Consider the following 71823-nt stretch of genomic DNA (forward strand, 5'->3'; position numbering starts at 1 on the left):
ATCAAGAGTAGAAGCATGAAATTGTAAAGAAAACAAGATGAGAACATGAACTTGAAACTAGACGTAAGATGAAATTAACCCTAATAACCCTAATTCTAGAGAGAAGAGGGAGCTTCTCTCTCTAGAAACTAACCTACATGGTGCCAAAACTACAAACAATTGCTCCGCCTTTGCTTGGACTTCAATTCTGCATGAAATACACTCAGAAACAAGTTAGATTTGGGCCTGAGCAGCTCAGAAATTGCCCCCAGCATTTTGCCTTTAAGTGGGCCATATGTTGGTATTGGCGCATACGTGCCATGTGCGCGTGCGCGTCGATTGGCTATTTCTTCACCCGCGCGTATGCGGCATGTACGCGTGCGCGTCCTTATGTGAAATCACTTCTGTGCGTGCATGCCTTGTACGCGAGCGCATCTCTATGCAAAACCACTTTTGCGAGTGTGTGCCTTGTACGCGTGCGCGCCCATTGATGCATTCACAATCTTTGTTTCTTCATGCATTCTCCACTTTGTATGCTTTTCTCCTCATTCCTTCCATCCAATACTTGCCTTATGAACCTGAAATCACTCAACAAACACATCAAGGCATCGAATGGAATTAAAGTGAATTAAAATCACCAATTTAAGGGCCTAAAAAGCATGTTTTTACACTTAAGCACAATTCAAGGGAGAATTACAAAACCATGCTATTTCATTGAATAAATGTGGGAAAAGGTGATAAAATCCCCCAAATTAAGCACAAGATAAACCACAAAATTGGGGTTTATCAAATCTTCCCACACTTAAAATAAGCCTGTCCTCATGCTAAAATCAAGAAATAAGCAAAGTGGTATCAACATTTATTCAATGCAAACTAACTAAATACAATCTATCTACATGAATGCATCTACTTGGTCAAAACAATCAATTCCTAAGAATACATATACAAGTACAAGGGCTAAAGCAATAGCAATCAAATCAACCCACAATTGAATTGAATCATTGAAAGATCTTACAAACTTGCAAGAAAAGATGATCATGTGTGGAGACATGTAATTGAGCGATCGAACCCTCACCGGATGTGTATCTGCTCTAGGCACTCAAGTGTATGAGGTTGATTCACTCAATTCTCCCATAATCATGCTTTCCAAGATTTGTTTTTCATCTAACAATCAACAATTACTTTATGCATGCATACAAATATCATGAGGGCTTTCCCATAGATTGTAATGGGGCTATGGTCAAGGTAGGAAGCATATGGTCGAGTGAGCTTGAAATTTGAATCTTTGATTAATTTAAACTTCCCACCTAACCTATGACAACCTATACAATTCTAAACAAACCTAGCAATCCATTCCTCACTTTTTCACACACTCATGCATTCCCTTTTGATCACCACACATATGCATTGATTATTATTGAACTTCACTTTGGGGTACTTTGTCCGCTTTTTATTGCTTTTCTTTTTCTTTCTTTTCTATATTTTTTTTTCTTTTTGTTTTTCTCATTTTTTTTCAAACTAAAATGTATACAAGAACATCAATGCATATGGTTTACACATGATTAATACATGAGTATGTTCCCAATTCCCAAGATTCTCAACACAAATACAAAAATACACTTTTATCTCTACCCAATGTTCCCAACTTTCCCAAAATCAAATGATGAACACTCTCACTAGCCTAAGCTAATCAAAGATTCAAATTAAGGACATTTATTATTTGTTACTTAGGCTTGTAATGTGCTACAATTAAGAACAAATGGGTTAAACATAGGCTCAAAATTGGCTAACAATGGAAGATAAAAGGTAGGCTATTTGGGTAAGTGAGCTATTTGAACAATAGCCTCAATCATATAAATGCATGTATACACAAAGTAATGGACATAAAGAATCAAACAAATCAAAGATTACAATCATAGGAAGAGAATAATGCACACAAGAATTAAAGTAAGTGGTTATGTATGATGTAACCACACAATTAGGCTCAAATCTCACATGCTTGTGTTCTTAGCTCAAAAATCATGTTCTACAAAGTATATAATTCAAGCAAGTTCTAAAAGAATTTTTTTTTCAATTGGGGTGCCTATAGATAAAATCCTTGAAAAATATCATGATTTTGACTAAGCTTAATATATACATATGCAATGCAACCAAAAATCCTAAAAGACCAAAAAATGAAATGCAAAAGTGTTGGGATTAAAAAATTGTCACCCAAAAATGCTGAGCGGTCGGACGACCTCCCCACACTTAAAAGTTTGCACCGTCCTCGGTGCATCCAAAGATGAGCAAAGGGGGTACGACGGCTTTCCTAGTTGCTACCTTTAGCTGGTAGGTCAACCGGTGCTGCGTGTTCTTCTCCCGCTTTTGTTTTTTTGCTTATGATGATTCATGCTGAACATAGAAAACAGGAGATAATAAGACAAGTAAATGTACAAGCAAGGAAGCATGGATTGTTGGAATGAAGTAAATCACCAGAATTGAGTGAGTGAATTAGTGTGACATTAATGAAAAATAAATGTGTGGGTCCTAACTTGCATGCGGTTTAGAACTCACACTCTAGTATTTAGAAACCATGTCACAATTATACAAAAGAAGACACACATTTCACTCATTCTAGTGTGCTTGAAATACTTCAAAAGACTTGTAGGTTAAAACAACCCAACAAGTAGTGAAGAGGCATAAAAGCATTCAAGCAAAAATCAAGTAATTGTGAAATTGGATAATGCATGGACATTGATTGATGTGCAAGTAAATTTGATGAACAAAATGGTATAGAGAGCTCAGACATCAAACAATGACACATATTGAAGTTGTTGCAACACCTAAGTGACATAAAGGTGGAACACATGGATGCTATAGAACTTAGAGAAAAGAATATAGAAGTCAAAAATCATTTCACATAGCAAGCATGGTCCACAAAACTTGAAAAGCTCAAAAATACGTCACTAGGTAAGCTTTCGATCCAATTTCACAATTCCACAATCTCAATGCATGAAATAAGTGATGATCAATTAGAACAAGCATCCTAAAAAAATGCATTGATAATGTACAATTGCCTAACAATGGATGATGAATGCATGGAGGCCAAAACATGCAATTCAAAGAGTTAGGATGCATGAAGGCAACGTAACATGTACTTGGTGTTCAAAGACATTAAGCATGAAAAGTTCCAAACCAAGTAACCAAATACAACCTCATCACAGAAATCCAACAATGACAATTAAAACAATGATGTTAACTAACATCCCATTAGTAATAAGCAGTAGTAAATGGTAAACAAGATTAGTAATCCAACACTTATAATGGAAAACAAAAATTAAACTAACTAACTAACAAAAAGAAATGGTGTTACATGATGCTTGGTAGTGTCGGATGATGATTGAAGGGTGGAAAGAGAAGAGAAGAATGAAAGAAATGGAAAGAGGAGAAGAAAAGAAGGTGGGTGAAACAGGGCAATCCACGCGTGCGCGTCATGTGCGCGTAAGCGTGGATTGATGAAATGGAAGTGACGCGTACACGCGGCTGACGCGTACGCGTGCATGGCAAAGCAGAGAGTCGACGCGGACGCGCAAGGTACGCGTGCGCGTGCCTTGGGGCACAAAGTTGGCGCACTTCAGGCACAACTCTTGGGTGAATGTATGGGAAGTGGGAAAATTCAATCCATGCGTACGCGTGCATGACGCGTGCGCGTGGATGGCTTAAAATACTTGGGCACGCGTACGCATGGAGTGCGCGTGCGCATGGATGGTGCTCTATTTTTCAAAAATTTTCTATGTTTTTGCACCAAACCAAGCATTCCAAACCTCCAAACAGCTACCAAAACATCATAAAATCTTATTTAACCTACTAGACTCCCAGATACACTCAACTAGACAATCAAAACATGAAATTAAACCTAAATTACCAATATTTACACAGAGAAAAATGAAAGGATATTACCATGGTGGGGTGTCTCCCACCTAGCACTTTTGTTTATTGTCCTTAAGTTGGACTTATGGGGAGCTCCTCATCAAGGTGGCTTGTGCTTGAATCCCTCCTTGAACATCCACCAATGCTTGGACTTCCATTGTGCTTCATCATTCAAGGTTAGTAACTCCAAGCTTTGATAGAGTTCTTCACGAACCATAGGCTCCCAAAGTTGATCTTTCTTGTGCAATCCGGAATCCTACACTTTGTTTTCACACCTGTCCTTGAGTTGATCATGGTGATTTCCTCTGGGTGGCAAGAGAGGTGAATTCTCATGGAAGCACCAAACTATTCTCCTAGACCCATCCAATTGAGCACTAGTCCAACCCTTGCTTCTTGAAGCTTCAACTATAATGAGCCTAGACTTACAACGCCAACCACTAAACATCCTCCTCTTTCGCTTAATTCCACAAAGCGCTCTAAGTTGGCTATCCGTTTCAAGCAAACCAAATTCAAGTGGGATAATAAAGCTAAGAGTTAGAAGTTTTACCCACTCAAATGAAGGATTAGATGACCACCTAGGTGGAGGAGTTCCCAACGGTCTTGATAAAGCACGCTCTACTCCCGTCCATCCTTTTTGGAAGGCTTCCACCACTTGGCAAGATACCTCATGCTCTACCTCTTGCCAAGCTTCCTCAAGTTCACATTCTTTTTCACCAATGTCCTCTAGCTTTTTTCCATCACTCAAATCATACATAGGAGGTTGAGTGAAATCTACCTCATCATTAATTCTGAGCATAGTGGGGAAGGATTCTTCAAGCTCAAAAGGATCATATGTTGGTATGGAATCATCATAAATAGGAGGGCCTATTGATTGGAATACTTCTTCCAATTCTTCAATCACATTGTGTCTTGGAGGTTGTGCACTCTCTTCCTCAACATCAACTTCAAACTCCATGGAAGAGGGCTCTTCAATTTGTGCTTCCTCTATGTACTCAACATATCCTAAGGCTCCAACCACTACTTCCTTTTGTTCAATAATCTCTACCTCCTCCTCTTGTTGCATTTCTTCCTTTATCTCCTCTTCTTCACCTTGGAGCTTCAAGTTCACTCCCTCATTAAGCTCCTTGGTTACTTCTCCACATTCAACAATGGGAGTGCCTTGATTGCATAGGCTTAGGCGGGATGAGACTATGTTGCCAATGGCTTCTACCATGATAGCCATTTTCGCTCTTAACTCCTCAAACTTCTTTTCATCCTCCTCGTGTCACCTTAAAATATGAGATTCAAGATCTCTCAATTCTAGCATGGGGCTTCATCGGGAGGTGATAGTGGAAGAGAGGGTTCATTGTTTGAGGGAAGGTTGTTGTAATTGGAAGGTGGTCCATATTGGTAAAATTCTTGAGGTGGTGTGTGTGGACTTTGTGGTTCTTGGGAGTATTGGTGTTGAAATGGTGGTGGCTCTAGATATGGCTCATATGGTGGTTGATATGGTGTGTATGGGTTAAGATCATGTGGAGGTGAATGGTGGTATGAGGCTTGTGAGTATGGTGGAGGGCTATATTGAGGAGGGGGTTCATATGTATGTGATGGTTGTGGTTGACAATCACAATAAGGGTCATCACACACATTAGATTGATATGCATAAGGATTAGGATTATACCCATAAGAATCCTAAGAGTAGTCACGTTGGGGTGGCGCTTGGACGGCTCGGGTGGCAATAAATGCCCTTTGGTTGTCGCGCATTTCTGTGAGGATAGTAGTCATGTCCCCAATCACTCTTGCCAAACTTTGATCTCTAATTCCTTGATGCATGTTATCATTGTAAATTCCATTTCCTACAACATAGTTTAAACCAAACTCATAGCCAAAGTGATGACAATTCATGGTGATAAGAGAAAATAAAAACAAAAGCTAACAAGAAACAAGAAAACTAAATCCTAAAACTAGCAAAAACTAACAAACAAACCCAAAAATCAAGCTATTCACAATATATACAATAGCCAATAACATAGCACCATTGCAACTCCCCGGCAACGACGCCATTTTGATAATGAGATTTGCTCGATGGTCTAGAATTTCTCTTATAGAAAGAATTTCTTCGTCGTAAGCATAGCTTCCAAACCAACAAACAATTCTCATATAAAAAATTTGGTTTTGTCACAAGTACAAACCCCAATGAAAATTAACCGAAGTATTTAAACCTCAAGTCGTCTCACAAGGAATTGCAATGAAGTTATCAATTATTGGCTTTGAAGGGGTAAAAAGGGGGTTTGGTTGATAAAAGGGGCAATAAAATAAATGGCAAGAAGAGTAAATCAAACAAGCAATTAAAATAAGCAAGGTAAAGGACTCTTGTCTAAGACTTAGGTATGAGATCACTATCCTTGCCAACAATTCAAACATTGATAATTATGCGGAACCGAGCTCATTAGGTCTACTCACTGAAGTCTTAAGTACGTAATATCTACTCCTAGGCTTGGAGTACGTCAAATGGCTTAATCAACATCAATCCATAAGTCCCAACCTAGCTACTAATTGACTTAGTAGTAGGCTAGAGTTAATGGTTATCAAATTGATCTCCAAGGGTTCTAAAATTACCAATTCAACAAAGCCCAAGGACTCAAGATCACTCAATCCCCTTAGCCTAGGCCAAGGGTCAAGAGAACTACTCAAAAACTAAAGAAAATATTTCATCAAATATCTAGAGTGCAATAAAAGTAAACATCATAATTTGCAAGAATAATAAAGTCTACCAACTACCAATTGCAAGGAAAGTAAGATCACAACTCAAATCAACAATAGAAGAACATCAAACATTAAATTGCATTAAAGAAAAGATCCAAATCCAACAAGAGTTCAGTATCACAAAAGAGACATAAAAGTAGAATTAACACTACAAACTAAGAGAATCAAGAGTAGAAGCATGAAATTGTAAAGAAAACAAGATGAGAACATGAACTTGAAACTAGACCTAAGATGAAATTAACCCTAAGAACCCTAATTCTAGAGAGAAGAGGGAGCTGCTCTCTCTAGAAACTAACCTACATAGTGCCAAAACTACAAACAATTGCTCTCCCTTTGCTTGGACTTCAATTCTGCATGAAATACACTCAGAAACAAGTTGGATTTGGGTCTGAGCAGCTCAGAAATCACCCCCAGCGCCTTTAAATGGGTCATATGTTGGTATCAGCGTGTACGTGCCATGTGCGTGTGCGCGTCGATTGGCTATTTCTTCACCCGCGCGTATGCGGCATGTACGCGTGCGTCTCCTTATGTGAAATCACTTCTATGCGTGCGCGCCTTGTACACGTGCGCATCTCTATGCAAAACCACTTTTGCGCGCGCGCGCCTTGTACGTGTGTGCGCCCATTGATACATTTCCAATATTTGTTTCTTCATGCATTCTCCACTTTGTATGCTTTTCTCCTCATTTCTTTCATCCAATACTTGCCTTATGAACCTGAAATCACCCAACAAACACATCAAGGCATCGAATGGAATTAAAGTGAATTAAAATCACCAATTTAAGGGGCTAAAAAGCATGTTTTTACACTTAAGCACAATTCAAGGAAGAATTACAAAACCATGCTATTTCATTGAATAAATATGGAAAAAGGTGATAAAATTCCCCAAATTAAGCACAAGATAAACCACAAAATTGGGGTTTATCAGTGTGTAGGACCTCACTGTGCAGACTGATCATACTTGACACTTCTTAATTTCAACAAAGCTACCTTTGGTTATAAATGAGTCATGAGTACTTTCTTTCTGCTGCTTCTTCATTTCAACAAAGCTACCTTTCTATAACTCTTAGGTTCGACTTTTATTATTATTAGCCCCCTTTTTGTTAATTTTAATTCTAATTTTCCTTTTTTTTAATATAGTAATCAATAAATAATTATCCTAATCCATATAAGTGCTGTGGAAAACGAGGAAGCCACTGAAGTGAGTACTTTATATGTAAGCCTTAACATCATTTTTGGTTTATTTTGGAAAAGAAAAGATAGAAGTACTATGGATTCTTTTGCATAGGGTTGTGTTGTTTTTGTGGCTAGGATGAAGGAAGGAAAAAACTAAAAGCTTGGATTAATATAATTGGTTAAATAGAATTATCAATTATGCAGTGTTTGTGTTTGTGTTATTGTCTGGTTTTTCTATTTTTCTTGAAATTGGATTGACAATTAAGTCATTTAAAGGGTTCCTATTAATCTTCTGCTACCCTTTTCTATGTTGGTTTTGGTCCCTTCACTCTCCTACTACTACGATATTGGAAGAGGCATGTGCATGTATGAATCCCAGTTCTATTTTTATTTTTTAATTTAATTTCTTCTTAATCATAAATATCTTTCTTCTTCATCATGGTCAATAGTGTAACTCCCATGATGTTTTAATTTTGTTTCTTGAAAATAAATGAAGGATCTAAACGTCATTTTGGATACCAAAAAATAAATAAAAAGGCCTGGTTCGGGAATCCAACAGTCTCCCTTATTCTCCCACAGTCGCTGCTGTTCTTCCCTTTCTCCTGCCGGCTGTCGTGTGTTTTTCGTCTCTATGCCGTCCCTTCACTGGTTTGTATTCTTGCCTTTTTTGTTCATGTCTTTATTTTTTTATACTTTTCATTGTTCGCCATCCCCATTTGTCTGATTTTAGTTGCTTTTGTTCCGTTCCTTCTGTATTTTTTTCTTGGATTGCATATGTTAATTCTGGGTTAATTTTGTTGGTTGTTGATGCTGCTATGTTATGGCTTATGAGATAAGAACTTCTTGATATGGTTTATTAATTGTCGTTGAATTTATGTTATCAGCTAATTAATTTGGTATGGTTGCTGCTGATACTGTGAGGAAGATGTTATTACTATGAGTTTGACCTTGGTTGATGGATTTGGATTATTTGTGCATTCTTGATTTAAATTCTACTCCCTTTTTTTATCGCCAAATATAAGTAAGGTAAGTAGGGAGCAGGGAAGAGTTTCAGTGCAAGATTCATTAGGGAACCCACCTCTACATAACAACTCACCTTTCTATTTATTGTAATATTATACCATACCACTATTATTTGTTTATATATTCGAATATTGAATATCCAATTTAGTATAACCGTTGCAGTTTGTCAAGCTTGATTACTGGCTTTTGATAATAAATAATTTTACACTTATACAAGTTGTTTTACTTACCAGGTCAAGAATTAAATTGATATACACATTTTTAATTATGACACATTCAAATTTATTGAAAAACCAGTTATTAATCCTATTAAATAGTAAGACTTCAACTAACATTAAAACTAATTAATATTTTTTATTTTAAACTAATTTAATTAGACTTAGTTGATTATGTTGTTAATTTATTTAAAAAAATAAATTCTAATATTCTATCAGTCTATGATGTATCATGTAATGTGCCTTATAGTGTTCCATATAGATTTCATAATTTTTTATTCTCTATTTTTGGGGTATAATTTGTATTCTCTATTTGCTTTAAGCGTGCTTGTCATTTGTCTACTAATATTGTTTTCTATACAAGTTTGTAAGGATGCCTAGGAAACCAAGGTACAACATTATACGGGAACCCCGAACGATGTCGGAACTAATGCCGGTACTGAAGAGACAATGGTTAGTGTTTGTGGTTAACATTTCTTGATGTAACCTTTTGTGAAAATTATATGTCCTTCAATTGTATCATCGAACCGCATTAATTTTTCTCCCAGCAAAATTATTAGTTTATAAAATAAAACAATTCTCAATATTAATTCGTTCTCTAAGATATAATTCTAAATGGTTTCACATTACTTTAAGGTTGGGTCCACGACTAGAGGAGCTCAGACATCACGGGAGAAACCACGTGATAGGGCTCCTCTGATTTCATCCTCAGCTAATAGAGCTCCGGCAACCCGTATGAATGAACCATTTCGTGCACCGTGCATCGATCATAGGAATGCACAGTCGAGTACTGCTGATGACCCTCAAACTCTAATAGAAAACATAGAGACTCAGCATCACGCGGAAGTGGCTGATCATGAATTAGGGGATGAGGATTACGACCCAGAGACAGATGAAGTTCCGTCGTTTGATGACCACATCGACAACTTGTTTGCTGCCCAAGAAGTCGAAGGTCAGCATAACAACAAGAAAGCCAAAGATACAGATTTCTGGGAAGTTACTATTATCGGTAAACATTTTTTTCCTCCCATTTTCGTAAACATTTATCTTCATAGTCCTTTACTTCTATTTTTCTTTTGTGCAATGATTATATAGTAATTTTGTTTTGCATACACTTCTTAGAGGATGGCGTGAGAAAACTTTCTAAGGTGAGCGTGAAGGAGGCTATAGTCCTCCCTTCCAATACAAAGATAGTACTCCCATTTAACAGTGAGCTACAACCGATTGGTCAGGCGGCAGGATTATTGAGTGGTTTCATAGGGAGTTTGGGTGCGGATTATTCCCAGTTCCCCATACACTTACACAGTTGGAAGCTGGTGAGCAAAGCAAAGAGGGAACATGTGTATGACATACTTAAGGTACAGCTTTAAGCTTCTACAATTTAAGCAATTTTAGTATTTGGTATTTTTTTAAGGTCTTTTGCATGGGTAAATTATATGGGTAGTAAAATTTTCATATTGTGTTTTTCGAATCATCATTTAAGCACTTCTCATTTATACGTAATTGCGACTGCTTGTACTGGATTTGCAAGTCATACTTTAACAATTTAAATTAGCCTGTAATGCTTGTAGCATTTCTTCAAAGTCTTATACTTGTTCATTGGTCTTCGTTAATGACAATGTATACTAATTGCAGCGGGTCTTTTACTATGAGGATGATGCCGGAGGAAAAATAAAGTGCGATATTTTGAAGAGAATATGAAAGAACTAGAAGGATACAAGGCACCACTTGTTTCATAGGTGTTACAAACAAATAAGGACTTATGAGGAAAATCTTCAGCATCACCCGAAAAGAATAGAAAAAAATGATTGGAAAAAGTTCGTTGACTATCGCCTGAATGAAGAAACACAGGTAAGCCTTGGTATATTTTATTATTTCCACAAAAAAAAACATGTGTATACATATTAATTCCCTTACATTTTATATTCAACTTTTTCTTTCTCATTTACATTTGTTTTGTTATTTGTTCATAGAAAAAGTGTAAACAGAATACTTTAAATCGGAGCAAGCAACTTTACACACATATTGGGGCTGCAAAATATTGGCAAGAAAAAAAGACGAAGTGGTAATAAGTCATTATTTGCATTAGATTTTGATTAAGCTTCCTGAAAAATGTTGTTGTTTACTAAATTGTGTCAATATCAACAATATAGGAGAGAGAGTAAGGAAGGCCCATTGGTAGAGGAGAGTTATTTATCATGACTCATAAAAAAAAAGATGGCTCGTATATCCATCCCGATGCACGTGTTGTTAGTGTAAGTCATGTTTGAAAATTTGAAGCAATATATAGCTTACTGTATATATCGTGCTACTGTTAACTTCTTCCTATCCAATGTTGTATATTTGTAGGAAGCAATTGCGAATGTTGAGAGGCAGGATGGATCCTCTAAGCACCTTTCACAAAATGACTCGCTAGCACAAGTTCTCGGAAAGGAGCACCCAGGACGAGTTCGTGCCCTAGGTGCTGGACCATGTCCCACCCAAGTCTTTGGTAACACTGCTGGACAACCGTCGGGTTTTGCAGAGTCCAATACAGAGGATAAGATGATGATTGCAGAATTGACGGCTAAGTTAGAAGAAGAGCGGGCGAAGAGACAGTCAATACATAAGGTCTTGGGATATGTAGTCCAATAGTTAGGAGGCAATTTTCCAGTTGAGATTGCTGAAGAGCTGGCTTTTGTGGGCGGTACACCGGACTCGTCATGCACAGGGCCATCTTCATCTGGCAATCACGACCCGCAACAAAAATTTTGAATTTTAATGGTCTTGGATACTTTTACATTTAAGTAGGTTTAGTACGTTATGCTTATTTTATTCGACTTGAGCATTCTTAGTTTATTTTGGATGATGTTATGACAATTTCGTTATATATGTTATGTTTGCATTCGCTTAATTTGGTTTGTTATGTTAATTGACATGTTTTACTTGGTTGCAATTTGTTTTAATTAGTTAAAACGTAAAAAAATTAAAGTTTAATAAACATTCTTTGTCAAAATAGGCAAAATAATAGAAAATCTAAAATTTTAATGGGAAATTTGAATTTGGCGGCGGTTTTGAAACCACCGCAAAACTATAATATGTTTTCTTTCTGTCCGACATTTAGCGGCGGTTTGTAACCGCCGCAAATTGGGTAATAGCAATTTTCCTTCACATACAATGGCAGTTAATAACCGCCTACAAACCCAAATTGCATTTTGCGGCAGTTATTCCAGCGGTTGACTAAAACCACCGCTATCCGTTTTGCCGCGCCCTATCTTCTGGCGTTTCATGAAACCGTCGCGAAATGTTTTGCGGCAGTTCAAAATCGCCGCTAAACGGCTCCAAGAACCGCCGCTAAATGGTGTTTTTGTTGTAGTGAATGCTTGTCCTTATAAATTTTTTTATGGTAAGTTATCCCACTTTTTAGATTTAAGGGGGTATTTGATTCTCTTGCATATGCTTCTATATTAACAAACTCAAGAATAAACTTGGATCTAAAAGCCAGGAAGACAACCTTTTTAGGTTTTAAAATTGGAACAAAATGTTTTTGACTTATTAACTTAAAATCCAAAATTTTTTTTTATCTAAAAATATAACTTTCTATGAGTATCAGTTTTCATTTTTATATTCCACAAGTATTGATATCATTGCGATACCCACTCTCACTCCATACTAGATTGACCTCTTTCAGTATGATACATCATCCACTCATTATTTGCAATCACTTGCATACACCAAACTCACATATTCAAATGAATATTTTCTCAAGTTTAATGCATTCACTACTTTTCTTACACACCATTGCACCTATTAGTACACCATACATTAACACTATACCTGCATTACAAAACAACCGTATCATACATGATTACAGTACCAAAATTTGAAAAATTTAAAAGGTTGCCTGTCTATTTAAAGGACTACCATTATATGATAACCCACAAAGCGCACTTTAGCAATTCTGTCAACTCTAGTACATTATATCCTATCTCACAGCACTTCTCATATCATAAATTAATCCTAGAATAGAAGTTTCTTTCTCTAGCCATCACTTCAAATCCAGAACCTATAACCTATGAGGAAGCGATTGTGCATGAATGTTGGAGAAAATTAATACAAGCTAAATTAGCATGTCTAGATTAGAACAAAATTTGGTATCTCACTGAACTCCCAAAAGACAAGAAGGCTATGGGTTACAAGTGAATTTCTCAGGTAAAATTCAATTCGAATGGTACCGTAGAGATGCACAAATCTAGGCCAGTTGCAAAAGGATTTACTCAAGTACTGAAAGTGAATTATGGTGATACTTTTAGTCCGATTGTCAAAATGACTACTTTATGAGTAATGTTGGCCTTAGTAGCGGAAAAAAAATGGAATTTGAAATAGTTGAACGTCAGTATTGCCTTCTTTCATGGTGATTTGGATAAGAAAATTTATTTGAAGATACCACCTAATTTGGATGTGCCACAACTAGGTTTGGTATGCAAATTGTAAAAGTCTCTCTATAGACTTAAGCAAATTAGCAGGTGATAGAACATTAAACTCACTTAGACTTTTGTTGATGCTGATTATGAGTAGTTTTTTATGATCATCGTCTCTTCATCAAGAGAAAATCCAAGGATTTCACTCACATTCTAGTATATGTGGATGATTTGGTTTTAACCAGAAATGACATTGGCAAAATTGATTCAATCAAGCAAATATTGGATGACAAATTTAAAATAAAAAATCTTAATGATCTCAAGTACTTCTTGAAAATGGAAGTAACGCGTTCCAACTTCAGAATTCATATTTATCAGAGGAAGTATGACATGGACCTTCTCAAAGATTTTGGGTTATCTAGATTGCAAGTCTATCTCCACTCATTTGATTATAGTCAGAAACTCTCGAAGGAATTAGAAACCATTTTACCAAACAACAGCACTTACAGGCAACTCATCGGACAACGCTTCTACTTCGCAAACACAAGACCTAATATCTCTTATGTTGTGGGATGTTAAAGCCAGTTTTTGGACTATGCATCCACCTCTCACCTACAGGAAGCTTTTTGTGTGCTTTGATATTTGAAAGGTAGACCTGTAATTGGTCTATTATTCTCATCTACTTCTAATTTGTATTCATTGGCTTTGCCGATGCTGATTGGGTTACCTGCACTGATACTCGCCGATAGGGGTGTACATGGGCCGGGCCATATCGGGTTTGGCTTAACCCAGACCCGGCCCGAAATATAGATCGGGTCTAATTTTTAGACCCTAACCCGATCCTAGACCCGATGAAACCTATGCACCTTTGGGCCGGGTGAAAATCGGGTCTTTAGCATGTAAAAATCACCTAATCTCCAACCATTATTTCACAATTCACATAGTAAAATTCACTTAAAAAAATATAACAAGAACCAACCCTTCTCTAAAATTAAAGCATAACCATAATCAATACTAATATTGTCTAATAACACCAAATATTTAAATCAATACAAATAACATAATATTATGCATTAGTCTAAAGTCTTATGCATTTTAAACATAAAACATTAACTTATAATCTTATAATGACTAATAACACAAAATATTAAAGTTTATAATATTTAAATTCCACATAAGAATAGCCATCATCCATCACTAATAACACAAAATATTAATTGTGTATGATGACCGGGCCACCGGGCCGAGTTCGGGTAACCCGAGCTATGGCTCGGACCCGACCCGAAATAATGACCGGGTCTATTTTTGAGACCCTTACCTGGCCCTAAACCCGATGAAATCACACTAAATTAGCCCCTAAAGTGTTCGGGGTCGGGTCGGGTCTTCGAGCCGAGTCGGGCCATGTACACCCCTACTCGCCGATTTGTTCTAGGTTATTGCTTCATACTTGAGAACTCTCTAGTGAGCTAATATAGCAAGAAGTAAACCACTATTGCCAAGTCTTTTACAGAAGTCGAATATATATAGGTCTCTTGCTGTTGCTACCTGTGAAACAAGATGGTTGTCTTACTTAATGGGTTTCATTGGCATGCCGCTTCATATTATACTTCACTCTATTCTATTCTGTGACAAGCAATTAGTCATTCACATTACCAATAATCCCATCTTCCATGAAAGAATCAAATACATTAAAGTGGATTATTACATTGAATTGGACTGCCATATTATTCATGAAAAACACTTGTATGGTCTCATTCATTTTATGGTGATTTGTTCCAAAGACTAACCAATTAATTTTCTTATTAAAGTTCTGCCACTGAATTTATTTTCTGTTAATATTTTTAAATTATGATTGTTAAATTTATACAATTTTAACTTGTAAAAGGATATCACCTAGATTATTTTCATTAGCAGTATAGCTAGGCTTAATTGCAATTAGTTAATCATTTCAGCATATAACAATTAGAATAGAAATTAGTTTGTTAGTTATTTAATATATGGATATAATTAATTATAAAAAAAAATATAAAGTGTAACAACCTCACTAGAAAGTTCAGTATTTCACTACTCGATAATTTTTCAAAAATGAAAAGAACTCAGTTTCTCTCTCAACCTTACTCTTCATCTTTCTCCTTTTTCAGTTTATCAAAATTCTCAACATCTTAGCTCAGATCAGTTTTTCTTCGATTATAACCAATAAATTATTTAATTGTATTTACAACTTCAAATTCTTTTGTTAATTTATAAAGGTCTAGGGTTCAATTTGTTTCCTTATAGAAATGCAATTGCGATAAAAATAAAATTGGGCGCGCGATAAAAGTTATTTTGCCACCCAAGTAGCCTTATCCAACATTACAACTCATGAACTCAAACAACAGAAAAATATATATGATTTCATGGAAATGTTTTGTAATGTATTACATAGAGTTTATAATAGAATAATGTGTGTGTGGAGACGGATTTACATTCAAAGGTGGGAGGGTATTTTACATTGAAAGGGGCAGGCAAGTGCACCCATTGAATTTTCTTACACTTTTATGTAGTGTATAGAAAAAAAAAATGTTTACCCCCACTCAAATAATAAATTTAACTCCACTTAAGTTTTTTCTCTTGATCTACACTCTTAAGCCATATAAGTAATGAAAGAAGACCTCACCAAGTACCATATTACAAAAATATTATATTAATTATTTAATAAAAATAATTAAACATATAATAATAATAAAAGCAAATAAAAAATAAATGAGTAATCTAAATTTAAATTTTTAAAATATTATTTTTTTTCTTTGCTCTCTAATATTAATTATTTATTTATATTTTGTTTTGGAAGTTAGATTTATTTTTATTCGTAACAATTATATTAATTGATAAAATTTTTTTGTTATGAACATTATAAAGAGCCATCTTTTTTAATCGTATAGAAAAAATAATTTTTTAAATAATTATTTAGTATCATATATAAAAAAGAGATATTTGATTATTTTAACAATGAGAAATTATTTAATCCTTAGAAAATATAAAATTCAGACGAATGAAATTTTAAATTATTATTTTATTATTTTATTTTGTTTGTTAGATAATTCAAAGACTAATTATATTTTATAAAAATAAACGTGTTATGTATATTTATCTCACTGTTAAATTTTTTTAGATTTGTGACTCTGTGAGTCTTTTTTCAAACTATTTCAATAACTTACAATGATTAAACAAAAGGAGAAAGGAAGTTGAATTTTTTTTTTTATTAAACCACCAAAAGTAATCATGAAAGATTGATTTGCTGACAAAAGTAACCATAGAAGATGATAACTTCTCATATGCCCACAATTGATTAGCTCTGATTGACAAAAATAACCACGGATACAAGCCATACTCTCCTAGCTTTGATTTCACCTTTAATCTTCTTCTCAACCTTCATGGCCATGTTAACATTCCTCTCTCTATGGTCTATTGGAGTAATAGTCACATCTTGATTGGCAACACTACATTCATGCTCATTGAGTATTCTATACCAAGTACCAACACAGCAACCAACAACAAATAACGTAATCCTAAAAAACTAAATACAACAGCAGCAACTACCAAATTCAAGAACAATTCTAACTAAAATTCACCCAGATTCAAGTCATTCAACAATTACTCTAGAAAATCAAATGCAACAGTAATATCCAGTATCCACCACATTCCATAACAGTACCAAATTACCATCTAAAATATGCTCAGGTTCAACAACTCTAAAAATTAAATACAACAGCAACTGACCTGAGGGAGCAGAGGCACTGAAGCAGAGATGCTTCTTGATGAACGCTTTCTGAGCTTTCTGACGACCACCACTACCACCCAGCTGACCCGAGGGAGCAGAGACAGAGATACTTCTTGATGAATGCGAGCTGCCGCTGACGAGGTGAGGTCAAGACTGAGAGTGACGACGAGGTGAGGCCGAGACTGAGAGTGACGACAAGGTGAAGTCGAGACTGAGTGACAACGTGAGGGGAGAGATGGCGGAGTGACGAGGTGAGGCCGTGAAGGTGAGGGTGAGGCCGTGAGGGACTGCCGATTGTTAGCTCGAAACGACAAGGAGCCGACGGAGAGACGAGGTTGGCTGGGGGATTTCGGCGGTCACATTCGAAGTCTGGAACTCAGACTCTTATCTCAGATGCCATTAGCCATTAAGGGCAATGGGGGAAGGGGGGATTAGTCATTAGGCTGATTAGGGCTTCACTTCAACGAAAAAAGGGGGGATACGACGCCATTTTAGCACCTTTAAACTTGGAACGATGGATGATTGTACTCGACTATGATTTCACCCTGCAAAAATTAGGTTCCAACTAAGAAGAACGAAGAAAATAGTCCACGTATGCCACTTTGTTAAGGCTACATCAGACTTGGCTATTTTTGACAAACGGAACTAATCAATTATGGGCATCTGAAGAGTTATGATCTTCCATGGTTACTTTTGTTAGCGAATCAATCTTTCATGGTTACTTATAATTTTATAAGTAAGCACTTATACTATGTTTGGTTGGAGAGAAAATGAGTGAAAAAAATTGGATGAAAAATGATATTTTTCTTTGTTTGGTTATAAAAAAAATAGGAAGAAAAAAAATTGTTATGTATGTCCTACTATTTTTTTTTTCATCACAAGTAAAAAACATAAAAAATGCTATATTTTTTGTATTTTTAATACTACCCTTAGTTATATTATTATTAATAATTATTAATATAAATTTATTTTTAATATATTATTATAATAAAATTCAGATTTAAATATATTATATGTATTAGATAAATAATTTAAATCAAATATATAAAATTATAATATTTTATAATATTTATAAAATATAATAAAATATGAATAAATAAAAATATTTATATTTTATTTTATGATAAGAATATTAATATAATTTTATACTATTATAATTTTCTTTCTTCTCATTTTTCTTTCCATTAAACAAAAGAAAATTTTTTCTATATTTTCTTTTCATCTATTTTTTATTTATCCAAACAACACACAAATAACTTTATTTTGTCTTTCATTTTCTTTCATCTTATTTTCTTTCCTCTTCTTTTCTTTTCTTTTATTTTCTTTCCTACATCTAAATAAAGTGTTAATAAATTGTTTTCAACAGATTATAAATTAAATATTTAACTTTTAATCAATTTTTATTACTGTAAAATTTTTGAAAATTATTTTTCTATCATTTTTAATGAACTTTTAAATATAAGTCTTTAAACAAATTAAATTTTATTATAAAACGCTTAGATGCTAAAAAAGTATCATGAATTCATGATAGGAGTAAAATCTAGGGTTGCACTAAAATAATGTAGGGAGGGTTATCCATACGCGCAAGAACCAAGCAATGGTGTTGACTACTCTTAAGATAATTAAGTGGTTTTCCTCATCTTATGGCTCTGGGAAACATTATCCCATGCTTAAGGCCAAAGAGTTAGAGCCTCGGGCAGACCGGCCACCATTAAATTTTAGTGTTGACTATGGTTAATATCCCATCTCTTTTCTTTTGCCTTGATTTCAGCACTATGCTATGCATCACCATAAACCTTCATTATTTCTAGGATTTGTTAAGATTTAAGATTACAATAAAAATGTTTTATATAAAAGATATTTTTCTAAACAACATGACCAAATATTATTATTTTAGGTCAATATTTAATTAATAATAATTTGTATATATATTTATAAAAATTTATACACATTAATACATAATTTATACTAATATTTATTAATATATATATATATATAAATAAGTCAATACAATTTATATTTATATACATAAATTAATAAAATTTATTTATTAAAAATAATTTAATAATTATATTAATTAATTATTGATTAAAATTACTAAAATCTACTTACTTCCAAAACTTTTCGTTTTTTTAGTTTTAATGATATAAAATACAAATAATTCACTTTTTTTTATAAAAAAAAAATTATTTTATATTCCGAGGGTACTGCAAAATTAAAACTTATTTTTTAATATCTTTAGATATATTAATTAATTAATGTGCAGTTAGTAATAATTAATAATATTAGCTGTAATCACTAGCTTCTAGCTACTAATTGCTGGTATCTAACCTTTAGTGGTATATTAAAGGTTTATAAATTATAATACAATGCACCCAAAAAAGAAAGTTTAGTACACAAATTCTTCGACGCTTCTGTTCTCCGAAAATAATCTTAATTTAGTTCATGTACTATTTACTCCCTAGTTGTGTCCCGGGCGGAGGAGCTGTTTCTCTTTTGACTCCATAAATATTCATTAATATTATTACACATTGAAATTTCCACTTTTATTTATTTCATTGATCTGAACACACGCACTGAAAGTTTCATTAATTGATTTAATTAGTGTTTGTATTATTAAATGGTAGAGCCAGTATCCATATTTTTAAGTTCCCAATTATAGGTTTTGCATGTGGCATCCTTTCGTGGTAGGACCTTGCTGTGAATCGCAGAATTTAGTTATACTTTAAAAAATGATACGCAAAATGTGACTAACTACCATTACTCATCTATCAAATTATTAATTATGTTTTATGAATTATTGTTTACTTGTTTTCGAAGATGTTTTTATGTGTTAATTAGTTTGTTACTTTGTTAACATTTGTTGGGACGTAATAAGCAAAATATTACATTTCCATAAACAAGTGTAAAATGGAGCCAAAAAATTAAAATGTCCTCGCAAAAATATGAGAAAAACAATGTGTACATATAATTCTTTACATTTCTCCAACCACCCCATTTAGTTATATGTGTCTATACTCTATACTATATATATAATCTATATCTCTCTGCTTGCTTTCCCCCCCCCCCCCCCCCCTCAAAGTTGTGAAATGGGTGAGTTTGAAAATCACAAAAAAAAAAAAAAGTGTGTACATCTAAAGTTATAATTGATTATTATTAAGTTTAATTACTCTACTGATTCCTATAGTTTCGCAAAATTTTCAATTAGGTTCCTATATTTTTTTTTCTTTTAATTGAGTCTTTGCACCAAATTTTTTTTTAATTGGGTCCCTATACTTTTTTTTCCTTTTATTTAAGTCCCTGTACCAATTCTTTTTTTTTTAGTTAGGTCCCTATAAAATTAAGTCAATTACTACTAAGAGAGACTTAATTGAAAAAAAAGATTTGGTGCAGGGACTCAATTAAAAAGAAAAAAAATATAAGGACCTAATTGAAAATTTCACAAAATTATAGAAACAACAGAGTAATTAAACCTTATTATTATAGAGATAATAATAGAAATAGAAATTTGTTTGATTTTAAAAACATACATAAAACAGTTTAAAGTAGAAAGAAAAAAATTATCTATATTAGTTTCTTTATCTCTTTATCTTTATATTAACTTACTTTTTGTTAGAATTTTTTATGATAAGTTTTTATTAATTATTAATTTTTTTCTTTGAAAAACCATGTTAAATGTCTAAATTTGATATTTTCTTGTAAGTCCATAAAATAATTGGATAATACATTTTGAGTTTTGGATGTCATTATATATTGTTGGGCCTTATGACCTCATGAATAATATAAAGGATAAAATAAGATAACAATGTAGAACTTTTTATGTTCTAAGTATTTAATAATTAAGACCTGATTCATTATATAATATATACATTTTATGAAAGAAGGATTCATATTTTCTTCTAATTTTTTTGATGACTAACAAATTCATCGCATGCTATTTCTGAAAATATTAAACAGGATGTATATTCTCATTTTTCAAGTACCAAATTGACAAGCAATTATCATCCTCCAACACTTAGCCCTTATGATCATGAGTTCTAGAGGTACGTCTTCTTTTGTTGTTCTAAATGGTATTAAATTTGTAATATCTAAGATATGGTATAAGAATGGATTAAATTTTTAAGTTTGATATTTTTATAAGTCCATAAAGTAATTAGATAATACATTTTAAATTTTAGATGTCACCGTGTATTATTGAATCCTTAAACTTTAAAATTAGTGTAAGATTTTACGTCTTTAATAGTTAAGATCTGTCACTATATCTATAATATTAAAAGAAAAATGTATATACTTTTGATGCTAACATCCCATTATGAGGATCATGTTAAGTAATTTTAATTTGTGAGATTATCTCAATTTTTATTTCTTTTTGTTAGAATTATTAGCTCTTAAATTTTTTATGGTAAAACAATATTGTTAATTTAAAAGAATTTTATATATATATTATAAATTTTTGTGTATACCTTTATTAGACAATTTTTATTTTAGATATTAAAAATAATTGATAAAAAATAAAAATTCATCTTTCATACTATAAAAATAATTATTTTCTTACTTTTTAAATGATATAATTCTTGAATATATTTAATGTATACTCTAAAATTTATTTTTATTCAAATTTTAACTATAAATAAAATTAATTAAAGATATGATGATTTTGTATATTAGAAATATGCATACTAAATTTAGGAAAAGTATAGCTACGTAGACAATGAAAATACTAAACAATGTGAACAATAGATATATCGGATGTTCAATTCACTAGGTGTGCAGATGGTTATCTTAGTATTAAGATTTAGGTGGATAATTTGGAAAGGATTCCGCTAGGGAGATAATGGTGTACTAGGGATAATAAACATCTTCCCAAAGCTTAAACTGATTTTGGGGTTCACCAAAGATCAAATTCTTGACCTTTCAGATTTAGAGCTCTAATACCATGTCATGATACCACTCATCCCAAAAACTTCAGCTGATGAGAAAAGGTAATACTAATGGTTATATCTCTAATACTCCATAAACCTTTATTGTACACATTGTACAAATATTTCATTGGTTTCTCATACTTTCCTATTTAAAAATGTAGTGTGTTTTTACTTGGACTAATTTTATAGTCCATTATTTATATTGTTCAAAAAAATCATTGTTTGCTTAACAAATTTCATAAATTTATTATACAATTATATACTGAAATAATATTTTATCCCTAATCTTCCAAAAAAAAAAGCAGATTGAAGCAATTATCTAAAACAAAAAATAAGTAGAAACACCATTTGCTCATTGATGTGAATGAAAGTGTCACACATATTTGGTCTTTGGTCGGCAAGTGAGACACTTTAACGCGTGAGTGAGAGTTTACTCTCTCTCTCTCTCTCTTCCCTTTTTATTTATCTTCCACTTCACATACTCTCTCTCTCTCACACAACAACAACAACAACAATACACTATTCACTCTCTTCTATTCTCTTCTCTCCTCAAATTCTTATTCTTCTTCTTCTTCTTCCATGGACAGAAGCAGAACAAGAACAACAACATCAGCAATACAAACATGCTTAGATTCTCAACTATGGCACGCCTGCGCAGGCCCCATGGTTCAAATGCCACCTCTCAACACCAAAGTCTTGTACTTCCCACAAGGCCACGCTGAACACGAACAAGCTCATGCCCATGGTCGAAAACCCCATTTTGCCCCTACCATCAAAACCCCCATTCCGCCCTTCTTCCCTTGCACACTCACCGCCATCAAATACATGGCAGAACCTGAAACCGACGAGGTCTACGTCAAGATCACCCTCACCCCTCTCCCTCAACAACACCACCTCTCAGACCCAGAAGAACACGATCATCATTGTAGTAGTAATCATAATAGTTTCTTGGACAACAATAATAATGGTGAAAAGCCTGCTTCTTTTGCAAAGACTCTAACACAATCCGATGCCAACAATGGCGGCGGTTTCTCTGTGCCTCGTTACTGCGCCGAAACCATTTTCCCAAGGCTTGATTACTCCGCAGAGCCTCCGGTTCAGACCATAATCGCAAAAGACGTGCATGGGCAGTGTTGGAAGTTCAGACACATTTATAGAGGCACGCCAAGGAGGCACCTTTTGACTACTGGTTGGAGCAATTTCGTTAACCACAAGAAGCTTGTTGCCGGTGACTCCATTGTTTTCCTCCGAGCCCAAAATGGTGACCTTTGTGTTGGGATTAGGAGGGCCAAGAAGGGTGGTATTGGTGCTGGAACCGCCACAAATACTAATATTAGTACGACTAATAATGTTGGTTATGGTGGTGGTGAATGTAATTGTGTTGGTGAGGCTGTGAATTGTGCTGTGAATGGAAGGGCATTTGAGGTGGTGTATTATCCAAGAGGGAGCTCACCGGAGTTTTGTGTGAAGGCTTCTTCAGTGAGAGCTTCAATGCAGATTCAATGGTGTTCTGGTATGAGATTCAAGATGCCCTTTGAGACTGAGGACTCTTCCAGAATCAGTTGGTTCATGGGGACTATTTCTTCTGTCCAGCTTTCAGATCCTCTTCATTGGCCTCATTCTCCTTGGCGTCTTCTTCAGGTATCTATCTTCAGATCCCATTCACTCTTAGATCTCTACTTTAATTTCCTGTTTTATCAGATTAAGCTCATTTTCATTTTTGTCACATAACTATTTCCCTATTAAATAGTTACTTGTCACTGCATGGTTCTGATATTGAGCTTTGTGTAAAATTTTGTGCAACAACATGTGTTGCTATAAATGGATTTTTTTTATGGTTAGAGTTAACAGTAGTAGTACAGTATCACCAGTTAAATTACTGTGCTGACAATTCTTGATTTTTCTAGCAATTTGAATTATTATTATGATGGGAATTTCAGGTGGTATGGGATGAACCAGATCTACTCCAAAATGTGAAGTGTGTGAATCCTTGGTTAGTTGAACTAGTCTCAAATGTGCCAAACTTTCATCTCTCTCCATTCTCACCACCAAGGAAGAAACAAAGGTTCCTACAAGACCAACCAGATTTTCAACTCATCAACCAATTTCCACCTGCATCATCATTCTCCACCATTCAAGATCATCAAGGCATACAGGGAGCCAGGCATGCCCATCAATTCGGGCTCGCTCCGCAAGATTTCCACATTCTTGATGGATTTCCAAGGCTTGATCATGCAGCACAACACCCTCATAGGCCTAGTTTTGGAATCTACAACAAGAACAACTCCGCCGCCACCAAGAACAATAACAATCTTGAGATATCTTGCTTGTTGAGTGTGGGAAATCCTGGCCAGAGTTTCAATAAGGAGGAGTCTTGTTCCAATGAAACAAAAGCACCACACATTTTGTTGTTTGGGAAGCTCATTCACACTGATCAGCAGAACCATTCATCAAACAGTTCAAATAGTGTTTATGAAGGAACTAATTCATCACTCAAGACATCAATTGAAAACTCTTCTGATGATGGAGGGTCTCCCTGGTTCAAAAATCAGCACAAGAATAATGATCTTGTTGGAACTGAAAACATTAACATATTGTGTATGGCCTTATAACAAAATCAAACTTAGTGAGTGATGACCAGTGATGAGTTCTTGAATATTTTCTTCCCATTTTCGGTTGGCCGACAAGCCTTAGCAGTTTTCATTTGATTTCCTTTCTGTTGTATAGTTTTTGAAATTTTTTTCGTATGATTCTATTAAGGTGCAAGTTAACAAAAATATTATTTATTTAGTTTTAACAAAAAAAAAATTTTGTTTTGTGCTGAAAAAAAAAAGAATTATCATGAGGGATAATATTTTCGTTAACTTGCACCTAACTTGTTTTAATTTTCAGCTAGATTTGTTCAAAGAAATGAGCAAGTTATGGCACAATGTACCTCTTGAATTTCTATGAAAGAATCAAGAATGCTTGTTATCTTAAGATCTTTATTTCTTTGATTCAATGTTCAAGCTTCAATCTCATTATTATTTTTTGGATATTAAGTGATTTATACATACATTTATTTATATGTTATGTTATTAAAAATAATTATTTTTTATATTAACTATATAAATAATTATTTAAAAAAATAAATATACTTAAATAATTATATAAAATATTTTGATAATTATATAAAATATTTTACATTATAAATATAACAAAATTAAACTCTCAATATTAGGAAAAAAAAGCGTGTATTCCTTTAATTTATTTCATGACTGATTTACCATGTTTATTAAAGATGGTATTCTCACTTCTCACACAGTAAATTGAATGTTAAAGGTCCCCCACTCTGACAAGAACATAAATGCCCAATATTATTAACTGAAAGTTGTAGCTAGTAAAAACATGCAACACAACTGCATTCAAATAAATTGAAGACATGTGATTGTGGTTGTTGATAACTTTACAACCACAAAAGATTGCAAGAAATAGCATCATATTATTGAAGGCTATACATTGTTCTTTGGTCTAGCTAGGTAAGGTAATATTGGCAATTACTATGTAAATAACATTTACTTTTACTAGGTACTATTTATGTTACTTTTTAATATTTGGTTATTATTTAACTATGAAGGAACAAGAAAAAGGTCAATTAATCTCATCCTTGTCCTTACTTTGGGAGACAATAAACTAATAAGGTAGTGTTGTCCCAAATCAAACAAAAGTACTTGTTTCTTTTTTCAGTTTCTTCATCTTCTATTTTCACTGTGGGGGGTATGGCCCACAAATTATGGTGATCTCACTGCAAACAAAGTTTTCATGGGACATTGGATCATAAAAGAGTGAAGACAAACACCAATGTATAGATTGGATGAATTATATATACCTAACAATTGAATATAATAATACTGTTACATTAAATTGGAGTTGATGATAATCACTATGCAGGAGGCACCACTAATGAGCCAATTTAGTTCTTAAGTATTAATATATCAAACTATTAGGGTTTGGAGTTTGAAGTGGCTAACAACTAACAACACCTTTAATTTCTTGTTGTAAACTCCGTTGGCCGTTTTTCTCCTTTGCACCACAATTGGACAATAAAACCGTGTGCTTTTAATTTGTTATAACTTACAAGAGTATATATATATATATATACCTTATTAGTAAGAGAATCTAATCTCCATGAAATTTTGGGCAAATTATATTTTTCTTCTCTAAAATTTGGTATAATTGAACTAAATATTTTCTATATTCTTTCAAACAAATGTTGATATTTTCTAAGTAAAGTATGATTAATATTCTTGTATTTTATAAAATATAATAATAAAATGTTTTATAAATACATTATTTTTTTAAAAATATTATGTTCACACAAAAATTTAATTATTAAATTAGTTATTTTATATTTATATATAAATATATATTATTTAATTTATTTTTAATAATTATTATATTTTATATTTTAATATTTATTCTATATGAAAAATATATAGAAAAATTCTAATAATTATGACATACATAAACTAAAAGGGAATCACGTAATTACAAAGAAAGGCATTTGTCTCTTATGATGAAATTAATTGCTCATTGACAACGGGAGGGGGGAAAAAAGAAAAGTGAAGAACATGTTCTACAGTATATTATGTTAATTAATATAGATACTGAAAATAATATTTTGAAATGTAAAAAATTTGTTAGTATATTTTTGTTTGTTTATTAGATTGTTCTGCTGACTAGTTTGTTAGGATTAGTTAATATATAGTTTGTTATTCTTTTTTTTTTCTTTTCACACTTTTTGTCCAGCTATATAAATTATATAGTATAGTGTGAAGTTTTTATGATGTATTATTCAATTGTAATAAAAAAATTTATCATCACAACACTTCTCTGTCTCGATTTCGTCTCAATCATTCTTTTTTTCCTTTTCTTTCTCATTCTGCTATAGCCATTTCACTGGTTGACAGCAACTCTTTCTCCATTTATTGTTAATTTGCTGCTCAAGATTGATACTATTTTACATGGTATCAGAGTTAGGTTACATCAATGGCGACAAACGAAGAAAACAGCTCAAATGCCAACACTTAAGTAGATTTCATTGCAGATTTCAACTGATTCACAGCGTTTATATGTCAGTTCTCGCAATTTCAAGCTCAGCTCAACAGATCGAACTCTTCTTCTCCAATCTCTAACCCCGTCAGCCCGTAGTACCTGCATCTGAGTGAAAGCCCAGGTACGGCTTTGATTCCGCTTCAGCTTGCTTCTCAAAATTACTACCAATGGTCACACGATATGTAGAGAGCACTCAGATTGAAGAACAAGGTGAAGTTCTTGGATGGTTCGATTCCGAAACCAACTGAGAATCAACCTTTGTTTGAAGCTTGGGATCGCTGTAATAACATCTTGCTTTCATGGCTCAACCTCTTGCTCTTCCCAAAAATTGCTAAGAGTGTGATGTGGAATAGCAATGTTTCAGATTTGTGGAAGGACTTGAAGAATCGTTACTCACATGAAAATGTCTTCAGAGTTGGAGAATTGAAAGAGGAATTCTACACTATCAGGCAAGGTGATTTAACTGTTACTTTCTACTTTACCAAATTGAAGTCTGTTTGGAAAAAAATTAAAGAACCTGCGTACAATCCCTAGCTGTATAGCTTGTGTTAATGGCTGCAACTGTGCATTAAAAATTATTAGGAATTATGCTTCTGAGGAATACGTTGTGAAATTTCTTAGAGGTCTGAATGAGCAATACTCTACTGTAAAATCTCAGATTATGTTACTAAAACCTTTGTCTGATATCAACGCTGTTTTGGCAATGCTAACTCAACAAGAGAGGAAATTAAGTTCAAATTTCTTGGATACAAGGATAATCACAAATTTTATGGAAGTACAACATCACAAAGAGGTAGTTATTCCTCAAGAGATAGAGGAAGAAGTCGAAGTGGTGGCAAGAAAAACACTGTTCAGAAGACTTTTGGTAAAAAATACACTTTCAAATTATGCACTTACTGCAACAGAATTGGACATTTGGTTAAGAATTGCTACAAGAAAAATGATTTTCCTACACACTGAAAGCAGAAAAGTGCAAATCACATCAGTACTGAAGGTGAAATTAAAAATTCAGGTGTTGGTGGTGACATTACTGATTCTGGTCAAGAAGAAGGTGGTAATGAAACTGCTTTTTTCTTGACTCTAGACCAGAAGCAAATTTTAATTGCAGTTCTCCAGCAACCACTCATGATAGCTCCAAGTAGTGTGAATCATATCACTTTCTCAGCCACCTTAACTCAACCAAAATGTAGACATATTTTGAATGCATATTTTACTAAAATTTCTTGGATACTAGACAGTGGTGCTACTGATCATGCCTGTTATCTTCAAAATTTTTTTAAAACTTTTTATCATATAAAGCCTGTTTTGGTTAATCTACATCTACCTTATGAATCTAAGACTTCTACAAATATTTGTGAAACTGTGCAATTGTCAATCTCTTTGATCCTTACCAATGTTTTATTCATACCTCACTCTAAATATAATTTAATTTCTGTTTCCAAATTTACTAAATCATTACATTGTGAATTTAGATTCACTAATTCTTACTGAGAGATACAAGCACTTTCTTCATTGAAGATGATTGGACAAGTTGAGATACAAGGAGACTTATATGTGATGAATGCTGAACCTATGAAACTGCCTTCATTAGATTTTAGGATACAATATGTAGCTCTTAGTGTACAGCAAGACCTAGGAGCTCTTTGGCATGCTAGACTAGATCATTTACCTTACAGCAGAATGATTACCATGAAAAATATTTTTTTTTATTGCATTACTTCTTCACATGTTTGTGATTCTTGTTAATATGCTAGACAGAGAAAATTACCTTTCACAACAAGCAATATAAATTCTGAAAATGCTTTTGATTTATTGCATATTGATATTTGGGGACCTCTTTTTATTCAATCAACTTCAGGTCATAATTATTTTCTAAATATAGTTGAGGACAAAACTCGGTTCACATGGATTTATTGCATGAAATTGAAATCTAAAACTGAAAATTGGTTCAAGACTTTGTCCAACTTGTGCAAACACAATTCAGCAAAAGAATTAAGCAAATTCAAACTGATAATGGTATAGAATTCAAAATGGATTCATTTTATAGTTCAAAAGGCATAGAACATCAAACTTCTTGTGTTGAAACTTCACAACAAAATGGTGTTGTGGAGAGAAAGTATCAACACCTACTGACAGTTGCAAGAGCATTATTGTTTCATTTAAATGTTCCCAAATATTTTTGGCATTATGCTGTGCAACATTCAGTTCATTTAATTAATAGGTTACCTAGTACATTTTTAAACAATATAACTCCATATGAGATTTTATTTCATTCAAAACCTGATCTAAATGAGCTTAAAATTTTTTGTTGTCTTGTGTTTGCTTCAACACTTACAGCTAGTAGGACAAAACTAGATCCTAGAGCTCGAAAGTGTATTTTCTTAGGATCCAAGTCAGAAACCAAAGGTTCTATTTTATTTGATTTAAACACAAAAGAAATTTTTATCTCACGAAATATAGAATTTTTTGAACATATTTTTTTCTTTTAGATATGTTCAAACAACAACCAGGACTCATGCAAACTCAAATTCTCACCCACAACACTATTATAATCCAACAAATTTTGATCCTTTTCCTGATTTGTAATTGCCTACTGCATCACATTATGAGGATATTATTCATACATCATCACATCCTAGAATCACTATTGATGTCTCTAATAACAATAGCTCTCTTTCATCTTTGAATAATGACATTAGTAAGAATTCTACATCATCTGCATCATACATTCATGAAAATAGTGATAATGCTGCTGTCCTTATGCCTCATGTTGATCACATTCAACCTGAACCAACTCAACCTGCCTTGAGAAGGTCTCAGAGAGATAGAAAACTATCCTCATACCTTAAAGAAGTTCATTGTTTTAGTATGGCGTCACATGAGAATCCTATCAATATTGTTCGTTCTTCTTCAAATTGTAAATACCCTTTATCACACCATTTATCATATGCATCTTTCTCTCCAAAACACCTAGCCTTCACTTTTGCACTTATAAATAACCCTGACTCGAAGCACTAGTTTGAGGCTGTTATGCATGATTGCTGGAGAAAAGATATTGATGCAAAACTTATTGCTCTTGAGCAAAACAAGACTTGGATCATCACTTCTCTTCTTCCTGGCAAGAATACAGTAGGTTGTAAATGGATTTTTTGCATTAAATTCAACCCAGATGGGACAATTGATAGACATAAGGCTCGGCTAGTTGCTCAGGGGTTCACTCAAATTCCAAGCGTTGTTTATATTGACACCTTCAACCCGGTTGTTAAAATGAGCACAGTGAGAGTTCTCTTAGCAATTGCAGCATCAAAGAATTGATATCTTTATCAACTTAATGTCAATACCGCTTTCTTTCATGGGGATCTCCATGAAGATGTTTATATGAAGTTACCAAAAGGGCTGAAGTGTGATAATCCCAAGTTAGTTTGTAAATTAGAAAGATCTCTTTATAGTTTGAAATAGGCGAACCGTCAATGGAACATGAAACTATCCAATGCTTTAATTGAATTGGAATATATTCAGTCTGAAAATGATCACTCTTTATTCACCAAGTCCACTAATGTTAGTTTCACTGCTATTTTAGTCTATGTCGATGATTTTGTGTTAGTTGGTGATGATCTCTCATAAATTGAAGCTGTCAAACGCTTCTTGGACAGCAAATTCAAGATAAAGGATCTTGGTATTTTAAAATTCTTTATTGGCATGGAAGTAGCAAGAAGCAAAACAGGGATTGTTCCTTATCAAAGAAAATACGCTTTAGATTTGATCAATGATTGTGGCTTACTTGGAGCCAAACCTACCACTACACCTATGGATTATACTACATCTTTGTCAAAAAATTGTGGCTCTCCTCTACCTGATGTTGCTCTTTATAGAAAGCTGGTTGGTCGCCTTCTTTATCTCACCAATACCAGACCCGACTTGAGCTACCCTGTAGGTTGTCTTACTCAATTCATGGATTGTCCCATTGATGTTCATCTCAAGGCAGTTTATAGAGTGATTCGATACTTGAAACAATCACCACCAGCATCAGATCTTTTTTTTGTCTCTAATTCTTTTATTCTCTCTGGATATACTCATTCTGATTGGGGGGCTTGTAAGGATACTAGAAAATCTATTACTGGTTGTTGCTTCTTTCTTGACCAAACTCTTATATCTTGAAAAAGCAAGAGGCAAACAACAGTCTCTAGATCCTCTTCTGAAATTGAATATTGATCTTTAGCAAATGGAACTTGTGAACTTATATGGTTGCTAAAACTTTTAAAAGAATTCAAGATTTCTCCTCCCCTGCTTGTTGATATATTCTGTGACAATAATCTGCTATATATATTGCCTCAAATCCGGTTTTTCATGAATAGACAAAGCATGTTGAAATTGACTGCCATGTAGTTCTTAAAAAATATAAAGAAAGAGTTTCAAATCTTCAACATATTGCCTCTAGTGAGCAGCTGGCTGATCTGTTTACAAAGCCTCTTGCACCGGGATTCTTCTCCTACTTGCTATTCAAGCTGGGATTACTTGATCTACACAAGCCAAGTAATACCAGCTTGTGAGGGGATGCTAGTTAATATAGATACAGGAAATAATAGTTTCAAATGTAAAAGATTTGTTAATATATTTTTGTTTGTTTGTTAGATTGTTCAGCTGACTAGTTTGTTAGGACTAGCTAATATATAATTTGTTATTCCTTTTTTTCTTTTCACACTTTTTTTACAACTATATAAACTATATAGCATAGCGTAAAATTCTTATGATGTATTATTCAATTGCAATTAGAAAATTCATCATCACAATACTCTTCTCTCTCTCTCTTTCAGTTTTTTCTTGATCATTCTTTTCTTCTTTTTCTTCCTCATTCTACTGCAACCATTTCACTAGCTGATAACAACTCTTTTTCCATTTATTGTTAATTTACTGCCCAAAATTGATACCATTTTACATATTATATGAGATTTTCTATACCTCATAATCATGTAACACCATTACTAAAGGAGTTTGAATCTATAATTATCTTATTTAATTTGGTGCCATAAAAGATACTAATTTAACAAATATAATGGAAGAAGTCAACTTTATGGTTGACCTATCTAACGGTAAACTCATAATCTCAAGCAGGGTTAGTTTAATTAAGAATGCTAGGGGTCAACAACTTTTGTATTTTGTAACCATCAATTAGTCATCAATAGTGTTTTTAATGATGTGATATTACATCCAATGGTGGGAGATCACTCACTTTTCTTTTGATGATTAAGTACTGACTACAAAACACAAAAATTACTAGCCCCTAGACTTTCTCTAGTTTAATTAAACATTGATTAATGCTAAAAATATATGCAAATTAAAGTTATCCTACTCACGTATATGTTTATAAAACTAGCTTAAATAACCTCTTATTAATTAATTAAAGATGCACTCATGCATATATATTTTAAAGCTGGCTTAGCTTGACGTGTGCTTTTAGGTGGTATTAGCAACCGTTTGACTTTTTAATTTAACGACCCTGGACTTACAGTTAATGAAAGCTTTAATTCACTTTACGGATTATTAATTAAGGTAACTACTAATTAACATTATCATCTTCTTTCTTTTTAATTTATCTCAACAATGTCGTGAAGATTAATATTCGTAGCTACCAATAACATTGACCAATTAATATTTTCTTTTCTCTTTATTTAAAAGAAAATGTGAATAAAAAAGAAGCATAAAGATGAATAATAATGGCATGCATGCAAGTAAGTGCTACTCATGCGCCTAAGAAATGGCCGAAAGGGAATAGTTCTATGTAATGTAATAATCCACATTCCATTCCCCAAGTATGCCGCAGTTACAGGAAAAAAGAGTAAATGATACCTTGGGATCTCAGTCATATATATAATTAATATTGTTTCTATATATGCTCACATGAGAGTTGAGACCCTTAGATTATGACTTACTCAACCGTGGTTACGTTCTATATTTATATTTATATTTATAAATATAAATAAATGGTATGTATAACGTTGTTATTATAATATATAAGATGTATTTTTAATGAAATAAGGCAAACAAAGATATGCAAAGGTCAAGAAACACAGCTCAATTCAACTACTTCATGCCCCCAACATCGGCACAAGTTGTGTTTTTATGTTGGACAAAGATTATGTGCATACACATAAACATACACTTGTTTATTATAATAATACTACTTGTATGAATTAAGCTACTAGCTAGATAGGCTTAGTGGTTGCATGTGAATGTTTAATGCTGGTTTTATTAATTATTATAAGGGCTGGAATTGGTTGGCTGAACCAGCCATGTCAATTAAATATAATATTTTTGGGATCAAGCACAGATCCCAATTAGGTCTTTTTTGTGTTAAGATAAAGGACATCTTTCACAAGTCAACTGATGAATGATATAACTATCAGGTTTCAGTTTCACACATGGGGATTGTCAAAAATATCAATTCCATATTTAATTAGTATTAACATGGGACATGTTGAAATAATGAACTGCCTCTTCAGTGTTCAAATTGATTGTTGAGTCAAAGTCGGTACCCTCAGAATTAAAGTCAAAGGAACTATTTTTTCTCAGACATGGATGTGATATGGTGAATTTGGTGTAGGTTGTCATTTCAACCAGAATAACTTCAATGCCAGTTTCCAAGTAAGATCAATTTCAACATATTGAATTGAATTATAGTAAATTGGTATCGGGAAAGAGAATACTTTAAAATTATCTTATATTCAATTATATTATTATTATAACTAGCTAATAAAAATTTTGCTAATACTGTTTGATTTGAAGGACGAGAGACTTGTTCTATTAAAATCTCTAGTTCTTCTGTTTTACTTTTTTTTTTTTTAGGATAGACTAATGTGTGATTCTAATTATGTTTATTGGAGTTAGCCATTGGGCCGGGCTAAGCCCAAAAGGGAGAGTGATATCTCTTTTGAGTTTGGTGAAGCATTTTCAAGTCTACTAATGGTAGCGGATTACGGATATGTAGTCCTAGATCATGAACATAGTTAATATAATGGGCCTCCATTATCCATGTATCAGATCCAATTCTCAAAACCCAGAAAGCTCTTTTGTCTCATTTCCGTCACTACAAGAAACTCAAAAATTCATAGTAAAAGAAAAAAAAAAAAAAAAAACCCAAAAATTTCCTATTACCGTGAATCCGTGATCAATTACCCTATTACCCAAAAGTGTTAGTCGATGATATCATGATTAATGATCTGTCAAGGACTTGTTTAAATGATTTTTGAAGGAAATATTTTTTAAGTAATTTTTTTAAAATAATATTTTGAAAAAGTAAATTTAATTTAATGTTTAGATATTTTATATAAAAATAATTTTTTATCTATTAAATATATTTAGATTCGATAATATAAAAATATTTTTTGTTTATTTATTATGTTAAAATATATTTTTTAAATAAAAATATATTTTTTAAAAAAATTTGAACTGTAAATTCTAAAAAAATAATTTTTAATTCTTTTAATATTTTTACTTTTATCATTAAAGAATTGTTAAACATACTAAGAATTTGTTTAAACATAATTAAGTTGTTCATTTTTCTATAGTAATTAGATCCTAGCTCAACCTATTTGATAATTATAAAAAATAAAAAATTAATTAGTAATTATGACCGAGTTAATTATTAGTTATGATAATTATGTCTTCAATTAACAAACAGTAATAATAAAGAGAATGAGATATTATCGGTGATGACAGGTTAAGGACTAAAGTAATAATAGTAAATGGTTGGAAATTGAGATTGAAAATTAAGAGTGGAATAAGTTAGATTAATAAAATAGCTTAAGAATTTAAAACAATTTTTTAAGAGTTTAAATAATTTTATTATATAAATTTTGTTTTTTATAAATATAAAATTATTTTTATTTATTCACTAATAGATTTAACAGCTTGCTAAGGAGTTATAATTCAAATAATATAGCTTTTTCATACTCATCTAAAAAGTTGCAGGTTCGAAACTCCTTATTTTTGATAATATATATATATATATATATATATATATATATTAATAGCTTTATGTAGAAATAGTAGTTTAGAAAGGGTAGTTTACTGAGATAAACTTTAAAGTAGTCATTGAAATTGCACTCGAGCCTTAAAGTAATCCCCGAAGTTAATAATTCCTTAAATTCGTCCCTGAAATTGCACTCCGTAACTCATAGTAGTCCTTGAAAAATTTTCCGTTCGTCGGAATCTTAAAAAGACGTCGTTTTGAGAAGTAAAAAAAAAATTGAAAACGATGTAATTTTGTGTTTATTTAAAAAAAAAAAAAAGAAAAGAAAGTAAAACAAAAACACGCTAAACCCCACGTCACCACCCCTTCCCCGAGCCTTCTCTTTCCCTTTCCCAACCCTTCCCCTTCCCCTTCCCCAATCTGCCCTTTCCCTTCCCCTTCTCTCCCTCACAAGCAAGCTTTCCCCAACCCTCTCTGTCGCCGGCCTCCATTTCGGTGCCGCGCCAATCGTCCCTCCCTAACTGTTTTTCACGTTCCCAATCTGCTTCTTCGCACCACCACGAGATCGAGGTGCTCTCCGACCTCGCCGTCCAGATTTCACACTTTCTCACTATTTTCAAGTGCTCTGTCAACCGCCCCCAACCCTCCGTCGCCGACGTCTGCGCTCTCGAGCCCGCCGCACTCGTCGGCCCTCCCTATTTGTCACCGTTTGCTCTCTGTCTCCCTCTGCATCCTTCTTCTCTGCTCTGCGGCAAAGGTGAGTTTTTTTAAATTTTTTTAGTTATTGAATCATTATTGTTTAATATTTTGGATGATTATTGCTGCTCATGATTGTGTTTTAATGTAGTTGCCATGGTTGATTTTTTGTTATTTTTGATTCTGTAATTGTTGATGTTTTTTTGTGATTGTTGTTTTTGATCGGTTGATTGATGCTGGTTATTTAGGTTAATTGATCCTTTCTAATTGTTGTTGGTTCTTTTTTGTGATTTTTTGTAATTGTTAGTTTTTTCAATTCTGTGATTTTTGTTGGTTTCTGAAGATGTTGTTGTTGTTGCTTGTATGAAATTGAAGAAGAAGAAGAACATCAGTGAAGAAGAGAATTGGTGAAGATAAGGATTAGTTTTTTTAATAAATATAAAACGACGTCGTATTGGGTATTATTTTTTTTAATAAATACAAAACGACGTTGTTTCAGTCCAGCTCAGTTTTTCGTTAGCAAGGATGGACGAAAATTATTTCAAGGACTATTATGAGTCCCGAAGTGCAATTTCAGGGACGAATTTGAGGAATTATTAACTTCGGGGATTACTTTGAGGCTCGAGTGCAACTTCAGGGACTACTTTGAGACTTATCTCTACTTTACTCCAATAAAAAAACCTAGTACCCACAAGAACTGCGTAACACGCACAACTCTCACTCTCAATCTGCCGTTGATGTCTTTGCGTCTCCGTGCGTCGTCCTCTGCCACGTCTCCTTTTTCTTTGCCGCCGAACAGCTGACTGCACTCCTCTTCTTGGTGCTTTCATTGCTGAGACTTTTGCCGGCAGTTTTTGGACCACCGTTCTTGGTTCTATCATGTGTGAACTGGTATATCATCATCTCCCTTTTAATGTTTGTTTTCTTTCTAATCGATTTAGTGAGTATTCTCTGATATTCAATTTGGTCTTGAACTTGGACAAATAGGGCTGGCAATGGGTATCATAGGGTAGGATTTAAACTCTACCTTAACCCTATTCATAGGTTAAAAACTTTTTTTAAATTTTACCCTATCTTATTCGCAGGTTGAGAACTCTTTTTTTTTTTTTTTTTTTTTTTTGTAATAATATGGGGTACTAGCCCAAAAGCAAAAAGACTACACAAAAATAGTATGAGAGATAGAGACTCCCGTTAAAGTCATCAATAAGCAAGCTCTGAAGATCTGAAGGAGGCAAGTCTATAAAACTATAACCTGGTAATGTGGGCACACCGATTTGCCTCCCTATAAACATGTCTAAATATAATCTCCCAAAGTCGCTTCATCCACTCTGCTATCTTTCGGATTATATGGCTGTGGCCGTGGCTATCACTAGGGTTTCTCTTAATGTACATAATTGCATTTAGAGAATCCAACTCTACTATAACCCTTCTCATCCCTAGACTCCATGCTGTCTGTAAATTCTATCCGCACCCTAAAATTCTAAATTCTACTCTATCCGACCCTACCCGCATAAATAATTTTTTTTAAATAAATGTAAAATTCAACCATTCCAAATTTCATACATATTAATAAAATAGAAAATAAAAAACTAAGTTCAAATTAAAATTAAAAATAATAAAATCTTAAAGAAATCCAACATAAAATTACAAATAATATGATCATCAACTAGTTTAGTGATTATTTCAAGTTTTTATAAAAAGAAGATTGTGAGTACAAGACTTACTTTCTTCACTACATGTATAACTTTTACATATATATTATATAATATATTAAGGGTGCATATAGGGTAGGGTAGGATATACCCTAAACCCGTACCCTACCCTAACCGCAGGCAAATTTGCACCCTATCTTACTCTATCCGCAGCGGATAGGGTAGACAACCCTAATCGAACGGGTTGGTTTGGATTGAGTACCCGCGGGTAGGGTATATATTGCCAGCCCTATGAAAGAGTCTTAATCTGGTCTTAAAGTTTTAATTTCTAAACTTTGTGAACATGACTCATGTCCTAAAACGCGAATAGTTGGATGCACTAGGTAAAACCACATTTTGGTCAAAAAACAAAAATGTTTATGAGTTGGAAGTTGCCAGAAAAATTGTTCTAGGACTAATGCCATTCATGTTTATAAAGTTTAGAGACTAAATAGTATGCTTCTAAAAATTGGATCAGACCAGTCGGTCAAACTAATTCAACCGAAAACTGGTAATAAAAATTATTCGGTTCGCTGATAATAAAAATTGTTCTAGGAACCGGCCGGTTCTTGATAAACGGCGCCGTTTTCATTTTTTAGGAAAAAAAAACCCAACGTTCAGCCTCACTCACTCACCCCCCCCCAACCCACCCACACAACACCCCTGTGTTCGTGATCACTATCCCTCTGAACCCTGAAGCAAAGTTCAAAATCACCAAACCTAAACCCTATCCCTGCAACGGTTCTGCCGCCGCCGTCTGTGCTGTCGGCGCCTCCGCGGCTTCCTCCTTCCCGCTGTCCCGAGCCCAGGCCCTGTCTTGTAGCTCGGCGTCCTCCTTCCCCCTGTTCCCGTCCTGCCTGGCTTCTCTGTTCGAGGCTTGGAGCAGCTCGCCGCCGTGTCTCCGGTCGCCGTCGTCTCGCCGGTCGCCGTCCGTGTATCCGTCGAAGGTTAGTGGCACTTCACTTCTTCTAGTTCTAGCCATTCAAATCCATTTTATATATGGGGTCTTTGATTCTAAACATCTGCCATTGGAACACCACATAAAACAAAATCCAAACACCTGATTAAAACAATAAACGATTTAAAAAACTGAAATTTAGAAACTTAGAAAAAAATACTCACAGTTTGCTGCATGAAGTAACCCTTAGTAGCTGGGTCAGGGGTAGCAGTAAGACCAGGGTTGTTAGTTGGTAACTCCTTCGGTTCCAAAGCCATTGAGAACAGACGAAACCCACTGAATTTCTGCAACAAAAGAAAAGGGAAAAATGAGGTTAGCGCTTAGAGCTTAGGGCATTGAAGGATTGGATGAAAAAGATGAAACTTTTGGAACCTTTGGTTTGTGGGTATGTGAGAGTTGGAAAGGGATTGAATTGGGAGAGAGGAAAAATTGGGGTTTGGCGATGAATCGGTACATAAAATTGTACCAAATTTGTCAGTAACAACTCTTTTGGGGAGTTCTACTATTTGAAGTTGAAATTTAAGTTTTTGTGGCAATCCTCTTCTCATGCTGTTAAATTATATAATTACTCATCATATTCCAGTAAGATTTTGTGGCCACTGGATGTACTAAAACATTTACAGTGATACTACTACCATGCCTTCTCTGTTCGACTTCACTAGCTAGTAGCTACCTTTTCATGTTATTATTACTCAACATTTGTAAATAATTGTAATGCAAACAGGGCTTCATTGAACTGTAAATTATATTTAATTGATTGTTTTGGGGGGCTAAAAGGTTAAAGTTCTTACTTATTAGTTGATGTATGTAGTTAGTTATAATAATTTTGACAGCTTTATATTATGTAACTCTGTCAACTAACTTTTGGTTTATGTGAAAACCGGTCTCACGTTTGGTTTTTCATCATTTCTTGGAATATACGTTTAGAATTTTTTGGTTTTACTTGCTTTGAATCTGATGTGGAATTACTGTATTGAGAGGATTAAAGTTTTGTTTTCTAAAACCAACCAAAAAAGTAGTGTTGTTATGGTTTTTCGATCTTAAGGATTTTTATGAAAATATTGTGTTTGACCGTAGTAGGAATAATAATTATTCAAAACCATTCAAAGTTTTGAGTTTGTATTTTGATAAGATCATATAGATTTGGTTGATGGTATTTTATGTAGTGTTTTAAATTTGGAAGATATTTTAAGATTTATATTAGACTATAATTATATTTTAGAATGTTTGTTTATAATTTATTTATTATTTTATTCTAAAATAGTTTTTCCGGTTGAACCACCGGTTGGACCAATGAACCAGTGACTAGAGTGGTTGATGACCGGTCCGGTTCTCAGAACCTTGCTAAATAGAGACTATTGAAATTTCAGAACTAAATTGAAATTTGCATGCAAGCTTAGGTTCCAAATTGAGTTTTAAGTATTATCTCGTATTCTCTCTGCAATGTTTCCTTTTTTCTTTTAATATGCCACAAACTTAGGTTTAGTTTAAAATCAATATGTATAAATAAACATATTAAAAAACAAAGTGGAGATTTAGGTCCATAGATTGTAATGATGTATCTTTTATAAAATTAAACCAATTACACGATGATACATTATAAAGTTTAATTGAAACAAATTTCATATAGAATGTATATGCATTGATTTAATGATACACTAAATTTTCAATGAACTGTTGATTCCTGCTATTGCTAAATGTCTATTGTTCTACTAATTCCATGTTTTTGAATTTTGGCTACTAAATCACATCATTTAGCCTCTTACATTACTGAATAGAACATTTCAGTTGATGTTTCATAATGAGTGTCCTTTTGCATCTTTTGATATATTGAAAAATATATTTATGTTAGTGTAGCCACTTTGCTCACTTAATATGATTTGGATGGATGAAATTGATAATCACGATGTAAGTTAGTAATAATAAGAAACAGTGTTTGTGTTATAATATGTAGTTTGGCTATTCATGGTATATGAGCATTGGTTGTTAGTGCTTGATTCAATGGGGAGCAGAAAAGTGTTTGAAACAAATGGGTGTGTCTATGAAAGCTAGTAAGTGATTGCTGAATAGTGAATAGTGCTTCGCTTTGAGCTTCCAAGAGATGTGAGGGAAAGAGGGAAAAGAGGAGTGAAGTGTGGTGCTTTACTTGCACACACACAACTCACACTACACTGGGAATTGAATTTGGTGTTCAGAAGATGTCATTTGTCAATTTTGTGATCTATATAATTAATTTCCTAAGCTTGAGTTTTCCAGCATGACATTGTTGGGCAAAATTCCTCAGGAGAATACATGGAGTTTGGCGTTAATGTGTTATATATAGTGATTGTACAAGTAGAATTTGTGGGAATGGTTGCTTTATTAACTAAGAATTTAAATATGTTAGCATGACTTGAGAGGACTAAAATAGGAAAATATAAGGTATTGATTCTTTTGCCTATTCAAATATTTTGTACAATGACTTTGATATAATTTTTGTATTAATATTAGTGGATTATGGTTAGCGACTTACTATCTATGGAACAGTGTTGATTTTAACATGTATGGTTTTCTGTCTCTATGCCTATACTTGCTCATTAAGGTTCTTTTAAGAATGTCTATATTGTTGATAATCTTTTGAACATAATTAGTGACATCTTAATGCAGTTAAAGCTAATGTTTACCTAACAAGTATTTGTTTTGCACAGTTCAAGTGGCATCTTCGCAAGAAAGCAGCACGAGTTATCTACTTACAGTTTGCCCTGCAGAAACATGCCCTAATTGAACAACTACATGACAAACAAGAGCAGGTTTGCACTTTCATGCTTACTCCAATATGTTTTAAGTGGGGAAATATGATTTCAATTATTTTCTTTTCCTATCTAATTTTCTAACTTGTAACCTTCTCATGAAGATAAAAGAATGGCTTCACAACTGGGTTGGAGAAGATAGAAAAACGATCCGAAATTAATGATTAACGATCAAACAAAAATTGAATTTAAGATTTCAAATCTTCCGGTAGGGGGTGAAGAAACAAATGCAAAAAAAAAATGATGATGGTGAGCAGTATTCCAAAGAGTGACGATTATGTATTCACGGTAGTATAATAGACTAATTAATTGTTATAATATTGAGATAATTAAATAATTAATTAGTCTAATGTTATTTGGTATTCTATTGCCTCTTTTTGTTCTCTTTGTTTTCAGTTCTCATCTAAATTTCATGAGACCCTGACACAGTGAGAATGCCTGCAATTTGGAGCAGCAGAACAATGGCATTTACACGATCTTCCAAAACATTCTTCTTCTCCTTCAACCTTCTTCAAAGGCGAACCTGTTCTTCCAGCACATCACAACCCCAACCCCAACCCTTCAATGCCGAAACCATCTGCAGAATCCTATCCGCCAATCCAACTTCCACCGTCGACGCCTCCCTCGCCAACATTCCCGTGCAAATGTCGCCAGACCTTGCGGTTGATGTCCTGAAGAAGCTCAGCAATGCCGGTGTACTTGCCCTCTCGTTCTTTCGTTGGGTCGAGAAGCAACAAGGGTTCAAGCACACCACTGAGAGCTTCCACGAGTTGATCGAGTCACTTGGTAAGATCAGACAGTTCAAGATGATTTGGACTTTGCTTGCTGAAATGAACCGCAAAAAATTGCTGACCAGAGAAACATTTTCGCTCGTTTCTCGAAGGTACGCGAGGGCAAGGAAGGTCAAGGAAGCAGTGGAGGCATTCGAGAAGATGGAACAGTATGGGATGAAGCCACAGGTCTCGGATTTTAACCGTTTGATCGATGTTCTATGCAAGTCCAAGAGTGTTGAGAAAGCACACGAGGTGTTTGATAAAATGCGGATGAGAAAAATTGTGCCTGATTTGAAGACATACACTATTTTGTTGGAAGGTTGGGGTACCCAAGGGAACTTGTTGAGGGTGGATGAGATTCGTAGGGAGATGGAGAGTGAAGGTTTTGAGCCTGATGTAGTCACATATGGCATTGTCATGAACGCATATTGCAAGGCAAAGAAGTATGATAGTGCTGTCGGGTTCTACCATGAGATGGTGGAGAAGGGTGTTAGGCCTAGTCCACACATATATTGTACTTTGATTAATGGGTTGGGTTCTGATAAGAGATTACATGAAGCTCTTCAGTTCTTTGAGATGTCCAAGGCCAGTGGTTTCCCCCCGGAGGGGCCGACTTACAACGCTGTTGTCGGGGCTTATTGCTGGTCGACAAAGATGGAGGATGCCTATCGGGTGGTTGGAGAGATGAAGGAATTGGGGATTGGTCCAACTTCGAGAACATATGACATAATACTGCACCACCTGATAAAGGCTCAGAGAAACCAAGAAGCTTATTTGATTTTCCGGCGAATGAGTAGCGAGTTTGGGTGTGAGCCGAGTGTGAGCACATATGAGATCATGGTGAGGATGTTCTGCAATGAAGGGAGATTGGAGATGGCAATGGAAGTTTGGGATCAGATGAAATCCAAGGGAATCCTTCCTGGAATGCATATGTTCTCGAGTTTGATCGGTTCCTTGTGCAATGAAAGCAAGGTAGATGAAGCTTGTAGGTACTTTCAGGAAATGCTGGATATGGGGATTCGCCCTCCTGCACAATTGTTTAGTTCCTTCAAGCAAGCTCTAATTTACGAAGGGATGGAAAATACTGCCATACATTTTGCAGTGAAACTTGATAAACTGAGAAAAACTCCATTAATTGCTTGATGACACAAAAGGCTAATATATTCTAAAGTTTAATATTACATTATTATCTCATTGTATTGCTTGGGTAATGTCTTTAATCATATAGCATATGCTCTAAGTATATTATCCATTCCATGCAAAAGAATAGGTCCATGTTTTATCCTTAGTGCGAGAGCAGCCAATAAGCAACAATTTTGTCTTGTGTTGAAGAAAGGGACTTGCTATTCTCTCTAACTTGATAACTACTAAATATGGAGACAACAATTGCCAGCTTGGATTGGGGGTCGGAGCAATCCTCTCGAGTCCCGAAACACACATGGAAAATAAAGACATAATAGAATAATTATTATTTGTATTTATTAATTCGAAAATATTTGATAATAAAAAAAAGTTAATAGAAAACAACTAAAATTTATTTTACTTAATATCTATTAATTATTATAAATACTAAATAGAATAAGTTTTACTGTGTTTTTTTTTTCTCTAACATTACTTATTAATTAAACGAAGAATATATAACACACATTCCTATCGGGAAAAAACGTAATTTAGACAGAGTTGTGATTCAACCAACCAACTATTTTGAAGGCTTGAAGCTCTTGTCACGTGCGATACACGTGCAAGTGTAGTAGAGAGTTGGTGGAAGGTTACAGAAAAAAAAAAAGGTGAAAAACGAAGCAGCAATACATTCATCGAGCTTCTTTACCAACTAGTTTGTTCTTCTTTCTTCCACTTACCATCTCTCTCTCTCTGTCTCTCTCCCTCTCTCTGTGAAGCAATTCAATCCAGTCTCAACATGGCAGGTCATATTCCTCTCCTTACCCCGTTCCGCTTTCAATCTCTATTCTATTTTCCCTTCCATTTCAATCATTTTTTTCTTTCTCGAACTTTCTTAATGTAATCATGGATTGAAATCATTGAATAACATTATACGTACTCTGATTGTGCGGAAAAACATCCTGTTGAATTTGTGTTCTATCTTTAATATTTTTCTATCTCAGAATGGACTGTTTTCTTCTGCAGTACAACCTTTGAATCACTGCACCTTTTTTCCATTATGTTATGAGGAGAATAATGACTCTAAGAATTGTTAAATAAAGGGATATAAAATGAAATCGAGTTTGATTGAAGAATGGTTGAAATTGATAGTGTTGGATGGTTCGTAACAGGATTCACAGAATTCTCGTCGTCTATAATTTTACGATTATGTAGGAGCAAGAGAGTGATTGAGTACTAACTTGACATGATGATAGTTAGAAAATACTTTTAAAAAAATAAAAGAAATAAAAAACTTGACATTTGATTGGAAATTATTAGATAGGTGAGGGAATGAAAGAGCAAAAGGCATTTTATGAACCTGGAATATATGAAATCTGATAAAGGTGTGTCAATGTGTTTATATGCAGCAACATCAGGGAAGATTGTCCAAAATGTTTTTGTGTCACAGTCACATTGCTACTACCAACAGAATAGGCAGTTCCATTCACAGAGTCAGAGGGCCTATTTTGCCCCTTATATGCGCAACTCGCTTCCCTCACCACCGGGGAAGTTGGCATGGACTTCCAACCCATCCATGCAATTGCGCAATTTGTCAAAACCCAACAATGATTTTATTATCCAGAGAAACATTCACTGCAATGGTCTGTTCTAGACTCTCATTATACAGGTTAATATAACTGGAAAATCATGTAGTTTGAACACATTTAGTAGAATATTGATCTCTTTGTCTCTTCCTTCCTAGGTTTTTTATATGTACAAAATGTACTGATATATCAGCATCTGTATATGAGCATGCATTTCATTTGTATTATTACAGAATTTGTTTTGTATCTTACCTTTAGGATTTTTTTAAAATGAAAAAAGTTAATTTTCTGATGGATGTTTGTTCCTTCCATTTGGAACATGGTTACAGCTTCTGCATCTGCTATTGCTGTTCCGTATCTGGACAAGACTGATTTTCTAAGGCTTCAAAATGGCAGGTCAGGACCACTGCCCTGTGATCTGTTTAAATGTGTCATGAATAATTCATTGATCATTCAATCTTCTTAATTTCACTTTAACTGCAACTGCATAGTAGAGTACTAGAGTATTTCTTGGGCAGCTTCCAGCTGTAGAAGCCCAATTTTTTCTTCCTCTTTGTTTAGATGACCAACATTTCTTAGATCTTACATCCTGTTGTTGTTGTGGTTTTTACATATAAATAACAATAATTTAAACAGTGACATACGTGGTGTGGCTGTTGATGGTGTTGAGGGAGAGCCAATTAGCCTCACTGAACCGGTTGCTGAAGCAATTGCCGCTGGTTTTGCAGCATGGTTATTTGAGAGAAAGAAAGCAGCTGCTTCTCAGAATTTGAGAGTTTCTATTGGCCATGATTCCCGAATATCAGCCAAATTACTACAGGTTAGACTTTAGATTTTTGTTTCCTTATATCATTTGGTGGAAATATTTGTTTAATACATCTAATATAGAAGGTTTTGTTGTTTATGTTAAAAAAATTTTATGACTTAGAAACTACATATAATTTAACATAAGTCTACTGTCTCAAATTAGGTTGGAACGAACAATATAACCTTGAAAATCTATTGCTTTATATTGTTCTTGACTTCTTGTCAATGTTTTGAGTAGGAATATATTCTACACTTCATTTCTTTTTATTTCCTTTGGAAATTCTCCATAATACAGAAACTTAATATTTGAGTTTGCTTTTGGATTGTGATTTGAAGTCATGAATAACTTGAAATGTATAATTATGAAAGGGGTCTTTCTTTACAGGCTTCCTATTGTTAGAGCATGCATGTATCTAAATAACTAATACTTGGCTAGAACTGACTATTTACTTATAAACTTGCTAAATTTCAGAATGCAATTTCTCGTGGTCTTGCTGGTGCTGGCCTAGAAGTTGTCCAATATGGGTGGGTGATATTTTTATTTTTTGCATTACTTTTTATCCCTTATGTTCTTGATTTGATAATGAGGACAGGTGAAATCATGTTTAAACCCTAATGATAGTAAGCATCTGGACAAAGAGATCTCTTGTTAAATTGACCCTAACTATGTCTTATCAGTGTTTAATAACCTTCAGATGAAACCAACCTGAGTTCCTGAGCCACAACCCCATAATCAAATGTCTAGTGTTTTTTTTACACCATAAAATTATTGATAATATTGACGTTTAGTAGTCTCTTGAACCTATCATGGATAGCTATCTGCAAATGAGTGAGTGTGTGTGTGTGTGTGTTTGTTTTTTCTCCTTATTTGTTCATTGGGTCAGACATGATACTAATTGGTTGTCTTTCTTTTGTTTGCCTAATTTAGTAGTTTTCACCATGGATAAGACCATTCTAATGGCCTAGTCAGTTAATACCATTGTTTGCTCATTTTCAGATTAGCATCAACACCAGCCATGTTCAATAGCACACTCACAAAGGATGAAGCATTCTTGTGTCCTGTTGATGGATCCATTATGATAACAGGTACATGATGAGGTTGTAGCTGAATGTCACTATTCTAACTGTAAGACATCATAGTTGTTTGAAAGCTTTAGATTTTGTTTGTAACATGCTCTTCAATGCAAAAGCCCTTTTGAGTTATCTGTAGAGATTGGTATTGCACATGCTTCTTCTTGTGAAACTATAATGAATCTTGGAGAATGTTGAAAGGAGGGTTCAAACAAAATCACTTAGCCATGAAACCTGATATACTATGTCAAGGAACTACTATTTATGCCTTAACCTTTAGCTGTTAGACTGAGTGGTTTTCCTTACTAGCTTGTTATTGTATTGTTGGTCATGAATTGTTTTTACTATTTCCTGTTTGTTAATAATTAACATCCATGGGTTTTGACAGACACTTTTATGTTAGTTTAGTTTGGTTTTGGTAATTGAAAAATAATTTCTCATGGATAAAATGAAATTTTGAATATTTAACTCACCAATTGTTTATGAAACATCTCTATATGTGAACAGCGAGTCATCTGCCCTTCAACCGGAATGGATTCAAATTTTTCACAAATGCTGGTGGACTTGGAAAGACTGATATCAAAGACGTATTAGAGCGAGCTGCTGATATATACAATCAATTTACAGCTGAAAATTTAGCAAATTCTGAGAGAAAGGCTTCATCATCTATTAAGCAAGTTGATTACATGAATGTATATACATCTGACCTAGTAAAGGCAGTTCGCAAAGCAGCTGGAAGCATAGGTATGGCTTGATATTGGTATGATAATAAATAGTTGTTTGGTAAATGAAGTGGATAATAATGGAGTTCTAATTGGGAGACATTATGTGTTATTATTTTTATTGTAGCATTTACAGTTTTTCCTCTGTCGTTTTTTTGAATGTTCTGATCCTATTTTCTAATCTTTTATATTGCATTGTCTACTGACAGAGAAGCCGTTGGATGGTTTCCATATAGTTGTTGATGCAGGCAATGGAGCAGGAGGTTTCTTTGTTGTAAGTAGCCTTTGTAATCTTTAGTTTTAATTGTTTTTCTAAAATAACCTTTTTGTAAAACCTTTTATCCAAAAAAAAAAAATTGTTTGTAAAATGATTTTTTTCTTGAAAAATCCATCAAAAGGGCTGAGCTTAGCAGAGCAACAAATGTATGATTTATAAGCCCTCAATAGGCCTAATGCTGAAGTGCAACGTGCATTTGACTCTTTCTCCAAACTTAATATTTGATGTTTCGTTTTGATAATTAATCAGAAAAAGGTTCTGGAACCACTCGGAGCAGTAACTAATGGTAGTCAATTTTTGGAGCCTGATGGTAATTATCTCCCCCCCCCCCCCCCCTTCTTTTTCCTTTTCTCTTTTTCTCTCTCTCTCTCTCTCTCTCTCTCTCTCTCTCTCTCTCTCTCTCTCTCTCTCTAAAGGAATGATTTCAGCTAGCTTTACTTCTTGGACTTTATTAATAATCGTTCCTGTATACAGGCTTATTTCCAAATCATATCCCCAATCCAGAGGACAAAACAGCTATGAGAGCTATAACCAAGGCAGTCCTTCAAAGCAAAGCTGATCTTGGAATTATCTTTGATACTGATGTGGACAGGTAAGGATCTTATTCCTAATTGGTCTTGCCACATGCATACTGTTTTAAATTTGTTAAAGATCTATCACCTTCACTAGATCTGCTGCTGTGGATTTTCAAGGCCGTGAATTCAATCGGAATCGTTTAATTGCCTTAATGGCAGCAATTGTTCTTGAGGAAGTAAGGCTCTTAATTTTTGCTTTATCTGGCCTTTGCTTTATAATCCTTATTCACTGAATAGTTAATATTATTAATTATTTCGTTATATCATCTTTTTTTTCTAGCATCCGGGTACAACTATTGTCACGGACAGTGTCACTTCTGATGGCCTTACCACATTTATTGAGAATAAACTTGGTATAACAGAATCTAAGCTGACATGATCTAATAGTCTCCCTCTCCCACCTCACTTTAAGGGTTTATTATAACCTTATTCATTTCAATAATTCAATTTGAATTGTGAATTTCTTGTATTCAGAAATGGTTAATAACTTACTAATGCTATTTTGTATCAGGCGGGAAACACCATCGGTTCAAAAGAGGCTACAAAAATGTGATTGATGAAGCTATTCGTTTGGTATGATGAATGCTTTGCCTGTTATTCAATAAATAAATTATACAAATCATTGTAGTTAGTCAAGGAAAGGCCCTTCATCTGAGTGCTTGACTGTAACCATTATCAAATAGCTTCTTTGTTATTTTATTTCAAACAATATAAGCTATTTGACTTATGGAAGCAATCTGGTTGCCAGAACTCTGTTGGTGAGGAGTCACATCTGGCGATTGAAACTAGTGGACATGGAGCTCTCAAGGAGAACCATTGGCTTGATGATGGTGCATACCTAATGGTATGTTTTAAATTTTTAATTGTATTGGCCAGACAACTCATTGCCAAATTAATCATCTCTTATTAGTTATTACTCCATTCATATGAATACTTTCTTCCTCCCTCCCCCCCTCCTCCTCTCTCTCTCTCTCTCTCTCTCTCTCTCATTTTATTTTTGGTGCCTTTTTGCAAAACTGAACATGGAATGTAGTTTACTTGGTTAAAGAGACTATGGTATTATGTAAAGAACTGCTCAACCAGTCAACCTAAAAGCGTAAGTTAAGTTCGTGTCAAGATTAGTTTCAAGTTCTGTATGTAATCATGTCCAGGTCAAGATCTTAAACAAACTTGCCTCAGTGAGGGCCTCAGGAATGGGTGGTGGAAGCAAGGTTTTGACTGACTTAATAGAAGGACTCCACGAACCGGCTTCTTCAATGGAACTGAGATTAAAGATAAACCAAGACCACCCAGATCTTAAAGGAGGGTAAGTCTGTGTGCGTAGAGATTCTCTGTTTGAAACCACATTCTTCCTCCACTAGAAAAAATGTGTTATGAATTCACTGACATCCAAGAGCTTTTAGATCCTTCCGGGAATATGGGGAAACTGTGCTGAAGCAGTTGGAGAAATCAATTGGCTCTGATCCAAACCTACGAAAGGCTCCTGTAAATTATGAAGGGGTATGTCTGTCCCTTCTTAATGCTAGATTTTTAATGTTTAATTAGCATTTGCGAAAAGTTATTATCCAAGAAGTTATAAAGGCTATATTTTTGGGCATTCAAACCATACAAAACCAGTATTCGAATTTTTCTGCAATAATTTGTAGAATGTAGCTTGTCTGATCTAATTTTCAATCAGGTTCGAGTTTCTGGCTATGGTGGGTGGTTTCTTCTTAGACTTTCACTCCACGATCCTGTACTTCCTCTTAACATTGAGGTAAAACGTTCTCACGGCTTATGCTTGAGCTTTTATATGCAATATTAATATGCTGCAAGTCTGCAACTAATTCAAAAATGAATTGTAGGCACCAAGTAAGGGTGATGCTGTGAAGCTTGCACTTGCTGTGCTAGCGGCTGTGAAGGACTTTGCAGGTTTAGACATATCGGCTTTGGACAAATTTTTGAGAGAATCAAGTTAAATGCTTCATAGTAGAATTGAGTTTTGTGCTGGAAAAGCGTTTGCTTTCTATTTCTTATCAACTGCAAATGTGAGTGTGAATGAACATATCAGAGATGCTCAGTTGTATGGGTGTGAAGGGTACGTTCAGTGTCCCAGGATTAGAAATATACGACATATCTGTGATAAAATTTGCAGTGAGAAGTACTATTTTGAGAGCAGCATCCTAAATTCCTATTTTTGTTGTACTTTGCATGTACTAATATTAGTTCTGAATCCATCTCCAGGTTATTATTTTTCTATGTTTACAATGAAAGAAAAATATAGACATAAGAAAAATACAGTTTGAAGGAAAAGAATTAGAAGAAAAAAGCAGAGTCCCACTGCTCTGGAAGTTCAATACAAAAGCAGCTGATTTGAATGTTCATTACTTAATTTGTTTCCTTAATTAGCAAAACATTCTTTATTAAGATTTTCAATGTGCAAATTTCTATTGGATGTTGGATTCAGTTAAACGTTTGTTTCAAAAGGGAAATTTAGAATGGCTGGACAATTCTGTAATAGCTATAAATTTACTTGACACTGAAGCAAACTAAAAAATGCTCCAAAGTGATTTTGATTTATCTTTGGTTTGCTTATATACACACTCCAATTACAAGCCATCCACATCTAGCACCTTTCCTCCTCCATTAAATATATCACACATAGATATTTCTTCCTCTTATGTATCTAATTAGATACAGAAGCAGGTGAATTTTTGAGAAGCTTCATCATGAAGTTGAACTGAATATCAGGTGATGTCTTTGGCTGAGGCCAGGTTGCTCCTTCTGGAACCTTAATGCATTTGAAACCTTGGCCTTGATATAACTTAGTGGCCACCGGATTTTTCAAATCACAGTGCAATGCAATTGCGCGGCAACCCCAACTTCTGGCCTGTGATTCTGCCTTTGCTACCAATAGTTTAGCTATTCCTTTTCGCCTAAACTTTTCCCTCACTGCCACATTTGATATGTATGCAATTCCAGTCCTACAAGAAAGGGTTCACCATTAAAATGAAATGTAAACCATGTATAAAGATTAAAAGTTAGCTATTTTCAAGGGTTGGAGGGTTTAAAAGATTTCATGTATTAAAAAAAAAAGAGATTCCAGGTGAATAAAAGTCTTAAAGACTATTTTTGGCGTTTTTTTAAGGGAAATTATACTTTTCATAGTGATCAGTCTGAAGAGATCTAACCTTCAGTTTCAAACAAGCAAAAGTTTACAATATATTAAAAGAATTTAGTTTTGATGCACCGTAAGTGTAAAACAGTTTTTTCATATACATCTAATTACGTAACGACACATTAGTAAAAATAACTATCTTTTACATTGACAGCGTGAATGGTCACCCAAAAGATCAAATATGATTGGTCGACTGTATAAAACGCTTTTAAACTATCAATATGTCAAAATTAAACTCATAATACAATTGGAAGGTAACTTGTATGATATGTAGTACAGGGATATAATACAGTTAATTTTTTTAGCATTAGATTTTGGTCTGTAGGTTTTAACATAAAATAACTTTCTATAAAATAAAATTTCTGTTAGGTGCAACAACCAATATGTGCATACATTTTTAAACAAGTTTTCCTTTTTATGAAGAATATAGACAAAGCTACCAAAGTAAAAAAAAAATAATAAATACAAAAACCAGAACAATGACAGAAAAGAAAAGAACACATAATCTAGAAAGCCAAATTCTTAAGGAAGAAACCAAAGGCAAAAGTTGACAAGAACATAGGCCAGATTTAACTAAAAAATCTTAAAGACACGCAAATCCTCACTAATCCAAATTCCAAAAAAAAAAAAAAAAAGCAAGCTTTAACTTACCTTCTCTGTCTCAATGGTCCCTTTCTAGGTAGAAAGTCTGCAACAGTATCTACGGTCAATATACCAGCCACATAACCTTTATTGAGGCTGAATTTGCCATCAAATCCACCAATCTTGAAATCATCACTTCCAAACAAGAAAGTTTGATCGAGTGAGCTGCCGATAACAGCAACCAAACAGGTCCTTTTGCAGCCACTCGGTATGGAGACTCCGGCTAACATAGCAACCAATCTGTCCATCCTCAGAACGAAATCCAATGGGAAAGAATATTCAGGGAAGAAGGAGCTGCAGTGAGTTTCTGCGACTTCCCAACAGTCCTCTAACCTCGCCTCGCGGACTATGATTTCGGGAGACACAGTTGAGAACAAGTCAACCACTTGACTTGCCCTGCATAATCCTACATTCAAACATTAAAGCCTTTATACCACTTAAGAGAAGCTCTCTTTGAATAGGACAACATTCATATTCATTGTAATGAGTTATTATTCGAAACAAAAGAAGGGTAATATTGCTTTACCCCACATATTCATAATTCACTCACTGACTTCCATGAATAAATCAAAAGAGGCCGAGAAACCAGTGTGCTTCTGTACCAGATCAAATCAAAACCTAAAGTATGAAACTGGAAAATTGTTGGATAATCTAGTATACTATGCTACATTGCTAAATGTAGCTTACTAAGGTAGCATTTCACGAAGTTTTAAATTTTATGAACTAAATTATGTGCTACTGTTTGCTAAATACCATTCTCGCAAACTCAAATTTGGTTCTTTAAAAGATTCATTTGCACAATCATGCTTTCCCATCAACAATCTAGTTAAATTCTGCCCCAATCAAATCATCTTTCCCTCATTTGCCCAATTTTGCTGCTATGCTAGTGTTCCTAATAAGCCAAGTTGACCAACCCCATCAGTTTCCAAAAATTGAATGAATTCCAAATAGCCACCCCATTAATTGACCCTCTTCATCTTGTACACAGCTAAAAATGGTTGCTTTAATCACCCCATCAACTTAATTTCTGAAAAAGAAAATAACTTCAACATAAAAAGAAGAAGAACTCAAAGAACATGCATGACCCAGCAATCACTGTAACCAAGTCTTGAAGAAATTAAGCCACAAAGAAAGGGAAGGTACCTGATTGGGAGAGAGAAAGAAGTGAGAATTGATGAGGTGAAGATGAAGAAGAAGACCAAGATGGGATAGTGGTTGGTCTCTTGAGATTAAGATTGAAAGGTGAGATTTTTGAGGTGTTTAGTGTAGTAGGAGTTGGAGAGAGTGAGGTTCCAAGAGGAAGAAGAATAGACCGCATTTCGTGGAAGGGTGTTCTTGTATTGGTCTCAGAAGAATCCTAAGATTCTGTTTCTGGTTACTGTAAGGAGAGTGATGAGAAGTAATGAACAAGAACAGCATCAAAAAAAAAAAAAAAAAAAAAAAAAAAAAAAATCATAACTACTAAGCTGCCAAATTGGACTGCTTAACTTACAAGATTGGTTGTCTCCACTGATTTTCTAAACTTGTGGGGTCCACCCACCTTGCATCTCTATCCATGTCTTCGGATTTTTTTATTATTATTTATATATGTTATTTCATGTTCCTATCAGGCTGTTATTAGATTCAGTGTAGATCTGATTTTATAACTATAGCTTAGTTGAAAAATCTTATCCCCCCAACCCCCCCAAAAAAAATCAAGATGAAAATCTCATATTAGTTCCAATAATCAGAACTTTTTTCACCTGTAAGAAATTATGAAATATTGTGATAAGCCATTTTTTATAAGACTCAGGTTTTTTAGGAGAATTTTATTTAATGTAGTTTAAAAAATTACTATCATATACGTATATAAATAAAAGTTTTTATCTCTAAAATAAACACAACAAGTAATAAAATAATTTTCTCTCCTTTTTTACATTAGAAATATTTCTTTTTTTTTTATTTCTGTGTAGTTTTAAACTACAATAATTATAATATTTATAAATATATAGATTACTTACATTATAGTGAGATAAGAGCATATTTATATTTCTCTATTTTATATTTATCTTCCTTATTTATTTTACAACACATTATCAGCACGAGACTCTAATCAAATTTTTAAGAAAACTCAAGTAATAAATTTTCATTATGTCGAAACTCTCTCATTTTGAATTCAATGCTCTTGGTATATCTGAAAACAATTATTTATCATGGATATTAGATGCTGCATCTTAATTTAATAGATCTTGGAGATACAATTAAGGCTGAAAATAATAATGCATTCCAGAAGGATAAAGCCAAAGCCATGATTTTTCTTCGTCGTCATCTTGACGAAAAATTGAAAAATGAATATCTCACATTAAAAGATTCTGCAGATCTTTGGAAAGACCTTAAAGAAAGGTACAATAATAAAAAAATGGTGATACTTCCTCAAGCCCGATATGAATAGACGCACTTGCGTCTACAAGATTTTAAATTCATAAATGAATATAATTCGGCAATGTTTCGAATCACCTCACGAATGAAATTGTGTGGGGAAAAGATATTTGATAATGATATGTTAGAGAAAACTTTCTCGACCTTTCATACCTCGAATGTGCTCCTGCAGCAGCAGTATCGAAAAAAAGGATTTAAAAGATATTCTGAGTTAATTTCTTGCCTTCTTGTTGCTGAACGCAACAATGAGTTGCTCTTAAAAAATCATGAAGCGCGCCCGCTGGCGCCGCCCCATTTCCTGAAGTAAATACGGCAAATTACCCCAGAAAAGGTAAATGGCAAGGTTTTAATAATAAGAAAAATTATGGAAGAAAAATGAATTATGTTCAAAAGAGAGGATCTCACCAGAAGTGGGATAAAGAAAGAAATATTGAGTAAAATAAATAAACAGAGGATAAGTGTTTCTGTTGTGGTGGAAAGGGTCATTGGTCACGTACCTGTCGTACCCCAAGGCACTTAGTCGATCTTTACCAGGCATCTTTGAAAAAGGATGACAAAGGAAAGGAAACAAATTTTGTTTCAAATGATGCTGAAAATTCCACTACTCATTATGATGTATCTGATTTCTTTGAGGATCCTGAAAGAAATATTAGTCATTTGATTAATGATGGAATGGTTTAATATGTGAGATTGTTAAGCATCTATGTTAATAAATAATGTAAGAAACTTATTGTAAAGTTTTATTTCCTATGTATTTAAAGTTTTAAATGTGATGTATATAAATAATGAAATATTAATGTTTATACTTTAAAATCATTAAATGTATCAAGTTTTAAAATAAAATTTTAGTATATGACATTATGTACAGTGTTTCTTAAAAAAATAATTCCGATCAAGTATTCAATTTAACTGTGCATACTACTCATTTTATTATTATTATTTGTCTTTGAAGAAAATGGTAAGATAATGAAGATGTATGCCTTGCGGATAGTGCAAGTTCGCACACCATTCTCAAAAGTGATATATATTTTATCTATCTTGTGCCAAAAGAAGAATATGTTAATACTATTATTGGCTCAGGCAATGTGATTGAAGGCTCCGGAAGAGCTATAATTTTATTTTTCGGCGGAACAAAATTCATAATAAATAATACACTATTGTCTACTAAGTCTCTAAGAAACTTGTTGAGCTTTAAAGATATTCGTCGAAATGGATATCATATTGAGACCATGAATGAGGGAAATCATGAGTACTTATGTATCACAACTCATGATTCAAATAAAAAGGTTATATTAGAAAAGTTGCCCTCACTTTCATCTGGGTTATATTATACCAAAATTAGTGCAATTGAATCACATGCCACTGTAAACCAGAAGTTTACTAACCCAAATGAATTCATAACTTGGCACGACCGATTGGGTCATCTGGGAACAACCATGATGCGGAGAATTATTGAAAACTCCCATGGATATTCACTAAAGAACCAGAAGATTCTTAAATCTAGTGAATTTTGTTGTGCTGCATGTTCTCAATGGAAGTTAATTTTAAGGCCATCACCAGTAAAGATTGGATTTGAGTCCCCTGAATTCCTAGAAAGGATTCAAGCTGATATATGTGGACCTATTCATCCACCATGTGGATCTTTTAGATATTTTATGATCCTGATAGACGCATCTTCGAGATGGTCACATGTGTGCTTATTGTCTTCTCGCAACCTGACGTTTGCGAGATTACTGGCTCAAATTATTCGATTAAAAACACAATTTCCAGAAAATCCAATCAAAACAATTCGTCTTGATAAGACTGGTGAATTTACTTCCCAAGTTTTTGATGCTTATTGTATGGCTAATGGAATAAGTGTTGAACATCCAGTAGCTCATGTTCACACACAAAATGGGTTAGCAGAATCACTTATTAAGCGCCTCCAATTAATTGCTAGACCCTTACTTATGAGAACAAATCTTCCAACCTCGATTTGGGGGCATGCTATTTTACATGCCGCAACACTTATTCGGTTGAGGCCAACGAGTTACCATCAATTCTCCCCTATGCAATTAGCTTTTGGCCAGCAGCCAAATGTTTCCCATTTAAGAATATTTAGGTGTGCAATATATGTTCCCATTGCACCACCTAATCGCACCAAAATGGGACTCCAGAGAAAATTAGGGATATATATTGGATATGATTCTCCCTCTATAGTGAAGTATCTTGAGATACAAACTGGAGATGTATTTAAAGCCCGGTTTGCGAATTGTCATTTTGATGAATCAAAATTTTCAACATTAGGGGGAGAGAATAAGCTTCTTGAAAAGGAACTTAATTGGAATGCATCATCGTTGATGCATTTAGATATTTGAATAGGGCAATGTGAACTAGAAGTTCAAAAGATAATACATTTACAAAGAATAGCAAATGAATTACCTGATGCATTTTCCGATACAAAGAGGATAACCAAATCTTATATACCAGCGAAAAATACCCCAATTCGAATTTAGGTCCCGGTCGGACAAATAGCCACTGAAGCAAATTCACGCCAGAAGCGTGGCAGGCCTGTCGGTTCCAAAGACAAAAATCTTCGAAAGAGAAAAGAGGTAAATACTATTCCTGTTGAAAAAGACATAGTAAAGACACCTGCAGTTGTCCAAAATTTTGATATAATTTTAATGCCAGAAGACGTTTAGGTACCTGAAAATTGTGAAAATAACGAGATCTCGATAAATTATGTCTTTACAGGAGAGAAATGGGACCGAAATAAGACAATTGTCAATGAAATATTTGTATATAATGTGACATTAAATATCATGCATGAAAATAAGAATCTTGAGCCAAGATCAGTCGAAAAATGACGACATAGAAATAATTGGCCAAAATGGAAAGAAGTCATGAAGGCTTAATTAGACTCACTTGCAGAACATGAAGTCTTTGGACATGTAGTCTGTACACCTGAAGATGTAAAACCTGTTGGATACCGATTGGTATTTGTAAGAAAACGAAATGAGAAAAATAAAGTTGTGCACTACAAAGTTCGATTTGTGGCACAAGGTTTTTCACAAAGGCCCGATATAGATTATGAAGAAACATATTCCCCTGAAGTGAATGCGATAACATTGCGTTATTTGGTCTGTTTATCTGCATATCATAAACTGCATATGCATTTAATGGATGTGGTAATAGCTTATTTATACGGCTCATTAGATCGGGATATCTATATAAAAGTCCATGAAGGACTAAAGATATCTAAACCATCCAATGAATGTTCGCAAGGGTTATACTCAGTCAAATTGCAAAGATCTTTATATGGTTTGAAGCAATCTGGACGAATATGGTATAATCGTCTTACTGAGTATCTGGCCAAAAATGGATTCAAGAATGATAATATCTATCCATGTGTTTTCATAAAGAAATCTGCATCTGGATTCATTATAATTGATGTATACGTTGATGATTTATATATCATTGAAACTCTTGAAGAGATTCCAACAATTATAAAAACTCTAAAAGAAGAGTTTGAGATGAAAGATCTTAGAAGGACTAAATTTTATCTCGGCCTGCAGATCGAACATATAAAAAATGGGATATTTATTCATCAAACAACATACACAGAGAAGATCTTGAAGAGATTTTATATGGATAAGTCACATCCATTAAGTACCCCAATGATCGTAAGATCTTTGGATGTGGAAAAGGATCAATTCCGTCCTAAGGAAGAAAATGAAGATATCCTTGGTCCTGAAGTACCATATCTTAGTGACATTGGAGTACTAATGTATCTTGCTAATAATACACGACCTGATATATCATTCGCGGTGAATTTACTAGCAAGGTATAGTTCCTCTCCAACAAGAAGACATTGGAGTGGAATCAAGCAAATCTTTCGATATCTTCAGGGAATGGTTGATATGGGATTATTTTATCCCTATGAATCCAAGTCACAATTAGTTGGCTATGCAGATGCAGGATATTTGTCTGATTCACATAAAGGGAGATCTCAAACAGGATATCTGTTCACATATGGTGGTACAGCTATATCATGGAGGTCCACGAAACAGACGATAGCAGCAACCTCCTCTAATCATGCTGAAATATTAGCGATACATGAAGCAAGTCGCGAGTGTTTTTGGCTCAAGAGTTTGATCCAATATATCCTGTCATCATGTGGACTGATTGATCATAAGATAGCTCCAACTGTCCTGTTTGAAGATAATACAACATGCATTGCTCAACTTAAAGGCGGATACATCAAAGGTGATAGAACAAAGCATATTTCTCCCAAATTCTTCTTCACTCATGATCTTCAAAATTAGGGGACAATTGATGTCCAATAGATCCGCTCAAGTGACAATCTGGCATATTTATTCACAAAGTCACTCCTAAAATCCTCCTTTAAAAGATTGGTACATGAGATTGGGATTTGCCGATTTCGAGACATTAAATGATGTCGATAAGAGGGGGAGACTGTACTCTTTTTTTCCTTGATCAGATTTTTTCTCATTAGGTTTTTCTTGACAAGGTTTTTAATGAGACAGTCGCCATCACAAAGGATATTGTACTCTTTTTTCTTCACTAAGGTTTTCCTACTGAGTTTTTCTTTAGTAATGTTTTAATGAGTCATAATCCTAAATGGTCATTTAAAGGAGAGTGTTATAATAAAATAGCCTGAGGTGGATGCCCATTTTCCACAAGACTCAGGTTTTCAAGGAAAATCTTATTTAATGTAATTTGAAAAACTATTATCATGTACACATATAAAGAGAGGCTTTTGCCTCTGAGAAAAATACAACAAGCAATAAAATAATTTTCTCTCCTTCCTTATGTTACAAATATTTCTCTCTCTTTTATCTTTGTGTAATTTTAAACTACAATAATTATAATATTTATAAATATATAGATTACTTATATTATAATGAGATAAGAGCATATTTATATTTTTCTATTTTATATTTATCTTCTTTATTTATTTTACGATATGAAAAACATTTATGTGAAACTAATAAAACTCATGCAGCGTGGAAATAGAACAACCTTGCCATTCTTACCTGATTTGAATGGTTACCAAGTTACTGCATTGCATGTGCACGTGCATCACGAATTCATATTATAAATTAAGGTCTTGTTGTATATTCTAAAGAAGCACTTAGGATCATTATTAACAAAAAATCACAAAATTATTTAAAAAATATATATTTTTTTATATTAATGCGTTAAATACATAAAAAAATATAAGATTTTATTATTATATTTTTTAAATATATTCTTAAAACAAAAAATAGTTACCCTACAAATTATAAGCCGATTGGAAAAAAAATAAAATAGAAAGATAATTGTTAATTTAACATTTTTTTTGTCCACGATAATTTTTAACTTGATAAGTCAAAGACTAATTTGTTACGAATTTAAACTCCATTTAAGAGTCTGTCACCAATAGATTTTTTATTTTATATTACCAAAGATAGAAGACTCAAACCCGTGACCTCTTAGGAGAGTATGGAGAGACTATACCATTTAAACTATAATTCATTAGCTCTGTCACCAATAGATTGCACAAAATAGAATTCGAACTCCTAACACTTATCTAACACTTATTTAAATAGACAAGTACTACGAAACCAACCCAAGTTGGTTAATTGTTCATTTAACCTACTAACTGGTTTTTGCATTGTAAATATAAACGTGTGCAATTTTAGGGAGAAAATTTAATGTTAGTTATGAAAAAGAAATTTACAATACCGAAAGAAAGATAAAATAAAGGCTATTAATTAGACAAATCTTCATCAACAATTAAATCTAATTTCATTTTTACAAGTAGCAGAACAAAAAATGGTCTTAAAAGAATAGATTAGAAGTTAGAACCCCTATAACATGAGTGGAAAATTGAAGATTCTAACATGTCTCACTTTGGGCTATAGTAACCAGAAATCAAGGATACATTTCAAGCACCTAAAACTGAACAGGGAGATCTTTCAAGAAAGCCAAGGTATGGGGAGAGGTAGACTTTCCAAATAAAGAACACCATCGCGGAAGCTTCGAAAGAACTCGTTCGGTTATTGGCGTTATTCTGCCAACATCAGTCCTGAGTTTCAGCAGAGGCCTGTCAGTTTCATGAGTTGTCCGAGTCGAAGCCGATCTCCAATAAAGATTCAGATCGAATATTGTTGGCGCATTCTTTCCTCCGGAAAACTGAATAATGTGCCAACCATCCACATTAGTCTTTTTGTCAACTGAAATCAATTCTTCTGAATTCTCTGCATCTAAGGAGTGAAAAACAAACATTACTTCAGACTTAAGAGGGTATCATAAAAAGGATTGGAAAACAAATAGAAGTATAAAAATATGAACAACTACAAGAGAAAAATAAGTACCTTCTAATTCGAAATCTTCTATTTCGTTGGTGTTGATCGCAAGAACCCACCGGACGGAACCCTTTGTATTAATTGAAACTCGTGAAGTTCTTCGATTTCCTTTGGTATCACTTTCGACATTCATTGTAGGAATATCTGATTCATTCCAACCGCTTGAAGCATCGTTATCGGTCCGACAACCATATTTGACCAAGAAGGTTACAAAATCAACTGTTTGGTCTCTCCCACATGTAAAACCTTCATCAATCTGTTCTGCCTCCTTGTTCAATTTTCCAGGAGTAGTAGAAAATAAAGATACATATGACACAGGATTCTGGCTTTCATAAGGTTTTCTTCCAGTCACATCCACAACATGTACAACCTAAAAGTACAGAAACAAGGACTGAATTATACTTGTTTATGTTGGCTAATCAACTTAAATTCATCAAATGCAGTTCAATTTTATTTTTAGCATAAATGGAAAAAGTACACAGGAAAGAGTATAGAAGGAGCAAAAGTGCACTCAAATGATTATAAAATAATCCGATATACCCCAAAGATTATTTCCACAAGTCAAAACTGCTCTTCGATTATCTTAACCTTCTACTAGTTTGTATAATCTCTCAAATGGCTAAACATCTAAAGAAACCATTTCCAGTTTGTATACACAATGGAAGGCAATCTTGAATTGTAAAAACAATCTTGGGAGAGCATATCAGACTATTTTCTAATCTTTTGGGAGTACTTTTGTCCCCTCTACACTCTTTCGTGAGTACTTTTGTATATTTACTCTGAAGTGATCGTCAATCCAGAACCAAAAAGAACGGAATAATATACATGCCGATTGAAACTTACATTCACAGCTCTAGCAGTGTCTTCAGAAAATGGTGGAACAACACCTGAGGATACAATTGCAAGTGATAAACCAAACAACACCAAAGTAGCTAAGATGATTGCCCTTTTTGCACCTGCACACCAATTTAACATTAAGATAAACATCAGATGCTTTAGAGCTATATATATATATATATATATATATATATGATTGGAAGTCTTAAACTATCCTCCTAATTCTAGACTTTATCATTTTGATATACATTCAAATTCTTTCCCATTTAACTATTTAAGTACTAGGAGGATGAATTAGGATTTTTAATCATTACATATTCCTTTATGTCAGAAAATTCGTTGCTATACTTCGTAACTTATACTTGACAATCCCTCAAACACAAACGATAATTAAAATATTCTGAAAATAAGTAAAGTTTATTCTTATTGCATTTATTTTTAGTGTAGTAGAAGATTTGCTTTTGCTGTCGTTTCCAAAAATTGTGATTTAAGTATACATACATTTTAATCTTTAATTTAATTTTGAAAGCTAATGGTTTACTTAGTAAAATCATTGACGATAAAATTTTAGTTAGTTTCAGTAAACATGTGCTGTGATAATTGAATTTCTTTCATAACTCAGCAACATCAAAAGCCAAGCAAAGTAGCCATCCCATTATTACTAATAAGTTTTCAATATTACTTCGGATTAGATAGTAAACAAAACCTGATAGATGGACATATGAAAGGAGATACACCAATGTCAGACACAAGACAACAGCAATGAATGCACCAATAAAAAAATTTCCAAGCCACTCAGGAGTGCCACCAGGATTCCTGCATAGTCATGAAAAGTAGATAAGAAACTGACTACAAAACTAAATCTTTTTATGACAAACTCATAAGCAATAGGCATGGCTCGTATAAAGGTTGTTTCTTGTATCTATTAGTAAAAACAGAATAGAAAGAGGGGGACAAAAACATAACATTTACCTATCAAGGCGAACCATACCCCCAACAACTGTGGCAGCAAGCCGAATAAAAGTTCCAGCAGAAAATAAAATTGGTATGGCCAATCCTATGAGCAAGGTTACCAGCTTGAGTGGTTTCGGTAACCTGGCAGGGGTTAACGTTGCCTCAAAAAATCCATCTGAATATTTCAACCGGAATTTAGCATTAGGAGAGAGGGAGAAAAAAAAAGTTGTTCTAACAAGTAGAGAGAAGAGGTTGTGATAGTTACATGCAAACGTCGGAGAAACTAACCAAACAAGAGCCAAGTATGAAGACCCAATTTTAAAGTAGTTTCCCAAAGTGAGAAGAATAAGCCACACAAAGGATCCAGCTTTATAGAGCCATCTTTCGGCCTCCAACTTGGCAATATCAGCTTGAATAATGGCTGGCAGTTGCCTTCTCTTTGAGTGTACATTTAAAAGATAAATTTTGAGTAGAAGATAACCGAAATGTTGACCAGTAAATGCTCCAAGAAAAGCCGGTGCACCAAATAATCCAATCACCAACCATGGGCTTGAAACATATGGTACAGGTGATGAACATATCAAAGGGAGAATAAACGCAACAAGGAAGACAAAACTTAGGGAAAAAAACATCATCAGGAGAACGCTCAAGCATGACAAGGCCAGTGAAGCCATAGCTGGTTTACCACCCATAACCAACGATGTAGTCCATATTAGAAGTGATTGCATTATCACTGAGTTGTGGAGCATATTTGCAAGCTTTTGACGGTAAACAACCATATATGTCCCCTGAAAAGATCAAAGGCGGCAAAGAAATTTATAATCATCCTCATACAGAAAACAATGCACCACATACATAATAAAGCAGGGAATGGAAATACAGTTGCCATAACTCTGAAAATTTTTGAAAATAAAAAAAAATAAAATAAAACATGGCATTATATAGTACCAAAATGTCAAAATAGATGGCATTGTTGTTGCTTATATCATCCTCTGACTCTGTTGCATTGCCGACTGGAAAGTCGGCAGATGCACCAATATGAAGCAGGAAAGCAAGCATATTGTCCCCCAGATGTTGAAGAGAACCTTTTTTCAGAAGCTCTAATTTGTCATTCTGCATCAGGGAAAAGATACATGAGACATGCAAACATTTGAAGCCGTTTTTACCCCGGACATCTCCCAATTCTGCCACCACCGCTTTTTATTCATAAATGCTACTCATTAATAAATTATAGGGTACAGTACATTAGTCAAGCCTAAAATATCCATAGTGACAAAATTATATTGAACACACATTCTTCATCTGATCAGTTCTTTGTAATAACTATACCTTCACTTATCAAGTGGTTAATTCTTATTCTTATGTTCTTTAACTAAAACAAGTTAATGTTAATATATATTCTCAATGACTTATTTCAGCACATCAACAACACTATGTATTTCAATGTTTGGCAATAAAGTACTAAAAAGCAGTCGCATTATTTTGAAAAAACTGCAAGAACAGAAGGAGACCTTGGTATGATATACGGCGGTGTTATCTACATATGCAAAATCAAGCCCAGAAAGGCCAGCAACTTCTTTGTATACTTGGAAATCTGTCGCAGATTTTATGGCTCCTGAAGCGAAAAGATCCTGCAGCATTAATGTTAGCTAATATAAGGGATATTTTAAAGACATTAAAAATAAAATCATTGACAAAAAGCGGTACCAAAAAAGAAAAAGGTTAAATGAAGGAATCTACAAACCTGTGCAATAGTCTGGCCAGATGGGTACTTCGCTGCCAAAGCAAAGTTCTCAATAGCCCATGGATTGGGACCAGCCTACTAAATGCAAAGCCACTAATAAGAATGTAGAGCCATAAATTTATTATCAGAATTCACAAACAAATTCCAGGAAGAATCAGATATGGATGTCAAAATAGCTAAATCACCATGCTACATTCGAAAATTGATTTAACTACTTTTTCTTATGGGAATTCAGTTTTCAAACTTGAGGCATGAACATTGGTAGGTTATAAAAAAGGCTTGGAGTGAAAATATTAATTTCAATATAATTCAAAAGACAACTATGACACCATTACTCTGTACATTCTATTTGTTTCAATTAGCAAAGAAGAGAGGCAACTTGCAAATAGTGGAACCAAAAGAAATAGCACCATGAGTATCAATAACCAGACCTGAAAAATACTAGACTTCCCTCCAATGCCCATGGCCTCCAGATCAATTGCCATACGAACAGTACTACTCCAAGGATGCTGCATCAACAAATTTATTTACTTTTGCAGCAAGGATTATTTTATAATAAATTAAAAATTCAGGTAACAATTTAAGAATACGTTGAAAGTAGAATTCCAAACCTGGGTTATGAAGCTGTGAGCACCATCGAGACCCTCCTCCTCGCCAGTATTGAATAAGAATATAACACCTCTCTTCAATCCATGAGCCCACTGAGAAATTCCACGAGCAAGTTCCAGCATGACACCGACACATGAACTACAATCTCCAGCCCCTTCCCTGTAAAATCAATGCTATATATTTAGTGGCAAATGATAAGATTGGAAAAAATCATTAAATATCTCATATGTCATATACTCAAAGCAGACCCTTCACAGGTTTTTGTAGAATTTCAGAAACAAAGCACCAAGTCAAACAATGAATGGCAGTTGAATAATATTCTAATAAAGTGATCTTCCTATAAAAGTACTAGTATTTCATCATTAATCTTCCAATTGACCTACTCCTGTACATTAGTTTCAAATCATTATAATAGCAGGAAGTGATGTCTTAATGTTTCACAGTTACAGATCAAAGAACTACATATTCCACTGTTTTAAAGTGACTAATGTGTTAACAATTCATCAAAACACAAACACATATAAGAATATGTGTAATATCAAATCTTTCTCCTTGCATATAGGGGATCCAACAATATTACCCTCCCCCGGTTCATAACATATTTGTCAGTAAATTGCGCCAAACATGAGTACATCCCAAAAACTGTTAGCATTATATTGGAAATTTTATAAATAAACATTGTTATAAAACAGAAGTATGGGAGTAGATAGATGAAGAAAACATACGTTGAAAAAACAGTATCAATATGAGAAGAGACCAGAATAGAATGCTCTCTTGCTTCAGATACATATTTTGGCAAGATTCTTACTACGACATGACTCAGATCTGAATAAACAAGTGTTTTCCCCATAAATAAGCCACTGACCAGGCGATTTGCACCAGACTTTGCATGAAAAAGATCCACTTCGACATCCACCTCCCAGTGAGCTGTTTTCTTGATGGTTTGAGATGCTGTCAAAACATACTGCAAGATGAAGCATGTTAAATGAACTGCACAATTAACAGAGAATGGACTATCAAGACCACACTCAATTTAAATAGATTGTTCTGTTGCTATTCACATTATGATCCCGCAAATTATTTTCTTACTCGCAATACAGTACCAGTAATGTTTCTTTCATTGACTTCAATAGCAATACTAAAAAAGGAAACACCAACAAAGTCGAGGATCCAACCTGCAGGGCGCTATGTAGAGCATCGGAACCAACAGGATGAGGGCCGAACTCAGTCAAGGCCTTGACATGCTTGAATGCCTCAATCTCTGAGAAACCTCTTTTGCCAGCCTGTTCTGAGGTAAGAGGCATAGGCATGTTCTGAAACTGGTAATTATAAATGGATGAACAGCTATAAGTGATTATCAATAACAAAGCCAGCCACACATATGAAGACCTCCTTGGATTCCCGAGCCGAACATTTGCGCGGATTTCAACACCATCACTAGGCTTTTCACTTGCTTCACCACTGCTTGACCCTTTAGATGCAGCCGAAGCTGTTTCGCGCCTCTGCCGCATTTCGAGCGAATCTGGTGACAATTAGCTGCTCAAGTTCGTGCAAGACATGTACAAAAATTATCAGTGCAATGCTACAATATAAAATCTACCAACAAAGAAAACTATAATGGCATATAACCAATACCACCAATTCATTGATCAATTAATAGTTCTCAATTGGGGTTCACAAATTAAGTAAAACCACAAGAAAAAACAAGTCTTTTAAACAACCGATAATGTAACATCATTCTATAGGAATAGGACTATAAAATTGAACAAACTAAAAACAAGTGAATAATTCTGAACCCCGGATAACATAAACTGATAAATAGAAGGGAAAAAACTACTAACTTGATCCCATTCATATATTTATCTCCAAATCCAAATCAGACCGATTATTAGAGAGCGAATTAGGCAATTAAAGTCAACGGAATAAACATGATTGATATCGTTATGGAAGTGCAATCCAAAATGAATGAAACAACGAAAGTGAAGAAGATGAGAAGAGAACCTGTGTGAGAATTGAATTGAAGGGAAGAAAGTTGAATGATGATATGGTTAAGAGAAAGAAGAACAGAGTGGGATTGAGACTTGAGAGTGAGTTATGTTGCGATGAATTGGAGATGGTGGTTTGACCCAAACACACAGCTCATCACTCATTCACTCAGTACTCAGCTACTTCGTGTTTTTGGGTTCTATATATTTAACTCAAAGATATTCCTCTTATCTTTTTTCTTTTTATCTTTGAGAAAGATTTATCTATCTATTCTTTGTTTTGGCATTAATTTGTGCTTTTACGTATTATCAATTTAAAAATAGAGAAAAACGGGAGGACATGTAAGATTATTGTTTTTAGCTGGTATTTTTAGTTATTAATTTAATTTTTTAATTTAATAATTTAATAATATATTTTGACTTTAAATTTTTAAATATTATAAATTAGCTGTTAGTTAAAAATAATAAATTCTACCGATCTTTTAATATTTCTGTTAAAATATTATATATGTATATCTAATTATTATATATTATCACTTAAACGAAAGTAACTATCTTTTAAAAGTTTATCAAAATCGTTTATTTTTTAGGTTAAAAAGATAATTTTTTTTAAATAAAATAAAATAATATAAAATATTTGAATATATTTATAGAATGTTTTTTATTAGAATTAGAAAAAATAGACTTGACAAATATATAAGTAATTTTTTTTTTTATTTTTTATATTGAGTTGACAATAATTTTTTTAAGATTACTGACTAGTGAAGTGTTAATTTTAAATGTGGTATTATTTATGGTACAAAAATTAAATTTTCTAATTTCTAAGGGATAAAAATTGAATATTTTAATTTCTATTTCAAAAAGATTAAAAAGCTTAAAATACAAAAATCATATTTTTTAATTTTGATTCCTCTCATAATTTTAAAAAACATGAAAAATTATAATATTAAGAGGATATTACTCATCTCACTTCTAAAAAAAATTAGTCGTAATTTTTTATACAGAAGTAGAATTATTTTTATTATTTTTATAAAATAATATTAATATTAATTAAATTTTACAAACAATGCAAAGTACATTTCTCGAGTGTCTTGTTATGTTGTTATTAAAAAAATTAGATTTAAACCATAATTACATAAATAATATTTGCATTAATTTTTTTATATATCCCTATCAACTGATAATTTACAATTTTTCTTTTTTGGTAATAATCTCGACAAAGTTATTCATGAAATTGAAAATTAATATAAACTTAATAAAAACCCAAAAACTTATATGCGAAAATTTTCATATATATATAAACAACAACAACAACAAAGTCTTGTCTCATTAGGTGGGGTCGGCTACATGAATCAAATAATGTCATTGAGTTTTGTCATGTATCATATCTACAGAGACCGTTTACATGTAGATCTCGTTTGACTACCTCATGGATGGTCTTCTTAAGTCTTCTTCTGCCTTTCACTCCTTGTCCATCTTCCATCTCATTTACCCTCCTAACTGGGTGTTCTGTCGGTTTTCTTCTCACATGTTCAAACCACTTGAGACGCAATTCTACCATCTTTTCCACAATGGGTGCTACTCCAACTCTCTTCCTTATATCTTCGTTCCTTATTTTATCCCATCGCGTATGACCACTCATCCATCTCAACATCTTCATCTCTGCCACATTCAACTTATGTTCGTGCTCCCCTTTGACCGCCCAACACTCTGTACCATAAAGCATAGCCAGTCTTATAGTAGTGCGATAGAATTTACCTTTAAGTTTTAAAAGCATTTTTTTGTCACATATAAAACCAGAAGCACTCCGCCATTTTGACCAACCTGCTTGGATCCTATGATTTACATCATGTTCAATCTCTCCATTATCCTGTATAATGCACCTAAGATACTTAAAACTTTTAACTTTTCATATGATGTTTTCTCCAATCTTCACCTCTATATTAGGATTTTTCCTTTTTAAATCGAACTTACATTCCATATATTCCGTCTTGCTACGGTTTATGCACAGACTATATACTTCTAAAGCTTCTCTCCATAAGTCGAGCTTCTTATTTTGGTCTTCCCTTGACTCTTTCATAAGGACGATATCATCGGCAAAAAACATGCACCATGGCACAGGCTATTGGATGTGCTCTGGGAGTACTTCCAATACTAATGTGCAAAGGTATGGACTTAAGGATGATTCTTGGTGTAATCCTATACTAATAGGAAATTCCTCTTCACACCACCTTGAGTCTTCACACTAGTTGTGACCCCATCATATATGTCTTTAATTGCACGAATATATACGATCCTTACTCTCTTCTTTTCTAAAACCTTCCATAAGACCTCCCTTGTCACCCTATCGTACGCTTTTTCCAAATCAATAAACACCATATGTAGATCACTTTTATTACTACGATACCTCTCTATCATCCTTCTTAGCAGGTATATAGCTTCGGTAGTGGATTTGCCTGACATAAATCCAAATTGGTTCTCTGTTACTTGTGTCTCTTTTCTCAACCTCAGTTCTATCACCATTTCCCATAACTTCATGGTATGGCTCATGAGATTGATCCCTCTATAGTTTTCGCAACTTTATATGTCCCCCTTATTCTTGTAGATAGGTACCAAAGTGCTCTTTCTCCACTCATCAAGCATCTTCTTTAACCTTAAAATCTCATTAAAAAGTTTGGTTAACCAGTTGATGCCTTTTCCTCCAAGACCCTTCCAAATCTCAATCGGGACATTATCAGGTCCTACTGCCCCTGTCATTTTTCATCTGCTTTAGAGCCTTTTTTACCTCGAAGTCTCGAATCATTCGATAGTAGACTAGTAGTCAAAGTTTTTATCTTCTTCCCTTGTGCATAACCGACCAAGACTCGGAAGAGTCTTATATCCTTTATTAAATAACTCGTAGAAGTAGCTCTTCCACCTTTCATTAATTTTCTCCTCTTGAGCCAGCACCTCTCCACTCTTATCATTTATACACTTAACTTGATCCAAATCTCTCGTTCTTCTTTCATGACTTTTTGCGATTCTATATATACCTTTTTCTTCTTCTTTCGTACCCAAAGACTGGTAGAGACCTTCATATGCTCTTGTTCTTGCTTCACTTATAGCCATTTTTGTCTCTTTCTTAGCCGTCTTATATTTTTTCCAATTATCTGCATTGCGGCATAAAGACCACTCTTTAAAGCACTCCCTTTTTATCTTTATATTTTCTTGTACACTCGCATTCCACCACCATGACTCCTTGTCTCTTCGTCCTATTCCTTTAGATTCACCAAAACTTTCTTTTGCTATTCTTTTAATAACTTCTGCTATCCCCCTCCACATCTCTTTCGCGCTTCCATTCCCATCCCGGCCATTTTTCCTCTTCTCCTACCCGTCTTAGGAAGCTTCTTTGTTCCTCACTTTTCATCCTCCACCACCTCGCCCTTGGATTCTTCGTATGATGTCTTTTCCTCAACTTTTCCTCAACGCAAAAATCCATGGCGAGCATCCTACGTTGTATTGTCAAACTCTCTCCCGGGATAATTTTACAATTAATGCAAAAATTTTTATTGACTCTTCTCAACAAGAAGAAGTCAATTTGAGAGCTTGTCATGCCACTCTTATAGGTTATAAGATGTTCATCTCCCTTTTTAAAACATGTATTTGCGATGAGAAGGTCAAAGGTTGAGAAAAAGTCCAAAATAGTTTTACCCTCGGTATTGATCACCCCAAAAACCATGACTTCCGTGAATACTTCCATATCCAGTTACTTCTCTTCCAACATGGCCATTTAAATCTTCTCTTAAGAAAATCTTATCTCCCGAAGGTATGTTTTGGACCAAACTCTCTAAATCTTCCCAAAACCTTATCTTGTACTGTTTGTCCGAACCCACTTGCGGTGCATAGGCGCTAATCACATGCAAAGCACCTCCCTCCACTATAAGTTTGATAGAGATGATCCGATCTCCCACCCTCTTGACATTCACTACGTTCTTCTTCAACTGCTTATCCACAATAATACCAACCCCATTCTTATTCTTCACATTTTATGTATACCAAAGTTTGAAACCGGAAGTATCCAACTCTCTACCCTTCGCACCAACCCGTTTTGTTTCTTGTAGGCACTTAATGTTAATCTTCTTCCTTGTCATGGTGTCCACCACCTCTATGAATTTTCTTGTTAGAGTACCGATGTTCCATGTCACAAATCTCAACATTCTGTCGCTCCAACCTTTACCTTTTACTTTGTGAACTAGTTTACTTATTCTCGTCCGTTCACAAAAATACGGGAACTCTTACTCATTTAACACTACATCCGGGTACCGATGCAGTAGCTCTTACTCATTTGACATCGTACTCGAGCCATACAACGCGTTACTTCTGGACAACGACCTAGTTTTAGCGCAATAATATTTTTTATTCATGTCATGGGGATTCGACTATATTTTTATGCTGGTTGTCGAAGACTTAACACAACCCTCCTCCTTTATCCGGGTTTGGGACTGGCTATATATCACAAGTGTAATGTAGGCGGAGTTATTTTCTTATATATATATATGTATGTATGTATATATATTGTTTTTTCAATAAAAGGGGGATTATTTAATGCCCAAACTTAGTAGCGTTCCAGCTTTTGTGATCGAGCTAGTGCTTTTATTAGGAGGCATACCGCCACCATAAAAAATTTGGTTAGTAGGTGTCTCTATCAAAGATGCAAACACAGTGAGTATAGATTTTTTGTTTGGTAAGATTAGACCCAAACTATTTATACAAAAATACAAATAAATTTAATGTTTGGTGAACTACTATGGAGGCGCCTCTTTAATTTGCTCAATCAAAGATATGATGAGCAGAATCGGCGGTGAAGATCAACCATTTCTGTGCTGATATGCT

The 71823-nt window shown here is 34.0% G+C and overlaps 5 protein-coding genes and 1 long non-coding RNA gene across 13 annotated transcripts; 3 read left to right on the plus strand and 3 right to left on the minus strand.

Moving 5' to 3' along the window:
• The first annotated feature begins 22569 nt into the window (after positions 1-22569).
• On the plus strand, positions 22570-24786 carry LOC107619448 (auxin response factor 16). Its single transcript, XM_016321741.3, has 2 exons — positions 22570-23769; positions 24069-24786. The coding sequence occupies exons 1-2, from the start codon at positions 22708-22710 to the stop codon at positions 24738-24740; spliced, it is 1734 nt and encodes a 577-aa protein (XP_016177227.1). The 5' UTR covers positions 22570-22707; the 3' UTR covers positions 24741-24786.
• A 13444-nt stretch (positions 24787-38230) lies between these two features.
• Positions 38231-43279, plus strand: LOC107618108 (Tetratricopeptide repeat (TPR)-like superfamily protein). Of its 5 annotated transcripts, none has more exons than XM_021110635.2 (4): positions 38231-38525; positions 41224-41325; positions 41430-41574; positions 41722-43279. In XM_021110635.2, the coding sequence occupies exon 4, from the start codon at positions 41760-41762 to the stop codon at positions 43239-43241; it is 1482 nt and encodes a 493-aa protein (XP_020966294.1). In that variant the 5' UTR covers positions 38231-38525; positions 41224-41325; positions 41430-41574; positions 41722-41759; the 3' UTR covers positions 43242-43279. The 5 variants fall into 5 exon arrangements, with proteins under 5 accessions (XP_020966294.1, XP_016175533.1, XP_016175536.1 ...); XM_021110634.2 differs by having other exon boundaries at positions 38250-38525; positions 41430-41613; XM_021110631.2 differs by having other exon boundaries at positions 38250-38525; positions 41755-43279.
• On the minus strand, positions 38469-39001 carry LOC107618110 (uncharacterized). Its single transcript, XR_002353506.2, has 3 exons — positions 38909-39001; positions 38701-38820; positions 38469-38600 (listed from the first exon to the last, which is right to left on the minus strand). It is a non-coding gene; the product is annotated as an uncharacterized LOC107618110 (long non-coding RNA).
• Positions 43280-43740: 461 nt separating the features above from the next.
• On the plus strand, positions 43741-50491 carry LOC107617668 (phosphoglucosamine mutase family protein). 2 transcript variants are annotated; one of them, XM_016319486.3, is made up of 18 exons: positions 43764-44023; positions 44627-44860; positions 45133-45199; positions 45440-45623; positions 46083-46135; positions 46608-46696; positions 47189-47425; positions 47613-47677; positions 47930-47990; positions 48155-48272; positions 48350-48431; positions 48536-48608; positions 48767-48828; positions 49004-49099; positions 49407-49561; positions 49659-49755; positions 49934-50011; positions 50100-50491. In XM_016319486.3, the coding sequence occupies exons 1-18, from the start codon at positions 44017-44019 to the stop codon at positions 50211-50213; spliced, it is 1872 nt and encodes a 623-aa protein (XP_016174972.1). In that variant the 5' UTR covers positions 43764-44016; the 3' UTR covers positions 50214-50491. The 2 variants fall into 2 exon arrangements, with proteins under 2 accessions (XP_016174973.1, XP_016174972.1); XM_016319487.3 differs by lacking the exon at positions 44627-44860 and having other exon boundaries at positions 43741-44023.
• Positions 50492-50784: 293 nt separating this feature from the next.
• LOC107617669 (Acyl-CoA N-acyltransferases (NAT) superfamily protein) lies at positions 50785-53525 on the minus strand. 2 transcript variants are annotated; one of them, XM_088500576.1, is made up of 3 exons: positions 53198-53525; positions 52064-52460; positions 50785-51218 (listed from the first exon to the last, which is right to left on the minus strand). In XM_088500576.1, the coding sequence occupies exons 1-3, from the start codon at positions 53370-53372 to the stop codon at positions 50921-50923; spliced, it is 870 nt and encodes a 289-aa protein (XP_088356702.1). In that variant the 5' UTR covers positions 53373-53525; the 3' UTR covers positions 50785-50920. The 2 variants fall into 2 exon arrangements, with proteins under 2 accessions (XP_088356702.1, XP_088356703.1); XM_088500577.1 differs by lacking the exon at positions 53198-53525 and adding an exon at positions 52581-52717.
• Positions 53526-60204: 6679 nt separating this feature from the next.
• On the minus strand, positions 60205-67166 carry LOC107618204 (Zn-dependent exopeptidases superfamily protein). 2 transcript variants are annotated; one of them, XM_016320192.3, is made up of 14 exons: positions 66968-67166; positions 66142-66502; positions 65692-65930; positions 64969-65125; positions 64789-64866; positions 64358-64432; positions 64125-64244; positions 63562-63726; positions 62879-63401; positions 62632-62788; positions 62366-62475; positions 61666-61778; positions 60832-61192; positions 60205-60720 (listed from the first exon to the last, which is right to left on the minus strand). In XM_016320192.3, the coding sequence occupies exons 2-14, from the start codon at positions 66475-66477 to the stop codon at positions 60410-60412; spliced, it is 2745 nt and encodes a 914-aa protein (XP_016175678.1). In that variant the 5' UTR covers positions 66478-66502; positions 66968-67166; the 3' UTR covers positions 60205-60409. The 2 variants fall into 2 exon arrangements, with proteins under 2 accessions (XP_016175678.1, XP_016175679.1); XM_016320193.3 differs by having other exon boundaries at positions 65832-65930; positions 66968-67129.
• Positions 67167-71823: the final 4657 nt, after the last annotated feature.

The sequence above is a fragment of the Arachis ipaensis genome, chromosome B9, assembly GCF_059453495.1.
Source record: "Arachis ipaensis isolate K30076 ecotype BB chromosome B9, ASM5945349v1, whole genome shotgun sequence".
Taxonomy (NCBI): Eukaryota; Viridiplantae; Streptophyta; class Magnoliopsida; order Fabales; family Fabaceae; genus Arachis; species Arachis ipaensis.

Excerpts from the sequence above, each read along its gene's own strand:
- LOC107619448 (XM_016321741.3), top strand. The coding sequence starts at position 22,708 with ATGGACAGAAGCAGAACAAGAACAACAACATCAGCAATACAAACATGC. Across the intron at positions 23,770-24,068 it reads CTCCTTGGCGTCTTCTTCAG|GTGGTATGGGATGAACCAGA; the intron begins GTATCTATCTTC and ends TGGGAATTTCAG.
- LOC107618108 (XM_021110631.2), top strand. The coding sequence starts at position 41,553 with ATGCAAAAAAAAAATGATGATG. Across the intron at positions 41,575-41,754 it reads GCAAAAAAAAAATGATGATG|TGAGAATGCCTGCAATTTGG; the intron begins GTGAGCAGTATT and ends ACCCTGACACAG.
- LOC107617668 (XM_016319486.3), top strand. Across the intron at positions 48,432-48,535 it reads CAGCAATTGTTCTTGAGGAA|CATCCGGGTACAACTATTGT; the intron begins GTAAGGCTCTTA and ends TTTTTTTTCTAG. Across the intron at positions 48,609-48,766 it reads ATTTATTGAGAATAAACTTG|GCGGGAAACACCATCGGTTC; the intron begins GTATAACAGAAT and ends ATTTTGTATCAG.
- LOC107617669 (XM_088500576.1), bottom strand. The coding sequence starts at position 53,372 with ATGCGGTCTATTCTTCTTCCTCTTGGAACCTCACTCTCTCCAACTCCT. Across the intron at positions 52,461-53,197 it reads TCTTTCTCTCTCCCAATCAG|GATTATGCAGGGCAAGTCAA; the intron begins GTACCTTCCCTT and ends GTTTGAATGTAG. Across the intron at positions 51,219-52,063 it reads GGACCATTGAGACAGAGAAG|GACTGGAATTGCATACATAT; the intron begins GTAAGTTAAAGC and ends CCTTTCTTGTAG.
- LOC107618204 (XM_016320192.3), bottom strand. The coding sequence starts at position 66,477 with ATGCGGCAGAGGCGCGAAACAGCTTCGGCTGCATCTAAAGGGTCAAGC. Across the intron at positions 63,727-64,124 it reads CCGCCGTATATCATACCAAG|AATGACAAATTAGAGCTTCT; the intron begins GTCTCCTTCTGT and ends TCCCTGATGCAG. Across the intron at positions 61,193-61,665 it reads ACACTGCTAGAGCTGTGAAT|GTTGTACATGTTGTGGATGT; the intron begins GTAAGTTTCAAT and ends CTGTACTTTTAG.